The sequence below is a fragment of the Muscardinus avellanarius genome (genome assembly GCF_963383645.1).
Source record: "Muscardinus avellanarius genome assembly, chromosome: X".
Taxonomy (NCBI): Eukaryota; Metazoa; Chordata; class Mammalia; order Rodentia; family Gliridae; genus Muscardinus; species Muscardinus avellanarius.
The window spans coordinates 101163451-101235539 of NC_137792.1; positions in this window are offsets into that span (position 1 = coordinate 101163451).

Sequence of the window (72089 nt, forward strand, 5' to 3'; positions counted from 1 at the left end):
CTGAACAAAGTAAATGGACGACTGAGCTTTGATTTCCTATTAGTCTCAAGACATATGATTTTATTTTGGTCCAATTTTCAAAAGCAAAAGGAGGCAAAGGTTCAAATTATGATCTTTATTAAAAAGTTACTAGGCCATTTAGAAATTCTGAGTACATTTTGTGGCTAGGCAATTTTTTTTGCTGCTCTGTGGGTCCCCCAAATAGCTTTTACTGGGAGGACTAATGAAAATGATAGGAGAGTTGAAACTGAACAGAATTAGATTAAAAGTCAATCTATATTCTGCAAAGGATTTTTGTGTGCTCATACTTTTTATATGCTTCTAATCTCTTCACATGGTTTATAGACCAGCTATTAGTTAATAGGTTTTGGCACGTGATTAATATTTAGGTGTTTTAAAATTCATGTAGTGTGTGCATGCGTGTATGTAGCAAGGTCTTCATCTGCATACTTACCTAAGGAGCACTGGGGGTGGAAAAGTGAGACCAGAATCTTATTTGCATGAAGGATACTAGCTAAGGCATCTCTAGATCCTCAAAAGAAACACTGGAGAGGACTTTCTTGTATAAAACAAACATCTAATATGAGCTTAACACTTAGCCAGGCATCATAGTACACACTTGCAATCCCAGGCTGAGACAGGAGTATCACAAATTTGAGGCTAGCCTCCTCAACTTAGCAAGACCTTGTTTCAAAATTAAAAGGGCTGGGGGTGTAACTCAGAGATAGAGCACCCCTGGGTTCCATCCCTACTATTAGAAATGATCCTAATATGTGTCATATAGTATACTAATACCTGGGAACACCAAGATAAAAAAAAAGATTCCCCTTTCTTAGAAGAGAGAAACTCTCTAAAGCATATGATGTACTTAAACATATCAAAGGCAATCAGTTAGCCAAGCATGAGAAGGAGGGATGGAGAGGGAATGGGGTGGGGATTGGGAAGGGCTAATTGGGTGATGTGTGCATGTATGTCTACACAAGTCTTTTATCCCATTAAGATGTATGACTATGATGCACCAATAATTTTTTTTTATTTCATGACTATTCAAACAGAGAAAGAAGGAAAGTTTCAGCTTCCATTAACACCAAGACTTACATTCCAGAATAAAGACTAAAGCAGGTAAAAACTGCACTTAGGTCATGATCAAAGGGATCAATGCCCATGAAAGACAGAAAGTTTAAAGGATATACTTGAAATTGTTTTATTCAATCTAAAGTACACGTTTGCTTCCATAATACTGCAGTTGCAGCGTTCTATTGTGAAATTTCTTTTCAAGACATGCACGCTCTTCTGCTATTTACACAACGACAAAAGCAGGCACAACCAAGAGCATCCACACCAGTTGTTAGGGTTTGCTAATGACCAGAAATGCTTGACATTAACTAAAGAAAATGCAGTTAATGTTGACGTGCTATTGACTAACAAATTGTTTCAGAATACCCAACTGCCACATAGAATCGTAAGGCCTACCTGAAATAGGAAGCAAAGAGTAATTTAAATATCTGTATTTAAAAAATAGCCCACTGGGTACTTGAGAAGCCGAGACAGGAGGCTGACAGGTTCAAGGACAGCATGCAGTAACTTAGCAAGACTCTCCCCATTTCAAAATTTAAAAAGGGTTGAGGGTGCAGATCAGAGGCAGTTACTGGGTTCCATCCCCAGAAACTCACAAAAAAATTTTAAAGAGATTGATAAACTTTGTATATTTTTTATTTTCCCTTTATATTAAAAGTTGTTATACTTTCTTCCAACTTGGCAAATTGTCAAAAAGTAGTCCTACAGTTTCTTTTATATATATATATATATATATATATATATATATATACACACATACATAGACATATATTGGCATTACTTAGCTATAACTGCATGCCATAAATTAATCTATTTAAGATGCATAATTCAGAGCCAGGCATGGTGGTGCATACCTGTAATCACAATACTTGAGAGGCTGAGACAGGAAGATTACAGGTTTGAGGCCAGCCTCTGCAACTTAATGAGACCCTGTTTCAAATTTTAAAAATATTAAAAAGGTCTAGGGATATAGCAGATAGGTAGAATGCCACTGAAATCAATATCCAGTACCCCCCAAAAAAATGAAGTGCATAATTCAGTAGTTTTTAATATATTCACAGGGGTTTTCGCAGTACCACAATCAATTTTAGGCATTGCCTTACCAAGAAGAAACCCAATACCAATTAGAAATTATACCACACTCACACAACGTCATAAATCAAATCCAACTGGAGACAACCACTCATCTACTTCCTGTCTTGGGGTTACATAGGCATGTTAGTGAGAGAGGGAGTTAGAGAGCTGACATTCAGAATTCTCATATAGCACTCTCTCGCCTTAAGTACCCTACCCTCTATCACATCTCCTTTTCCCTATGAATATATGCTTCTCTCACACACTTGCTCTATAAGTGTCAACACACTAAGTGCCCAATAAAATACTGTTTTAAGCTTGATCCTGCATGAACTAAATGACAGAAGGGTCTCCTTTTTTGATAGTGTTTGCTAAAAAGTATAAAGTCACAAATATAAGGCCCAAGAAAAGAATACCAGACCCAGGAGGGAGATCTCTGTGGTTTCTGACCCAAATGTTGAAAAAGCTCTTAACTGGAAAACAGTGTTCAACCGTGGGCTTTCAGTGTCTAAAGAAGCTGTGTAGTGACATTTCCTATCGAAGGTCCTGAAACCACTCTGCACACCCACTGTGATCTATTTAAAGGAGCCAGGTCTTTTTTTTCTTTTAGAAAACACTTTCTGCTAGGTTTTCTAGCAGAAGGAAATTATAAAGTAGGTGAGCTACAGCCATGACTAAATGCAGCAGAAATTTTTCTAAGTGGAAGTTGTTATGCCTATCAAAAAGACAAACTCAATACAAACCCACTAACATGGAGTAGAGGAAAAACCAGGGGAACCATTTATATTTTCTTTTTTATAGTGTGTGTGTGTGTGTGTGTGTGTGTGTGTGTGTGTGTGTGTTACTGGAGATTGAACTCAGAGGCATTCTACCTCTAAACTACATACCCCTCCCTATTTTAGTTTATTTTGTTTACTTTTAAACACAATCTCACTAAGATGCTGAGGCTGGTCTCAAACCTATAAGCTTCCTATTTCAGCCTCCCAAGTACTGGGATTTCAAAGGCATGCAACATCACGCCTGGCTTTTTTTGTTATTTAAAAATAGTCATTTACTGGGCATGGTGGTGCATGTCTTTAATGCCAGTACTTAAAAGGCTGAGACTAAAGGACCACAGTGTCAAGGCCAAGCCTCATCAATTTAGCAAGGCCCTCAGGCACTTACTGATATACTGCTTCAAAATAAAAAAAAATTAAAAGGTTCGGAGGTATATCTTGGAGACAGAAAGAATGTCCCTGGCTCAATACCCACTACCAAAAAAGTAGTGATTTGTTGTAATGAATCAAATAAAAGATGAGTAAATGAAGAAAACAACCTTACATATCTCCTTTTCCTTCCTGTTCTTCTCTCCAAAAATATATCAATTTAGAATCACTCCTTGCAGTTTTTTTCTCTGTGTGTGTATAAGCCAGACATCACTTTAAATACACAAGATTTGTAGATAGATACTCTAATCCTTCCTCTGATATTTCTATTTCAATACCACAGAGTCTCTTCTAACTGCCCCCTATCTACTATCTATATTTATTCCTAATTTCTATGACAGTGATAAACCTAGTCCTGATGTTTTAATTTAGTTTTCTTTGTTTTCTTTTAGGTACTACGGATTTTACCCAGGGCATGCCATCTCTTAGCTACATCCCCAGTTCTTTTTATTTTGTAACAGGGTCTTGCTAAGTTGCTGAGAATTTTGCTAAATTTCTGAGGCTGGCCTCAAACTTGAAATCCTCCTATCTCAGGTTCCCAAGTCCTTGGATTATAGGCATGCTCTACCACACCTGGTTTACTGTTATTCTTTTTTGTGTATATGGGTCTAGGGATGGAACCCAGGGGCATTTGACCTTCGAGCTACAACCCCTGCCCTATTTTTACTATTCTTTATTTTGAAACAGGGTCTCGCTAAGTTGCGGAGGGCCTCACTAAGTAGCTGAGGCTGTCTGTAAACTGTGATCCACCGTTTTCAGCCTCCCAAATGCTGGAATTACAAGTGTGCACCACCACACCCAGATTCCTGTGATTCTTAACATATGTATTTGGTCGCTTTTCTAGTAGGTAGTCAACTGTTGGTTCTTACCCATGCTGCTGCTCAACCCAGAAACTCACTTTATACAGGTCCTGGCAGCTACAAACCCCCAGATGCCCTACTGTATAACCACAACCCTCTGCTAGCCTGCCTCATCACTGTGTCCTTGTATTCTCATAACACAGCCCCCTGCCCTGGTGCTTTTTTCAAATCTCACAATCCTGTTTTCCTTTATCTCTCAGTCCCTGATGCTTCCCTTCCTATACAGGTTTAAATTGTGGTTCATCATTTCCACAACCTGTACTATCTTCAACATATTAGTGGTCCTTCCATTGAAGTCTTCTGGCTAAATAGCCCTGTATCAACTTGCCTATCCCCTGCCTCCACTCCTGTACCTAAGCACTTGAAAACCTACACTTAGGAATTCATGATTATCTTTATTTGAACCCTAAATGTTGCCTAGATATCCTTCTGCTTTCCTCCAAGCTCCAGTGCTCCAATTAGCTGCTTAAATGTCTTTCCCAGCCACTTCTCAAATCACTCAACAAAGAAGCTGCCTGCTATTTCACAGAGAAAACAGACATTAGATGAAAGTTCAATTCCTTCCACAAAGTCTCCAACACATAAACACAAACCCTTATATTCCTCTTTCTCCTTGGCTAAAATGGGGAAAATTTGTACTAATGATAAACTCTCTGCCTATGAGGACAACATACAGAATTCCTCAACACAGAACTCAGTGGAATTATTATAGATTACAGGAATTAAAACAAAACACTGTGGAATTGGGTGAGTACAAAAAGGGGAGAAGGGGAGAGGAGAAAGAGAATGAATACATCTAGAATGTCACATCTGACAGGGAAGTAAAAGGTAAGAGTATGTGCTTGAATGGAAGAATATAGCCTGAAATGTGTGGTGAAAGTTTGAAATAGCTGCCATAGAAAACAGTTGGGAGAGAAAGCTAAATAGGTATGTGCTCAATGTCTTCCTAAGCTAGAGAAAATAGGAAAGAAAGGGAGATTCATGAAAATGAGAAAAACCAGTAGAAAAATGGAAGGGGAGCCAAGAGCAAGGACGGGAGGAAGAACAGAGGCTCAGGAAAGAAAACATATCAAATAATGTATGTTCAGATATGAAGACTTCACTACCAATCTCACTAAAATGCACAAGGAAAGAAGAGGGGGCAGTGGAGAGGAATGCAGAGGAAAACATACCAAGAGATATTATGTGCAAATATAAATTATCATTTTGAATCTCACTACAATGTATAGTTATAGTGCACCAATAAAATTCTAAAAACAAACAGAAGCCTTCACAGAAGCTCTGCCCTGCAGGTCCCAGAGGAGGATATAGACCAGGGAATGGTTTGAACACTGGTACCAACACAGGTTATGATCTTCATTAGATGAGTTCAAGCATATAAATGTTGAACCATACAGAGAAAGTGTACATCAGCTTGATCTAAAAATCGAGGCTTAGTGTTAAGATAATGAGTCTAGAATTATTAGAGGAGGATATTAGCCAGAGGAGTATACTACAAAGTTTAGACTGGATAAGAAAGCAAACCGTATCACGAAGCATCGGTTAGGTTAACCTTGGAAATAATCATATAGTTTGGGTTCCAAAGCAAAAGTTTCAGGGATGTTAAGCCATTACTCCCTCTGATTTCAAAATGCAGTTACCTTTATGTGAACAGACCACAATCATGTCCAAATAATAATGGGCTTTGGGATTAATATGTACCATCATACTAATACCTTAGGGTAATCTTTTTTTAAAAAAAAGGCAAAATTAAAGAGTTGATTATGAGTTGGCACAGCAGCCCATACCTATAATCCCAGTACTTGGGAGATTGAGACAGAATGACCATAGCTCCTGTAGATTATTATCCACAGGATAATTGGATTCAGTCCCTAGTACCACAAAAAAGTTAATTTAGGGTTTATCTTTGGCTCAATTTCATTTTTATTTAATATCATATGTTTTGCGATTATAGAATATATCCTAATTGTAGAAATTTTGCAAGCTGTACAAACTAAAAATGTCCTGTTACAATTTTTGCACATTTAGGCATATATACTTTTTTCATATTTAAATGAATGGTTTTCAAAGCTATATCAGCTTGGTTTTTATCTGAAAAGAGCCATTTCTAACAATGGTAATAAAAATAGTACCAGACTGGGGTTGTAACTTAGTGGTAGCATCCTTGTCTAGCATGTATGAAACCTTGGGTTTATACCTCAGAACCACAAAAAAAATTGCTACCTCCTTCCATCCCAGTAATATATGAGGAAAGAATGAGTCAATACATATAAGGCACTTAGAATTGCACTCAGAATGTAAGTATTTCTAGAAAATGTTAGCTATCATTATTATTTGTGGTTATAGTCCTTGGTCTAAACTTGATGTCAGAAGTACCCATTAAGAGGGATATTAAATAAGAACTAGGGAGTGGACCTAAGAGAAATGGACTTCAATATTTCCTAAAAAGCTTATAGCAGATATTTTGTCCAAGGACATTTGGGCACAGATCTGGCTTTCTTTCCACATATAAGGCCAGATGTTACCATGTTGATGCTGAGTTGGGGTCAAAAACCAAAAAAGCATATTAGTCATAAAAATCTGTACACATAGAAAGACACAGATTGTCAGCATACATTTTACCCCAAAATTGTGACATTGATGTTGAGTATTTAAAAATAAATAAATGGAAATAAATACAATAAATAAATGGTAAGCCGGGCGTGGTGGCGCAGGCTTGTAATCCCCACTCTTGGGCGGCTGAGACAGGAGGATCGCATGGGTTCGAAGCCAGCCTCAGCTACTTAGTGAGGCTCTCAGCAACTTAGTGAGACCCTGTTTCCAAATAAAATATAAAATAGGTCTGGGAGTATAGCCCAGAGGTAGAAGGCCTCAAACTTTGTTCCATCCCCAGTACCACCAAAAAAAAAGATAATAAAATAAATAAAATAAATAAACAGTACAGGGGGAAAACAGCCGTGTTCTTGGATTTGCGTAAGTGTTCCATGTACAGACAGTGGTATTGGCAGCTATAAATTTATAGGGAATAGGTAAGTCCATGCTAAGATACACCACATCTGTTGTAAGGTTTTATCCTTGTGTAATTAAAGCAGGAAATTCAGTGTATGGTCCTTTCTCCACCAATTCATAACCCTTCAGCAACAATGAAAGCATTATCAAAGATAGTACAATAACTTTACATGCACACATAAAATATACAATATATATTTATTAAAAAATATAATTTTTAAATCTGGAAGTGGACATCTGACAGAAAGTTGCATTTGTAGTAAATATAGACCTTTATTAAATATTAAAATTATTTGTTCCGAATCTTCCTTTGTTGTTATTTTATACGTGTGTGGGTATGTGTATGTGTGTATGTATGTGTGTGTATTTGCTGTACTGGGGGTGGAACCCAGGGGCATTCTACCTCTGAGCTGCACTCCAGCCCTACTTTTTATTCTTTATTTTGAAACAGGGTCTCACTGAGTTGCAAATGACTTCACTAAGTAGCTGAGGCTCTCCAAAAACCATGATCCTGTCTCAGCCTCCTGAATGCTGGGCTTACAAGCTTGAGCCACCACACCTGGCTCTATACATATTTATTTGATGTTTATATTAAATAATCTGAATTTTCTTGATTTCTATTGTTAGAAAATGCTTATCCAAAGTTACTTTTATTTTACTTATTGTATATTTTCCTTTTTAACATTTAACCCTTGGATCTTTTTGAAGTTCACATTTTTTTCTACTTTAAAAAAAATTTTTGGTGCACTGTATTCATAAATCATAATGGGATAAAAACTTTTGTATACATACATGCACACATCACCCAGTTATCCCCTACCCAATCCCCACCCCATTCCCTCCCCATCCCTCCTTCCCATGCTTGGCTTAGTGGTTGACATCTAATATTATAGCAATTTATCCAAAATTAACAATGATAATCTCACATAACATATTCATTTGTCTTATATCAAACTTTTGATCACTTAGAGATAACATTTCAGTACTTCTTTTTGCTTTCTTTCTTACCAGATGATATTTTTTTCTTTTTTTAAGGTAAAACTATCATACTTTTTTTTTCAGAAAAAAATCTATCCTAACATGAAATATGAACTCTAAATACCCAAAACAATCTTGAAAAAGAACAAAGCTAGAAGATGTGCATTTTCTTATTTCAAACCATATAGAGCTACAATAATTGAAACAGTGTAGTACTGTTCTAAAGGCAGATATATAAACCACTGGAGTTAAATACAAGCCTAGAGCTAAACTCTTCCCTATATTGTCAAGTTATTTTTGACAAGGTTTCCACGAACATTTGGTGGTGGAAATAATAATCTTTTCACTAAGTATTGTTGAAAAATAATAATTACATGAAAAAGAATAAAAGTGGACCCTTACCTAACACCATATACAAATATTAACTCAAACTAGATAAAAGACCTAAATGTAAATCTTAAGACTACAAGCTTTTAGAAGAAAACTTGGGTCATAACACTTCACAACATTGAAATTGGCAGCGATTTCTTGAATATGATTTCAAAGGCACAGGCAATGAAAGAGTAAACAAACTTCCAAAAAATAAAAAATATTGTACATCCAAAAAGACAATGTAAACAGAGTTAAAAGTTACTGATAGAATGGGATAAAATATTTCCAAATGCTATATCTGAAGTATATTAACATTCCAAATAGAGATCCTAAAAATTAGCAACAATAAAAGCAAACAGTACAATGTAGAAATATAATTTAGAAATAGGTAAAAGACTGAAATAACTAATGAATCTTCAAAGATTTTAACCTATAAACACATGAATATATTCTTCTTTGCTTAGTTGTCTGCTGTATGGAAAATCTTGTTTCTCTGGTTCTGGTATGTATTACCTATTTCTTCTTTGTAGTTAATCTCTTTGAGTATTTTCTCTAGTGCTGGTTTTGAAGACACGAATTCCTTGAGTTTCCGTTTGTCATGGAAGCTTCTTATTTCCCCATCTAATTTGATAGTTTTTCTGGGTAGGAAATGTTTGGCTAGAAGTTGTTTTCTTTCAGAGTTTGGAATATGTTACTCAAAGCCCTTTTGGCTTTCATGACTTGGTTTGGAAAGTCTGGAGTGATTCTAATTGGCTTGCCTCTGAATGTCACTTGGCCTTTTGTTTTTATTGCCTTTAAGATTCTCTGTTTGGCTTCCACATTGGTCATTTTGACAATTATGTGGTGTGGGAATCCTCTTCTCTGATCCTGTCTAAAGGGAGTTCTATAAGTTTCCTGGACCTGTGTATCGACCTCTTGCCTTGTTTTGAAAATTTTCTGCTATTATTTCCTTGAAGAGATTGTTGATCCCTTTGGTTTCACCTTCTTTTCCCTCCTCTATTCCAATTATTCTTAGGTTAGCTCTCTTAAAATGAGCCCAATTTCTTCAATGTCAGATTCCTGCTGTCTGATTTTTTTCTAAGTTATAAATTATGCATTCATATTTAGAGTGATCATCTTCTAGGAGCGAGATTCTATTCTCCATGTGGTCTAATTAATTGTTTATACTTTGAATTGAGGCCTATACCTCAATGATTGCTTCCTTTATTTCTTTTAGACTCTCTCTAAATTCTTTTAGAAAGTCCTGTATTATTTCTACAGTTATATTCCTGATTTGATCTTCTGGAGATCTCTGAATTTTAGTGTTATCAGGTTCTGATAATATGGGGTTATGGGCATTCATTGCTCTATTTTTCTTCATCTTTCCCATGATTTCAGAATTTTGTGCCTTCCCTTGGTGCTTCACTTAGGGTGCTCTGTATCTCGAATCTGTTGTAATCTCAGCTGCCACTACTCCTTTACTGGGTTGTATTGCAAATTCTCATACCCAGGAAGTTATTCGAGGCTGCGTAAGACCGTGGGGGTGCCAGGCTGGGCGTTTGCCCACGGGGAGCTGTGACTAGGTTGTGTTATCTCTGCCACTGCTACTCCTTCACTGGGTTGGACTGCAAAATATTCGACCCAAGGAGATTATCAATGCTGCGCACATCCCTGGGAGTGCAGTACAGGAATTTCTTTTTTAGGGGCTGCAATTTCACTCACAGTTATTGTGCGCGCAGATCTGGAGCTGTGGCGGGGCGTGGTGAACTCGCTGTTGCTGCTGGCAATATGGCGCTGGTGCCACGCCCTCGGCGTGAGACTGGCGTATTTCTTTTCTGGTTTTGAGCTCTATTCTGAGTCCCTGGAAGGCGTGATGAGTTTGGCCACTGGAAGTTTTAGACGTTCACTGCAGTGAAAGAACTGCTGAATTACACCCAAATGATCCACAGCTGCTCACGTCAGCTCCTTGTTTATCTTTCCTCTCTGGAACCTGGTGCTGTGAGGGAAGATGGTGCTGGCGCAGCTCCGCTGCCGCATTATGGGTTTGATTTCTGGTCTCTGGTTGTTCTAGTCTTTTTTCTCTGTCCCTTGTGTTTACATCTTTTATTTCTCTGATGATGGTGTTTTCTGGCTATGAAAAGTGCTGATTTTGTGGCAACAGAGATCGAGTTTTAGCAGGACTCATAAACGCTGCTTTTCTTGGTTGCCATCTTCCCGGAAGTCTAAAGTTCACATTTATCTGACTGGTTTATCTTATAAATTATATAAGAATGATAATAACTATCACTATGCATTAAGTATGAGTATTTCTTACTGAGATAGGCATTTTTCATGTAGTATAATATTAATATATAATATAATATATATACTATTATATTTGTCATGGTAAATGCAAACTATAATTAAAAGCACAAACAAGGGGGCACTTCCACTGACATTATGTACATATGTGAGAATACCAACATCAATCTCAACATCTTGTTGGGGAAAGAGGTAGAGTAGGGAGGGAGCCAGGGAAAGCTCACCAAGTACTATGTACGTGTATGTCACTATCACTACGAATCACATTATTATGCGAGACTACATTGCACCAATAAAAGTATCAAAATAAAAACAAATCCTCCATACATAATACTTGGGTGAAATGTCCTAAATTTCATAGGCTTATTTGCACATATAGATGTACAGCAATGTATATACAGTACAGAATTGAATTGTGCTGTTTTGTAACCTACCCTGTCCATTAAATTGTATTTATATATTTTATATCAATAAATGTAGTTATACATTATCTTTAATGTGTACAAAGTAATTGACTGAATCAGTATATCCTCATTGATCTAGTTAGACCACTATTATAGTCATTTTGGTTGTATCCAAAGCTTTGTTACTATAAGCAAAACATTAATAAATATGATTATATACATCTTTTAGTAATTCAACTTAGAATAGTAAAATTGTAAAATCCCAGAAGATGTCTTACATTTTTATACAGGTTGTCAACTCAGCCTCTGAAAATGTACCAAGTTAAATGGTACACATTAAAATATTCATAAATTCCAAAATTTTTATTTTTAACCCTTCTTAATCTGATATGTGAAAATTATTAGTTTTTATTTGCAAAGTAAGTTTGATTCCTTCTTTTGTGAATATTCTGTTCATGAAGATACCCAATTTTTCAATTAGGAGATATTTATTTTTTATTTTTTGAGATTTATTTTTAATTGATGTATAGAATTTATTATTAAAAGTGTCCAGTCATTCTTATGTGTCACAGATAGTTTTCTTAATTGGTTGTCTTTTAACTTTGATTTTGGCATTTCCTGCCATACAGACTTTTAAAGTAAAATGTATTAATCTTTTCCTTCAAGTATTTAGTTTTCACAAAATTATTAGAGAAGCATTCTCCAGCTCAGGATGGTAAAATTATAAATATAAAAATGTTTTCAAATATTTTGCATATCTTTAGTTACTTTTTCAATTCTTTTTTGCATTTAAATCTTTGACTCAGGTGAAATTAAGTTTGGTTTAAATGATATAACACAATGGAATTCTACTCAGCAATCAAGAAGAACAAAATCATGTCATTTGCAGGAAAATGGGTGGACCTTGATAACATTATGTTAAGTGAGATCAGCCAGTCACAGAAAGTGAAGGGTCATATGTTTTCTATCATATGTAGAAGCTAGGGAGCAATTGGGATACATGAGAGACTTTAGATAATGGAGAGAAACCCCAGTGCGGTGAGAAATGTGATCCAGGGAGGGTTGTGAGGGGAGAGGGAGAATTAACAGAGGAGACACTTGCATTGATGTTATCCCTTTCCTTACCTTGCTTGATATTTACAATAATTTTGTGAGATAAGTGGCATTTCCAATTGTGAAACTTTATTTTACTGATACCACAAATCTATCTGGGGTCTTGAGCACAAAGGATGCCAGTGGATAGTGACTTATTCTCTCCTCACTAGCTATAAAGTCCAGATTCTTTGTCTAGAAACATAAGGCTCTTTAACATCCAGCTTGTTTACTTATCAAACCTTATTTCTATTTCCCTGTTCACATGATGATCTAGCTAGAACAGACTACTTATTATTATCCAACATGACCCTTGTTATCCATGCTTTGTTCCTTTTCTTTAGAAACTGAGGATTGAACTCAGGGAGGTTCCACTTCTGAGCTATGCCCACAACCCTTTTTGTATATTTTTTATGTTTTTAATTTTAAAACAAGGACTTCACTAAGGGTGAAGATCTAAGAATCTAGCTAACAGGGATACCAGAAGAACTTTATGTAATTAATAAGAAACCCCAGTGGAGTGAAGGAGGTGTTCTAGACAATTCCACTGACTTTGTGTACCTATGTGAGAATACCAATATCAATCTCAATATTGTGTATGGGGAAGGGAGAGTGGGAAGGGGGTTGGGAGAAGGCCCACCCAGTGTTGTGTGCATGTATGTCACTATCACTCTGAAATCACATTATGATATGAGACTACAGTGCACCAATAAAAGTATTAAAAAGTATAAAGCAAGTACAGCATGAATGTTAAAAATCCATAACAAAGGGAAGTGATCTAAATGTTTCCTTTATTGACACACACCCAAGTAAGCCAGAACAGAACAACCTATTTGGGCATAGTAACCATCTGTAAAAGATAAGACTCAAAAACATAGTTATACTAATTATGTGACACAGGGGGTGGGGGAGCTGTAGATTGGACCTAGAGACATTCTACCTACCAGCTACACTCCTCGCCCCATCCGTTGTTGTTTTGAAACAGAGTCTCGACAGGTTGTTGAGAGTCTCTCTTAGTTGTTGGGGCTATCCTTGAACCTATGATTCTATCTCGGCCTCCTAAGTATTGGGATTACAGGCATGTGCCACCACCTCCGATCATACTAATTCTTTAAAGGTGCAATCTTCACAGGCAAACTTATAGGAGACAACACACTTTTCCTGGATACTCAAAGGATAATATAGATTTTCTGGATTAGTAGTAATAATCAGCTAGTCCAATCTCTACAATCTTATGTTTGAGACATGCTAATACATGTCTGCAATGGTGGATGACTTTCTAAGATTAAAAGGAAACCTGCTTAATGTATCAAACAAATTTGAATTGTTACAAATTATTCAGATGCAACAACAATCTGTACCAAACTTTTGCTCATTAGGTATCTAACATATGGGGGGTGATTCTATCTCTGAGCCATACCCCCAGCCCTTTTTTATTTTGAAACAGGATCTCAATAAGTTGCTGAGTTGGGTCTCAAACCTACAATTCTCCTGCCTTAGCCTCCCAAGTTCTGGGATTATATGTGTGCATCACTATACCCAGCAGCATACAACATTTAAAAATAAAGAACCAAATGGGTTTCAGAAGATTAGTCAAAATATGCCACACATACTGACTTGGAGAGCAGACCAAATGTAGCATGAAGAAGCTTTTTAGTATACCAGGTCAAGACTCCAGGGAACCTGAGGTTGAGTGGTGGCAATAGAATGTAAAGCAGAAACCCCATTTCAAAACTCAGGGCATTTGCTAAAAGACAGGCTGCACAAGACAGTTATGGATGGGGCACTGCAGAAGAATCACAGAGTAAGATCAGAAGTCCTGAGAACAGAGAATAGTACAGTCATCGAAATGAGCAGACAACACAAGTTTGCTTGAGGGAAAGTATCAAATTAGTGCTTGAATTTGGGTGGGCCTTCATATTCATGAGTTTTCCATCCATGGATTTAATCCACTGTGTATCAAAATGTTTTAAAAATTGCTTCTGCACTGATCACATACTGACATTTTTCTTGTCATTTCTCCAACAGTATAACTTTTCTCATAGGTATTATGACTAATCTAGATATAACTGACAAAATATGGAAGAATGTGCATAGGTGGTATGCAAATACACTATTTTATGTAAGGAACTTGAACATTCATGGATTTTAGTGTACCCAAGAATTTGTTTTGCTTTGCTTTGTGGTACCAAACCCAGGGGCACTCTACCTCTGAGCTACACCCCCCAGCCTTTTATTTTTCTGTTTTGAAACAGGGTCTTGCTAGGTTGCAGAGAGCCTCACTACATTGCTGAGGCTGGCCATGAACCGCAAGCCTCCTGTGTCAGCCTCTCAAGTACTGGAATTTACAGACTCTGCTAACATGCCCAGCTCCCAAGAATTTTCTATCAAATGCCCTACAGATGTCAAGTAATTGCTGTATATCTTACATGGTTTAAGACACTGAGATTAATGCCTATCAGGTAACAGCACTTTAGAACTCAGGATAGGAGCCAGGTACGACAACATGATGTGAATTTCAAGGGGAAAAATAAAGTAAAAAGGCAGCTAAAGTTGGACTCTTTGGCACAGAGAATAACATATTTAGATCATTTGACCAACGATCTGAAGCCAGGTCTGTTTCAGGGAAAGCCCAAAAGAAACTGGCATACATTGGAATTACTCAAGTGCTCTGATCTCATCAGAAAGTAGCTCAAAGAAAACCAGCTCGATATAGAGGTGGTAGCTTTGGCCAGATGAAATCATGCAGCACATCTTTGCATCCAGCCTTACATTGCTCAGTTAGGCTTCCCCTTGGCAAATTCCTTGGCAGTGGTGGCTCAGAATCTCAGTGTAATAACAAGCTCATTTTCATTTCTCTCGGGATAATTAAAACACATATTGCAATTTCAGCATTTATTTTTCTCAATCTAGTTGGCTCTGATCATGACTTCCTGACCTAGGCTCAAGGGACAAACCTCAGGGATTAAATGGTGTGAACTGCTGACAACAGCTAGAAACCTGCCCTGAAAAGCTGTTAACACACACCTTGAGGTCAGGTGGTAATTTTTCTTTCCTATCATACTACTGAAGATCTCCCACTTGGGACTTTTTATCTTTTTCATTTGATTACAGTGCATTTTTACCAAAAAAGGTTACAGGTGTTACTTAAAAAGACATCGTTTACATCCTTCTTCCAAGAGTCCTTGTTGTGATCATTACTATCATGGTTCCAGAAATACCCAAATACATGAGAGAAAATACATTTCCCCCTTATAGAGTTATCATACTGCCACAACCTTTTGCAGAATCTACTCAGGCCACTGCACTGTGCACATCGATAACTGCCTTTAAGAAAAAGATGTGAACACACAATTCTGTTTTTACCGAAGGTTTATGATCATTTCAAGCATATTGTGACTCATTTTGCTTTCCCAGCTTTCCCCCTTCTTCCTAAATAGCAAATGTTTTTGCACTGGACTGCTTCACTGAATTACACAAGCCAACACATTCAATAATGTGGAACTGCCACTTTATAATTCATCTTTCTTATATGGCCAGGTTCTTTGGAGGATGTCTTCTTAAAGCTATATAAAATGTCAGTGAGCTTTGTGCCTGTGGAGATATGTTCCAGGTGCAGTTCTCTAGGTACCACACCATCACTTCACTGTGGTAAGCAACATCCATGTGTATGCACTCTGCTTCTGGCTAATTGGCAAATGGGAAGATTTTACTCACTTAAGGAACTGTGGTCAGGAAAATAATGGGTAAATCAAATCTCAGACCTGATTTTACCTGGAAAAGTCATAGTCTGGGACCACCTCAATACTCCCCACCCATGAACAGCACTTTTAGCCTGTGCCCACGGCAGTTCTGGGGGTGGGAGCCCTATGGAAATGGAAAATGGCCCGTTGCTCGCCCTGGCTAAAGACAGCATAAAAATCAGAGACGGCAGCTATACTGCAAAGCCCAGTTTAAATTCTAACCCTATTGTTCTGAAGGTTTGGCCTTATCCTATCAGAAGGTGCCACAGCTGGCTGTGACCAAGGCAGCTCTGGTTGCCACTTGCCTGCCCATCCTTCCTTCCCGCCAGCTGAGAGTTGTAGCCTATAATGTTGCAGCCTTTTACTCACATTTAAATACTTTCTCTTTAAATCATCCACCTCGGGGAAATTGCAGACTGTTTAGCTCAGGGCAGCCTGCAATGTGAAGTGCTCACATGGTGAACAAACAACTCACAGCTGGAGCCACTGCCTCAGGTCCAGCCACTGCACCTGTGACAATAGTGGCCCTATAGCAGAGGAGTTTGGACAGAATGAGAATTATAATGGATGAAAGGGTGAAGGTAGGGGCATTCACCAAAGACTAAGCTCAGAGATACTTGAGGATTCCACTCTGCTTATATCCTAAGGTAACCGCTCAATTTCTAAGTGGGAAAGCAGCAAGAATTGAAAAAAAAAGTGCTTTGAGCCCCAAGACAAGGTGACAAAGCAGAAGCCTAAGTGTTCCAACAACCCTGTAGGCAAAGAACTCAATGGTGCAGCACTGCTTGGACACTAATGCCCTTAAATCCTCAGAGACAACCCATGCCACTGAGATGGAGTGAGAGATTGTAGTGTCAGTGGTTAAATTGGCCAGATCCCCTACACGTGTCCCTGTTACTTAACTCTTTTCTTTCCAGGTGCCCTATAACTGAAGTAGTCTTCCAGGGCTGTGTGATGCCCCTGGACTTAAAAGCTCTCAAGCCAATGTCCTTTCCTCTCTCCCTCCTTTCTTTCGGGTCTGCCCCAGCCACACCACTGTGTTTAATAATGTGAGGTGGAGAGAAGCATTTCTTCTTGGATGTATTCATAGATGAGTACTTGCCTACCACCAATTGATTATATTGGTGGTAGGCAAATACTGCTTCCTCATGTATGGGCAAGATAGTCTTAAATAGATGCCCCTCCAAACAACAGAAACCCACTTGGTAGGCTCTAGGATAGCTTTAAGCAGTGAAGTACTTATCCAGTACTTCATCCCAGGCACAACTTGGGGGGAGGGGGTCTGTAAATACTAATTTGGTAACGTTTTCTCCCTAAGTACCCGGGTCACAGAGATAAGGAGGAAGTGGCTGCAGGGACCAAAAGAAAGCTTAGAACAGAGTTGTTATTACACTTTTCCAGGTCGTATTGCCAAAGCATTTTCCCCCTTAAATGTCGTTGGATAGTGAGAGACCAACCTGGCAACTCCAGTCCAGGGCCCAAAGAAAGGCCAGCTACTCTCTGGTAACTGTCCCTATTCTCCCTTTTCTGGTTTCCTTAGCAAGAATTCTGAGAGGCAATTCAACAGGGGGGGTGGGGGGTTGGTCCTCACTCCAGAACGGTGAGGAAAGGTTCACTCAGCGTAGAAAACTGGCTCAAGGGGCAGTGGGAAATTTGGTTAGTATGAAGATATGGGGCGTTTGGCGGTCCACAGGGCTGACTTTTCGGGCTCTTGGGCAAAAGTAAGGGCTCCAGATCGCAGCACTTTCTCATTCCGTTCTTTGCTAAGCGGGACTCCCCAGGAGAAAGAGTGCATGCCGGAGAACCCCTTGCTGCTCTATCCAGGAATTGCCTTGAACCCCATCCTCACAAGAGTCGCTCTCCAGGCCGCAGGAAGAAAGGTGGGAAAAATCAAAAGCGCCCACTGGGAAAACTGCTTTGCAGGCTGCAGAGCCCGGAGCGCCAGCCGCAGAGACCACAAAGATCCCGCGGCGTAAAAGGAACTCACCCATACTTAATCAACCGCGCACCCTCCTACCAGGCAAAGGGCCCTAGCTTTGAGAGCTCTGATCCCTAAACTTTTAGGGAAGGTTGAAAGGGGGGGGGACACGTTTCGAGGCGCGGAGAAGATAAACCTGCAGATCTAGAGCCTGGGTTACCTTGGCCTGCGGACTCCCTGGCTGACACCTGAGAGCTCAAGGCTTTCCCCTAGCCCTCCGGAGCCAACTCTCCGGTCTGCGAGCGGACGTTACCTGAGTCTTGCGAAACAACCAGCAATGGTCCAGCAGGTTTCAGGCGGGTAGTTCCATGTTCCGGACTCGACGGCAAGCCGGGTTCCGCAGAGCGGGGGGCTCGGTCTCCCCGGGCAGTCAGAGAGGCTGACCGAAAGAGGAGGAGGCTCGGGAAAGACCGTGTTTCCTCGGGCAGCGGACGGAACAGCTCTGCCCGCGTCTCCACTCTCAGTCCTAGGCAAAGAGGATGCCAGGAAACTTCACTCTACCCAGGGAAGATTTCTAGAGTTCGGTGAAGCTTCTGCGGACTTTTCAGGGAGCTGGAGAGGGAGAGGTTAAAGAGGGTTCCTAAATAATTAGGTCCTTTAGTTACAAAAGACAAGTGCTGCCTCTCAGCTCATTGATTATTTTCTTCTGGAACCTGCCTCTGGATCTCTTCCTTCGGAGACTTAGCTTCGGAACAGCCTTGTTCCAGCTGCACCTTGTTTGGGCCAAGCGGTGCGAGCTGGGACCCCAGCGCCTGAGCCCGTGGCTCTCACGCCCCTCGTGCTGCACACACTCTCCAAAAGGCAGCACCCTCACCGCCCCCCCACCAGCTCACCCCGACAGTGCGGTGGGTGGCAGGTGCGGCAGGTGTAAACTCTGTGCGCTTCTCTCCGGCGCACCCCCAGCATTCAAAAGACTGCAAGCTCGGGCTCCATAAGAGGGAGCCGGCGAGTGGGAAGTGAGCGCCAGGCTCGCCTCACATCCTGCCACCGCAACTGCCGCCTCCAAAAGATGCCTGGAGTAGGGGCTGGGAAAGTAGTGGAAGTCACCAAGATCTGCGTCTTCGTTGTTAACAGTTTGGTGCCGCCTGGCTGACTGATTGCAAGCGGGAGGAGGCGAGAATTAGAACCACTCTGGGACGTCACGGGAAAGCGCTGCTCCTCCTCCTCCTCCTCCTCCTCCTCCTCCTCCTCCTCCTCCTCCTCCTCCTCCTCCTCCTTCTCCTCCTCCTCCTCCTTCCACACCCCTCTGGGTTTGGGAGCGCCAGGCAGGGAGGCAGAGTGAGGAGAATGGGAAAAGCTGCCAACCTCAAGTGCCCCAACGCTTGGTTTAAAAACACTCTTCTCTTACCTTTCACATGGGGGAAGTGTGTCCCGGCAGCGCCGTCTAGCGTCGGTACCAGGGTAGGCCGGCGGCGTTGGGGCGAGCGTTCAACTGAGTGCAGGTGTGGAAAACCACTAAAGCAAAGCTGCTCAGCTTTCTCGGTCCCCCAGTACTAGCCATTGAACATGTATTTAGTTCAGCCAGGTGTTCACCTGCTTGTTTCCCCGCAGGCCAGAACAGTACTGTTTAAAGGCACACACCACCTATTTTTATGTATAACATGATCTTATCAGTAACTAAAACTTTTTCCCCCGCCCCTTCCACACAAAGATCCTTAAGTCTAAGGGCTCTTCAGTCCCACCAGTCTTAGGGCAAGCGGGTTAGGTTTTGGGACACAGGGGTGGGCTTCAGTTAGAGCCAGGGCAGTGATCATTAGTCTCCTGTGCAGGATGCTTGCCAGCCATGCTTCTAATTATCTGCTCTCCAACGTCTTGCAGCCCCAAAACTCTTTAAGTTGTATAGGGGAGAGGGATTACAACTCTGGAGACCCGCGGGACCTAGGTCGCAAGAACGAAGCATACAGTTTCTGCCCCAGGTATCTCCCGGAGCTTTCCCCTGGGCTCCCAGGCGACGAGCTGATTAACACACTTAACAGGATTGCTCATTTAACGGGTCAGCTGAGCTCTGTGCGCCAGCATTTGCTGCTACAATAGGCTCCCATTAATTTGTCTTTCTCTGAGCTTTCTCCAGCTGTTCTCCGGAGGCTGCTCACTCGCTCTGCATTAGCCGCAGAGAGGGAGCAAGCTAGACACAGGAATCCGAAGGGAGCCTGCGCTACATGTGGCTCACACCGCTGACCCCTGTCTTTCCAGGGGGCTTCCTCAGCTCTTCAACTCGGTCCACAATCCACTTTTAGTCCTTGAGCCTGTGCATGATTAAAGTTATTCTACCTTTCTCATTTCTTGCCAAGTTTATTCACTCTTTTTCCCCTTTTAATGGACTATCCTCCCTATCAACTCCTCAGGCAAAACACCTCTCATCGTTCTTCTGCAATTGCGGTTAAATCCAGGAATCTAGAGAAGCTTGATGTAAAAGTAAAGGTCCATCCAACGGGAAACATTCAGCAATACCAAGTTATCCTCCCTGGTTTTTGTTTTTTACATGCAAAATGAACTGTATTTTTGAAACGGGGAAAATGTCCCACAGCTTCTGTTTGTGTTTTGCAACAGCTCTTCGTTTTCAAATAAAAGCACATTTTTCTGACGACAGATATCCAGCCAATTCTCGCTTCCTCCTTGCTATACAGCTCTTGCAAACTTCCCTCTGCCTTCCTACTTGCCCTGTGCAACCTCCATCACTGTGCCATACCTAAGTTACTGTTACTCAATGCCACGTGTGTCCAACCAGATGGCAACTGTATCAACACAGGATGAGATCCTCAGTGGAAGAAGACCATCTCCTCAAGCATTATCTTCCTGGTTGGGTCACTGGTGCATACACTCTGGCCTTTAGCATAGTGCCAGCTCTCATGCCCTGGGCTGTGGCTGAGCAGCTGGGCTGGCATGGGTGAGGCCACTTGACCAACCACAAGACCTCTCACTTACATTAGTGTGTTAAAGAGCCAGCAGTCAACGTGAAGAGCTAATTCAGTACACTAGCCAGTAATATCAAGTGGATATTACTCAAATCATGCAGTGGATAATAGATACATTTTTAAAACCCTAATCCTGTTCTGTTGATTTCCCCCTTCTGTCATCTTTCTATATCCAATTAGACCCAAAGTTAGTCGACGCTAACATCAAGTTATCAGGTATCATGTTCTTTGCCTTCAACCCTATCAAAATTTACCCTTCCATATATATACCTATCATTCTTTCAGTAATCTCTCTGCTAATAATGGTTGGTCTTCCAGTCTGATTAATGTCTAACTAATTTGGATAATCTTACAGTATTAGGTAATATAACCCTTCACCAGAGACTTTAAAAAGCCTTTCTATAACAGTATTTAAAGCACCATGGCAGATCCATTAATTTTCTCTGGATGTGAGAGGGGCTCTTGGTCACCACCAAAGATTGCTGCTTGCTTGGTTAATCCTACTGATCTGGTTTATGGTTGTATTATATGACCTCAAATGAGTTGAGTATGTAGAAAAAAATCCAAAAAATTCAGTGCCAAAAAGGGGAAGGAACCAGTGCAAATTCAAAAACAATTTAGTGAGACACAATGATTTAGTTCTTTGTTCCTCAGTGTTATGGATAGGCCAGCAGCATTGGAGCATGACCTGTGATCCTGGTAGAAATGCAGAATCTAGGGCCATACCCCCAGGCCTAATGAGTCAGTATCTGCACTTCAACAAGATCTCCAGGTAATTTTGTATATGCATTAACATATGAGAAGCTTTATCAAGAAAATATTTTAATTCTGCCTATCCCACTAAAACAAAAGGGGCAGTGAATTTATTTTTCTTTTTCTTTTTTGGTGAAAATGCGAATTGAACCCAGGGGTATTCTACTTCTGAGCTATTCCACAGGCCCCAGTTTCTTTTAAAAACAGAATCTCACTAAGATAGTGTATGCTGTCTTAAACCTGGGATCCTCCTGCAATCCTGTTGCAGCAGACCAAGTACTGGGATTATAGGCATGCACCATCACACCCAGTTTAGGGGCAATAAATTTAATTAAGAAAGTAGCTAATAATGAGATCTTGTCCAATTATAAGCACCTAAGAACAAGGCCAGGTCATATCTGCTTAGAATAATTGGGCCTAATATATTTTATAACCAGAACTATCATCAAATTATAGTATCCCTACCACAGATGGCCCTTCTGCTCAAATGCCCTTGATTATATGAAAAAATAGTTGAGACATATCTTAATACAACACAGTCACTACTGCTGAACAAATAAATCAATTCTTATGTCCCACTAAGATAGGGTCATGATCTTCCTAACAACATTATGAACAGGACTTTAGAGAGTTCACCAAATCTTGGGCACTCAGTATATGCCCATTAGTTAATAGTGAGAAGAGCTGATAACCATTTAGCAAAGCCAAAAGTCTTTTAAAATGTTAACATTTGGAATAACTTTGCAAAAAAATACATTGAACTTTACTCTTTCAGGCAAGGCAAATTTCAAAGTTACCTATTAGCATAGTAAGGAGAAGACTAGAAAACATTAAGCTGTTGTGTGTTGACTACATGCCAGAAGCCTTACATACTTTATTTTATTTCATCCATGTTCCTAGACCTGAATTTCAGAACTAGTGGTTTTGCATTGTGCTGAAGAATCATGGGACCTCACTCCAGAACTGCTAAACCAGAATTTCCAGTTTTGGTTTCCTCAAGTGGGGAAAATTTTTTAAGCAAAACTCAAAACCCATGAACCATAAAGAAAATTATAACTATAATTATAGTTCTATAATTATACTATAGAGATATATGAATATTATTAGCACAAAAACAGACACATACATCAATGAAGCAAAATAGAAGATTCAGAAAGAAATCCACATACTTATAGCCAATTTGTTTTTGACAAAGGTGCCAAAAACACAACACTGGAAAAAATACTTTTTCAAAAATTGATGTTGGGAAAATTTATAGCACTGAGTACACACATAAGAAAAACAAAGCCATCAAATAAACAATCTAATGACACACCTACAGGCCCTTGAAGAACAGAAACAATCTAATACCCAAACCAGTAGAAGACAGACTATAATTATAATTGGAACAGAAGTCAATGGAATAGACTACAACAAAAAAACTCAAACGATAAAAACAACAGCTGGTTCGTTTAAAAAATAAAGTTGATAAAAACCTTAGCCAAACTAACCAAAAGTAAAAAGAGAAGCAATCCAAATTATTAAAATCAGGAATAAAAAATGAGACATCATCACAGACAGTGAGAAAATCTAGCTGATCATCAGAAAATATTTTGAAAATGTATACTCCAATAAACTGGAAAACGTAGATTAAATCAACAGGTTTCTAGACACATAACACCTATCTAAATTGAACCAAGATGATATAGAGAACTTAAGCTGAACAATAACAAGCAAAGAGAAAGAGCAATAAAAAGGCTTCCATCAAAGAAAAGCCCAGGATCAGACAGATTCCCATATAAATTCTACAAAAATTTTACAAAAGAACTAAACCAAATAATTCACTAGTAATTTCATGAAAGTGAAAGAGATGGAATCCTTCCAAACTCTTTCTGTGAGACCAGTATCATCTTAATACCCAAACTGAATAAAGATCCCTAAAGGAAAGAAAATTACAGACTGATATCCTTGATGAACATATGTGCAAAAATTCTAAACAAAATGCAAGCAATATGCATTTAAAACCATATCAAAAAAATTATACACCATGACCAAGATGGTTTCATTCCAGGGATGAAAGAGTGGTTCAATATATGCAAATTAATACATGTAAATCATGTATTCATGTAATTCACCACGGAACTAGAATTAAGGACAACAATCACATGATCTTCTCACTAGATGCTAAAAAGGCATTGGACAAAATCCAACACCCATTCATGTTTAAAACACTGCAGAAAATTGGAATAGAAGAAACTTACCTCAACATCAAAAAGGCAATATGCAATAAATCCCAAACCAAGATCACATTAAATGAAGAAAAAACTAATTTTTAAAAAATTAAGAAAAAGGATGCCTACTATAACCACTCCTTTTTAATATAGTCCTTGAGACTTTATCCAGAGTGATAATGCAAGAGAAAGAAATCAAAGGAATACAAATAGGAAAAAGAAGAACTGAAATGATCTCTATTTGCAGATGTTATACTTAGAAGACTCAAAGCACTCAACCAAAATACTTCTAGAGTTGATCAACAATTCAGCAAAGTACCAGGATACAAAATTAACCTAAAAAAATCAGTAGCTTTTCTATATGGAAACCATAAATCCACCAAAAAAGATATCCAGAAAACAATTCCATTCACAACTTCAAAAACAATAAAATCTAACCAATTAGGTAAAAGACTTATATAGTTAAAATTGTAAAACAATAAAGAAAGAAATTGAAATTTTAGAAAATGGAAAATTCTTCCACACTTTTGTTTAATAGAATATTATCAAAATGGCCATTCTACCAAAAGTGATCTATAGAGTTAACGTAATCCCTATTAAAATACCAATGTCATTCTTCTAGAGCTAGAAAAATCAGTCCTAAATTACATATGGAGAAACAAAGGACGCAGAGCAGCTAAAGCAATTCTCAGCACTAAGAACTACATAGGAGGTATCATAATTCCTGACTTTAAATTATACTACAGAGTTATAGTAATAAAAATAACATGATATTGGCATAAAAACAGACAACATAGACCAATGCGATAGGACTGAAGATACAAAAACAAATTCACACACTTAGAGCTAACTGAAGTTTACAAAGGTGCCAAAAACACATGTTGAAAAACAACAGCCTTCTCAACAAATAGTATTTGCAAAACTGATTATTCATTTGTAGAAAAATGGAATTAAATCCCAACCTCTCAACTTGCACAAGAGACAACCCCAGATGGATAAAAGACCTGGAAATTATAGAAGAGACTTTGAAATTACTAGAGGAGGGCAAAGGCCCAACTCTCTAACACATAGACAAAGGTAGAAACTTCTTCAATAAGACCCCCAAAGCTCAGGAAATCAAAACAAAAATTAGTAAATGTGATGGAATTACATTCAAAAGTTTTTGTTCAGCAAATGAAACCATGAAACATATGTGCAAAATGGCTAAAGGAGTAGTCTACAGAATGCGAGATCTTTGCCAACTATCTCTCTGATACAAGACTAATATCTCGAATATAGAAATAACTTTAAAAACTTAACACTAAAAAAATAACCCAATCAAGAAATAGACAATTAATCTAGGTGTGGTGGGGCATGCTTGTAATCCCAGCATTCAGGAGACTGAGACCAGAGGATTTCGGGTCAAGGACAGCCTCAGCTACTTAGTGAGGCCCTTTGCAACTCAGTGAGACCCTATTTCAAAAATAAAGAATAAAAAAATAGGGCTGGGCGTGTAGCTTGGAGGTTGAATGCCCATGGGTTCCATCCCTAGATCCGCAAAAAAAAAAAAAAGAAAGAAAGAAGCAATTAAACTAAACATACACTTTACAAAGGAAGAAATGCAAATAGCTCATAAATACATGAAAAAATGTTCAACATCATTAGCAATCAAGGAGATGCAAATCAAAACTACACTGAGATTCCATCTACCCCCAATTAGAATGGCAATCATCAAGAAGTCAAACAATAATAAATTCTGGTGAGAATGTGGGGAAATAAGAACCCTTCTCCACTGTTGGTGGGATTGCAAATTAGTTCAGTTGCTATGGCTATCAGTGTGTAAATTACCCAGAAATCTGGGAGTGGACCCACAATATCATTCAAGTTATATCACTCCTGGGTATCTTTTCAAAGGGGCTGAAATTAGAATATTACTGTGAAACAAGTATATCTATGTTTATAGCAGCACAATTCACAATAGCCAAATTAAGGAAACAACCTAGGTGTCCATCAACAGTTGAATGGATCACAAAATTATGAGAGATAGACACAATGGAATTCTACTCAGCAATAAAAAACTTATGTCATTTACAGGAAAATGAATGGAACTGGAAAATACTGTGTTAAGTGAGATAACAGATCTGTTATTTGCAGAAAAAAATGGATGGAACTAGAAAATAGGATGTTAAGTGGGATTGGTCAATTATAAGGAAATAAAGAGTCATATGTTTTCACACATATGTGGAATCTAGGGAGAAATTGGGATGCAAAAGGGACTCTAGACAAAGGAGGTAAAACCGTAGTGGAGTGATGAAGGGGGTCCAAGGGAGGGAGGCAGGTGGAAGAAGGAAATCTAATAAAGGAAACACTTCAGTCAACATGATATGCATATACAATATTATCAATGCCAACCTCTATATCATGTACAGGAAATGATAGGGAGCAGGGGTAGGGTAGGAAGCTCACCAAGCGCTACGTGCATGTATGTCTTCACTGCTCTGAACTTCATCATGATATATGATTATAATGCATCAATTAAAAATGAGAACAATTACTATATACAAATTAAAGATTTCTGCAAGGAAAAAAGGCCACAAGCAAAGTCAAAACAGAAATTTTAAACTGAGAAAATTTGCAACTCTTCAAACAAAGGGAGTATTTTATGAATGTATAACTATAACAAGCTTGTACAAATCAACTGGAAAAATCAACACAACAGAAATATAGGCAAAGGACAAACAAGCATGTATTAAATAGTAAATAACTGCAACCTAAACTGTAGGGGTAAAGAACAAATATTTGATAGTAAGCCCATGAAGAACAGATTATCTCATTCACAGTTAATACTAGAGTATAAACTAGTACAATAATTTCTATTGAAATTTCATATATAGCCACATATTCAACAATATTTCTAAATGAACACTCAGGAACTAGCAACAAGGGTTGTTTTATGGAAGGTGATGAGTTGCAATGTGGGATGGGAGACAAAGTTATATTTCATTGTTTATTGTGATACGTTGGATTATTGTTCCAAATTCTTCATACCTCACTGTTAACAGAATTGCTCATTTATATCCTTTACTTTGTGACTTTGAGTACCTCCTGCTCCGCGAGTGCTGGCCAGGAGACTTAGTTTGACCAAAGAGATAGTATTACACTTGATGCTAGCAGCTTGGCCTCTTGTACCTCCATCATCCACCAGTAGTCCTGGGTAGCTCCTGTCATAAGGTGAGTGATGCAGCAATATCTAACCAATGCAATTCATTTGCACACAGAAATAGTCACCATATGCATCTATTTTTCCACTTAACATGCACTTGCTTTAATCAAAAACAACCTAGTTATCTACTACTAAGATATTGGTTACATTATGAAATCTCCATGTGATGGAATACTATGTATGACATTTTAACAAAGAGAGGAAATTCTTTTCTGTACTGACATGGAAGAATCCAAAAGATAAAATATCAAAAGGAAAGTACAAGTTGCATAAAAATATGCATTAAATGCTGCCGATTGTGAAAAGAGTTGAGGAGGAAAATAATGTATATCTGTATTTGCTTGGAAAAATATACATGAAATTAATTATATTATTACCTGTGTGAAGAGGATGGAACTCAGCAAAGAGGAAGACATCTGACTGCATAGTTTTTATACTCTGTGTTCTTTTTCTGCTTTCAAATCATGTAAATGCATTACCTCTTCAAGAGCAATTAAAACTAATTTAAAAGTAAAACTTGTTTACACTTAAATAAGATTCCCATCCTCAGGTGCTAAATACATACACAAGAAACTGGCAATAATGGTTGTTTGTGTGTGTGTGTGTGTGTGTGTGTGTGAAATGAAGCAGAGTTGTCTCTCTAGGCTGGGAGGCAAACTGAAGTGTCATCAAATATTTGTGAATCCCAATAATCAATTATGGTTTGAAACCAGATATTTAATATTCACATTAATATTGCTGGGTAAATTATCTTTTGATAATTGAAGGAAACTAGTATTTAAAATGAATAAGTGCACACTTGTAATCCCAGCATTCAGGAAACTGAGACAGGATGATCGTGGTTTGCAGCCAGCCTCAGCTACTTAGTGAGGCAGTTTGCAATTCAGTGAGACCCTGTTTCAAAATAAAGAATAAAAAAACAGAGGTAGAATGTCCCTGGGTTCCATCCACAGTACTGCAAAAATAAATTAAAAATAAAATAAAATGATTAAGTAGCTTGCTTGTGGTCTTATCTGTCATTTCTAAACGTGTAGATTTTTCACTACAGCATACTACTGCCCCACTGCAGTATATAGGCTAAACCATATACCTCAGCAATAAAAAATCAGCATAAAGAAATTCAGTTTAGGACTCCCTTTTTTCTATTTCAGCCCATTCCTTTTTCCCTACAGGCATAAATGGGAATCCACGTGAGCATGAAAAGGTGAATTTACCCCTGCCATTTGCTTTCAGTTTTCTCTTTCTCCTTCCCGTTTGCTTTAACATTAAGTAAATTTTTCTGTGCAACATTTAAATTTATTTTATTATTTTTTCATTCTATTTTATCTCCTTTCGAAGTGAATTCTCTAGAGCTTACCAAATATATCTTAACAGAATCTACCATAGATTTATTTTGCCTTGATTCCAGTAAAATGTAAGAATGTTAGTCAGATATAGCTCTGCTCCCTCTTCATTTTTGTGCTATTGTCATACATATATTACATAGATATTAAAAACCAAACAATGCATTGTCATAATTATTACTATACATAATTGTATTTCTTAAGAAAACTTAGTGATGTGTACATGTATGCCTCCACCATCTTGTACTCCAATAAGATGTATGACTACGATGTACCAATACAAATTTAAAAAAAAGAAAAGAATACTTGGAAGGCAAATACATATTTATATATTTTATATTATTAACCTCATTTACCATTTCTGGTGCTCTTTCTTTGTTCCTATTTGAGTTACCATCTGGTACTGTTTCCTCAATCTACTATAATATGGCTCCTGCCCACCACATTTGTGGTTTTGCCAAATATATTTCCATATATTACAAGGCAACAACACTTTTTAGTTTTTGTGGTACTGAGAATTGAACTCATGGGAGTTCTACCCCTGAGCTATACCCCTGCCCTATTTTATTTTTATTTTGAAACAGGGTCTTAATAGGTTGCTAAGAGTCTCATAAAGTTGCTGGAGCTGGCCTCAAACTTAGAATCCTTCTGTCTCATCCCCCTAAGTATGAGATTACAGGTATGTGCCACCATACCTGGTAGCAATAAAACATTTTTACATAGAGCTTTATAATTTGATACTCTTGCTCTTTTAGAATTTTATTGGTACAATATGATTACACATCATAGTGAGATTCCAAGTGATATATTCATATATGCACAGTTGATGTGCTTCCCTCTTATCCTTATCCCGCTACACCCTCCTCCCTCCCTGTTACTTACACTTTCATACATGGATATAATATCGTTTGGTATGCTTTTTCTTTTTCTCCTCCCCACCTCTCTCCCCAATCCTCTTCCACTATTCTGATCTTACTCCTTATTATTATGAAATTCCTTTTCCGTCCTATTTTCTCTCTAGCTTCCATATATGAGAGAACACATAGGACCCTTGACTTTCTGAGACTGGCTGACTTCACTTAGCATAATATTTTCAAGTTCCACATTTGTATCAGCACAATTCACAATAGCCAAATTGTGGAACTAACCTAGGTATCTGTTATCTGACAAATAGATGAAGAATGGTACCACTTCTTTGACAATCAAGAAAGTTAACAAAGGAAAATACATACCTACCTACATCATCTTTTATAATTATGTAATTATCTTTGGGTTTTTTATGTGTATTCACATTACTTTGTGTTATCACTTGCTTTGATGCTAAATGACCTCAATTAGTATTCATTTTTCTTTTTTTGTACTGAAGATTGAACCCAGGGGCATTGTACTTCTGAGCTACATCCCCAGCTCTTTTAATTTTGAAACAAGGCCTCACTAAGTTGTTGGAACTGGCCTCAAAACTGTGATCCTCCTGTCTCAAATCCCAGGTACTAGGATTACAGGCATGTGCCACCATGCAAGACCCAGTAGTTCTTACACAGTGACTCTCCTTGAAACAAATTTCTCATTATTAGTTCATCTTGAAATGTTTTTATTTTGCCTTCATTTTCAAAAGCAAGTTTTGCTGAATATGAGATTCTTGATTGACATTTGTTATTGTTATTTTTCTTTCCACACTTTTAATATGTCATCCTGCTTCCTTCTGGCCTCCAGAGATTTCTCTAAGAAGAAAACAATTGTTTATTTTATTGGGGTTTCCTTGTATATAATGAGTTATTTCTTTTACTGCTTTGAAAGTTTTTCTTTTTATCTTCAGCATTCATCATTTTTATGACATTTCTGCATGTGGGTCACTTTATCTTTATCCTACTTGAAGCTCATTGAGTTTTTTCGATATGTATATTAATGTTTTTCATTTTTAGGAATTACTGCCTGAATTTTTTTCTCCATTCTCTCTTCTCTTTCTAGTACTCCTATTATGTATAATTTATTTTTTTTATATTTTTTATTGGTGCACTGTATTCATACATCATAGTAGGATACATACTTTTGTAGACATACATGCACACATCGCCCAGTCAGCCCCCACCCGATCCCCACCCCATTTTCTCCCCATCCCTCCCTCCCATGCTTGGCTTAGTAGTTGACATCTAGTATTATGGCAATTTATCTAAAATTAAAAATGATAATCTCACATAACAGTTTCATTTGTCTGATACCAAGCTTTTGATAACTTAAAGATAACATTTTAATATTTCTTTTTGCTTTCTTTCTTACCAGAGAATATTTTTTTCTATTTATTTAGGTGAAACTATCATATATTTATATATTTATTTTTCAGAAAAAAATCTATCCTGATATGGAATATGGAGTCTAGGTACCCAAAATGATCTTGAAAAAGAACAAAGCTAGAAGATATATATTTTCTGATTTCAAACCATATAAAGCTACAATAATTGAAACAGTGTAGTACTATTCTAAAGGCAGATATATAAACTATTGGAGCTGAATAAGAGCCTAGAGCTAAATTCTTCCATATATTGTCAAGTTATTTTTGACAAGGTTTCCACGAACATTTGGTGTGGAAATAATAATCTTTTAACTAAATAATGTTGAAAAATTAAAATTACATGAAAACATTTCAATATTTCCTTTTGCTTTCTTTCTTACCAGAGAATATATTTTCTATTTTTTTAAGTGAAACTATCATATATTTATATATTTAATTTTCAGAAAAAAAAATCTATCCTAATATGGAATATGGACTCTAGATACCCAAAACGATCTTGAAAAAGAACAAAGTTAGGAGATATATATTTTCTGATTTCAAACCATATAAAGCTACAATAATTGAAACAGTGTAGTACTGTTCTAAAGGCAGATATATAAACCATTGGAGTTAAATAAAAGCCTAGAGCTAAATTCTTCCCTATATTGTCAAGTTCTTTTTGACAAGGTTTCCACGAACATTTGGTGGAGGAAATAATAATCTTTTAACTAAATATTGTTGAAAAATAATACTTACATGGAAAAGAATAAAATTGGACCCCTCCCTAATCCCATATACAAATATTAACTCAAAATAGATAAAAGACCTAAATAAAAATCTTAAGACTACGAACTTTTAGAAGAAAATCTGGGTCATAAAACCTCACAACATTGAAATTGGCAGTGATTTCTTGGATATGATTTCAATGGTACAGGCAACAAAAGGGTAAATAAACTCCCTAAAAAATAAAAAAAAATTGTATATCCAAAGACTATGTAAACAGAGTTAAAAGTTAACTGATAGAATGGGATAAAATATTTCCAAATGCTATATCTGAAGGTATATTAATATTCCAACTAGACATCCTAAAAATTAACAACAATAAAGGCAAACAATACAATTTAGAGATAGGTAAAAGACTAACATAAATAATGAATCTCCACAGATAACCAATCTTAGTTGTCTGTTGGATGGAAAATCTTCTTTCTCTGGTTCTGGTGTGTGTTACCTATTTCTTCTTTGTAATTAATCTCTTTGAGTATTTTCTCTAGCGCTGGTTTTGAAGACATAAATTCCTTCAGTTTCTGTTTGTCATGGAAGCTTCTTATTTCCCCATCTAATTTGATAGAAAGTTTTGCTGGGTAGGAAATTTTTGGCTGGAAGTTGTTTTCTTTCAGAGTTTGGAATATGTTACTCCAAGCCCTTCTGGCTCTCATGACTTGGTTTGGGAAGTCTGGAGTGATTCTAATTGGCTTGCCTCTGAATGTCACTTGGCCCTTTGTTTTTGTTGCCTTTAAGATTCTCTGGTTGGCTTCCACATTGGTCATTTTGACAATTATGTGGCGTGGGGATCCTCTTCTCCGATCCTGTCTAAAGGGAGTTCTATACGTTTCCTGGACCTGTGTATCAACCTCTTGCTCTATGTTTGGAAATTTTTCTGCTATTACTTCCTTGAAGAGATTGTTGATCCCTTTGGTTTCACTTTCTTTTCCCTCCTCTATTCCAATTATTCTTAGGTTAGCTCTCTTAAAATGGGCCCATATTTCTTCAATATCAGATTCCTGCTGTCGGATAGTTTTTTCTAGATTAGAAACTATGCGTTCATTTTTGGAATGATCATCTTCTAAGAGCGAGATTCTGTTCTCCATGTGGTCTAATCGGTTGTTCATGCTTTGAATTGAGGCCTTTACTTCCTTAATTGCATCCTTTATCTCTTTTTGGCTCTCTCTGAATTCTTTTCGAAGCACCTCTATTATTTCTACAGTTATTTTCCTGATTTGATCGTCTAGAAATCTCTGATTTTCTGTTTTATCGGGTTCTGATGTTGTGGGGTTGTGGGCATTCATTGCTCCAGTGTTATTCCTCTTTCCCATGATTTCGGAAGTTTGTGCCTTCTCTGGGTTCTTCCCTTGGGTCACTATGACTTCGCTTAAGGTGCTCTGGATCTCAAGTTGTAGTATCTCAGACCCCACTACTCCTTTACTGGGTTGTATCACAGAGTCTCCGACCCAGGGAGTCGATAGAGGCTGCTTTAGACTATGGGGGGTGCCAGGTTGCATGTTCTCCTAAGGTGTGATATCTCGGACACCGCCACTCCCCCACTGGGTCAAGTCCCAGGGAGTACAGTACTGGGATTTCTCCTCTGTGGCCTGCAATTTGACTCACTGTTCTTGAGTTCGCAGATGTAGCTGTACTGGACTTGGTGAATTCACTGCTGCTGCCGCCGGTGGCAATATGGCGCCGCTGCCACGCCCTCGGCCGTGAGACTGGCGTATTTTTTCTTCTCTGGTTTTGAGTTCCACTCTGAGTTCCTGCAGCGTGTGCTGAGCTCAGCCACTGGGAGCTTTAGATGCTTCCTGCGCCAAAAGATCCTGCCTGGCTGTTCCGCAGCGGCTCACCTCGGCTTGCTGTAGCCGTCTGGTGAAATTGCCGCTGCCGCCGGCAGTATGGCGCTGCTGCCGCATCCTCGGGCGTGAGGCCGGTGTGTCTCCTCTGTGGCTCTGAGCTCTGTTCTCAGTCCGCTTTCTCTCTGGGGCCTGGTGATTTTTTTGTTTCTCTGGTGATGGTGTTTTCTGGCTATGAAAGGCACTGATTTTGTGGTAATGGAGATTGGTTGTTAGCGGGGCTCTTAAGCCCCGCTTTTCTCGGTCGCCATCTTCCCGGAATATTATGTATAATTTAGTGTGTAATGACATTCCACATTTGGCTCTTTTAAATTTTTTTCTGTTATTTCAGGTTGTATTTATATCTGTCTATCTTTCTTTAAGTCCACTTATTTTTTTTCCTCTGCCTTTTCAAGACTACTGTTGGAGTTAGGCATGTAACACTTGTAATCCCAGTGCTTGGGAGGCTGAGACAGGAGGATTGCAGGTTTGCAACCAGCCTCAGCTACTTAGTGAGACTATGTTTCAAAATAAGGAATAAAAAATAGGGCTAGAGTTGTAACTAGGATGCAGAATGCCCTTAGGTTCAATCCCCAGACTACCAAAAAAAAAAAAAAAAAGACTACTGTTCAGGGGGCTCTTCAAATAGAGTTTTCATTTTAGATACTGTACTTTTCAACTCTAAAGTTTCTGTTTGTTTGTTCTTTCCTAAAAATTATTCTTGTTGATATTCTTTGATTCTATATTTTCATCATAGCTTCCTTTGCTTTTTCAAGTATATTTTACTAATTCTAACATATTTACATTCGCTTATTTGAAATTTTTGTTGTATCTGACATCTTGGCCCTCTCACAGGCAGTTTCAGTTGCCTGGGGGGAGGTATGGTCATAGTGGTGATATTATTATTATTATTATTATTATCATTATTATTATTAATTTCTATATATGAGTAACACTTCCTATTTTTACATTTGTTGTAGTATTTTGACATTTTAGGTAATATTTTGTAGCAACTCTGGGTACTGATTTCATTCCTAGAAATTTAATTTTTGGTTTTCCTTGCTTGTTGTTTTCAGTGACTTGGTGAGGGTATTGTAGTGAAGGCTGTCTTTCCAATAGAATGCAGTATGGGTGTCAATTCTTAGAGAACACAGGAATGAACATACTCACAGTTATCCGGGGATTACTATTGCTTTAGCATAGCTCTTTATATCTCTTTCCCTGACCTCTCTGTTAGGCCATATGCTTGGACCACATCCAGCTGTTATGGTCCACTAGCTATTGCTCTATCTCTATTCTCTATGCTCTATGCTCTATTCTCTATCATCTTTAATAACACTCTAAATAGAAATTGCTCTACAAACCAATTTAGTTAAATTTGGGCATAACTAGGTTTGTGGCCAATCATTAAGTTTTGTACTGAGGGCTCTGCTTAAATGTGTATTTCTTTGCATCCCTTCAGTAAGCTAGCTATTCTATGCTTTACTTTGTTCTTAATTAAAAGCAGCTATCATCTCATACTTGCATACAACCAAAATTTCCATTGTTTTCAGGACTTCCTGAGGCTTGATCTTCCCCCTAACTCTATTTCAATAAAATTAGTTTCTTTTCAGAAAGCTCCAGAGATTTCTGTTATTATGAACTGTCTCTCCTCTTAAACAAAATTGCTAAGATGCTAGTCCAGGCACTGGACAAGGGTGATAGCCTCTAATGTTTTTAGCTTGTCTCCCTTGGTATAGAATATATGCCCTACAAGTGAGCTAGGAGGGAGCATGATCACAGCCCCTGTATTTTGATTCTGCTGTGCCTTGGGTAGAGTGTCTACCCTTTGAGTGGGAGCTGAGCAGAGGAAAGAAGCTCTCAATAACACTGACCAGGAATTGAGCATCTTCAACTCCAAACTTAATAAAAATTTAAAAGCAGGCAGCCTGCATCTCCCAATAAAATATCAGATCCTTAGGAGCTGTAGAGAGAGGGGATCTCTTCCCCATCCCTGTCTTCTTGGCCATGGAGTAGAACTTCCAAAAAGCTGAGTTTGGGGGGTGAGGAAATGAGTAGGTCAGAAATCAAGTGTCATGTATTCTATTGTAACTGAGTTTTAGATTTCCTTGAAAAAGTATGCCTTTATTTGTTCTATGCCCTTAAGACAATTTTCCGCTTGGCTTATTATTCATTAATTATCCTTTTTTCACCATGGAGTGAGACTATGGTTCTTCATGTTGTTCACTAGCAAATATTAACCAGAAGAAAGAAAAAGACACACAGGTCACCACAACACAGGTACGAATTCACTAAGTTCACTTCAAACAGGAGAAAGCATAGTGGCGAGTCACAGGAGAGAAAAGTAAAGTAATGTTGAGGAAAATCAGAGAAATCTCCATGAAAGAGGTGGCCTCTGAGAATGGCTTAAAATATAGGTATGAATAAAGGCAGAGAATTTCAGGCTGAGGGTACAGCATTGTTTCATTCATTTATTTGGTGACTATTTCTCGAGCCCACTATGTATTAGACACTATTTATAGGTGGTAGATATAGAGCAGTGAAGAACACAGACAAAAATCTCTGCCTCAATGTAACTTCAATTGTGGTGGTGCTAGAGAACAAAAATATATAAGCAAAGTGTATAGTGTAGCAGAAAATGGTACTTTGATAAAAGTGAAGCAGGATATGTGATATGGAGAAGGCCAGGAGGAATATAATTGGAAATAGGGTGGTCAAGGAAGGCCTCAAAGAAAATCTGTGATTTAACGGAAGTCTTAAAGAGGATTAGGGAAGAAACCCATCCTATATCTGGGACAGTGTTCCAGGCAGAACTAATAGGAAGTAGAAAGGCCTTGTGGCAGGAGCATACTCAGCAAAGAATAGCAAAGAGGCCACCATGGCAGGGACTAAGTGAGAGTGGTAGGATCCAAAAAGAAAAAAAAAAAAAGAAAGGAGAAGGCCAGAGAGTCTAAATATGAACAAACGTGTTATGCAGATAATTATGGTCCAGTCTATGAGAAAGGGGGATCATCCAGTGTGGTTTGTGGCCTAGAATCTCTGGAAAGGATGAAAAAGTAAGAGGCATGAATCTGGGCATAGTGGTGCACACCTATAATCCCTATACTAGTAGGATCACAGAGTTAAGGCCAGCCTCAAAAACTTAGACCCTGTTTCAAAATAAAAAACAAAAAGGGTTAGGGTGTAACTCAGAGATACAATGCCACTTGGTTCAATCGCCAGTGCCACAAAATTTTAAAAAGGGTCCAAAGGTGAATACTGGCCAGATATAACCATTGTGCTAGCTTTCTAACTTTCCTCTCTCCCATCTCAATCCTTGATGGACTCCGTGGTAGGGACTAGATCCCTGCGTAATGTTCCACAGCTTTATTTAATATAAACAGTTCCCATGTTTTACTACATTGTCAGAAAATGTCTCCTCAAATCTAAGCTAAATCCCCTTACCCTCAGTTTATTTCTTTGAGAGGCAAGCAACTTTTCCATCACCCTAGGATTCTGAAGAGAGTAAAGAGAAAAATAAGCTTCAGACTAAAAAACCTCTGTCGCCCACAAAGAAAGCCACAAAGAAAGGAAGTCAATATTTATTTATTTTTATAATCACCCAGAAACCTCTTGTCAAAGAAAAGTTAGATATCACTAAGCATCAGCACATTTGCCAGAAAAAGGAAAGTCAGTTATAAACGGCCTTCTAAATCAATTGATTGCAGTTTGGGCTTTTATCACTGAAGAAAGAAAATCCTCTGCATCGAAATAAAAGAAAATCCTAATCATAGAACAAAAGAGCAGTAATCCAGAGCTTTAAAAAGCACCTGACACATAGGGAAATGGTTTTACTACATCAGGAGCCAATATTGTCTCTATAATGATGCCTTAACTTGGACTTAGAATTCAAATAACAGTGTTGTAGTAGGCTTCTGGTTTTGATATGAATCATTTTTAAAAACTGAGGAGTTGAGGCCAATCTTAAAGAGAGTGTGCTCCATAAGGCAATTAATTTTTGCTGTGCATTTCTCGATCAACACTCTTATACATATTTGTAGCAACTGAAACTGTCAGCTGTCACTCCAGCTTACTTGTGGCACAAGGAAAACTCTTTATTAAGATGCTAGGCACTATTGTATGATTGTGTGCATCTTCTAGATCATCACAAAAATTGTTTCCTTAACATCTACTTACTACCAAGTATATGGTAATACTATCTTAAGTACTACCTGAAAATAGTCATTTGCATGCTAACTTTTTAGTAACCAGAATGATGGTTTAGCCAGAACATTATTTTCCTTAGGAATACATGATAACTGATATCTTAACAAAATGAAAGTATTATTATAGAACAAGAACAAATACCAAGGGTAGCTTTTATCACTTCATGTCATGGACAGATGGCCTTATAATCTGCTTTAACAAAATGTAAAAGTCTCTACTCTCTAAAAGTGCCCACTTTAGGCAGATTAGCTTCAAAATGTCAAGATCCATATAAAGCTTCCAATAAAAACTGCCCCCAACACTCAGCTCTACACCCACCCCCAATATGAATCTTCACTTAGAATATAAAACATTTTAGGGATATGGGTAACTGTTATTTACTTCTACGAAGGTACCAAAGAAAACTCACGCTTGTCAAAAACATCACTAATTAACTTTCAAAAATAAAATTTCACTTTGTTGGACTTTCATTGCATACTGGTTATTTTCAATCACCCACATTGAAGCAAAGAAGCAAAGCTTCGTGCAGAGCACGCTAGGGTAGAAATCAGGAAATCTGAGACAATTTTCTGTTGTTTTTTAAAATCATAGTTCTGTTATTCATCTGTTCCTTGTTTGGTATCTCTGTTTTCCACCCTCTAAATTGCCTTGAGAGGAGGAGGTGGTGAATATTGTCACCTGACAAGGATATGGTGCAGAATAATAACAGAAATTGCCTGCAAAGCATTTAGAATGCCTTGGAGATAAATACCGACTAGTTACTATTATAGTATCATTAATAAGCTAAAAATAATAATCAGACACATTTAGTAAAATGCTGTGTTAACATAAAATGCATTTTTTCATAGAAAGTGTAGATTTGGATCTTGGCATTTTTCTTACTCCATCATGAATCACTGCAGACACCCATTGTCAATGTCCTTATGTGATGTCCAGGATTCAGATTTATTTCTCTTCTTGCCATGTTCACAAACTCCAGACATGAATGACAGTGATTCTATGAATTCATTCCAAATAAAGAAAATTATTTTCAACTTTGAATTTTTCTAAATCATTCAGAGTGTCAATATGCATAACTTTCCCTTTCATATGCCAGAACTTCATATAGGAATGCTAAAATCTTTTCCGCAATGTAGACCTTTGACACATTACATCATCTTTCATTCTTCTTTTTAGAATTATGGCGTAAAATATTATGCTTTACATTATTTATCATGTCACTTCTTAGAGTCATCTCTTTTTTAGCTGAATTAAGGGATTAGGAACAGCAGAATAAAATAACCCAGGGACTTTGAAATATACATTAAAATGAAATTATATTTAATGATACTTTTGATTTATATTTTAATTTTAAATTCACAGATAAAGTGGTGTCATTAAACATACTTTAACTTTTTATAATAAATCAATGGTACCTTAATTATTATGTTATAAAGTAAGACACATAAATTATTCATAAATATCTACTGCAAATTGAATTTTTAAAACTAGCTTTATTTTCCATATTCTAGTCTCATCTTAGCCACAAGTGGAAAATAGTCCATTTCACAGCCACTGCTAATATGACACAGTTAGCAGTCTTTACTCTGAATAGGCTTAGGACTGAATGAAAAGAGAAATGTGAATGTTGTAGAATATAGATCAGATGAGAACATACTTTTAGTGCAACTGAGCATTCATACAATGAGAAAATAAGAAAGGAGTTCTCAAAAATATTGTCGTTGGTTATAAGAGAATCTAGACATTCTAATGTTTTAGAATTTGCTTCTTGGGAACTTTAATGATTTTATGGCTGTGTGTGTGTGTGTGTGTGTGTGTTACTGAAGATTAAACCCAGGGGCTTCTACTTCTGAGCTGCACCCCTACCCCTATTTTATTTTTGAAACAGGGTCTTGCTAAGTTGCTGATGGTCTTACTAAATTGCGGAAGCTGGCCCCAAACCTGAGATACTCCTGTCTCCGTCCCCTAAGTACAGGGATTGCAGGTGTACACCACCATGTCTGACTTGATTTTGTGGCTTTTTCTCATATAACTCATTACATGGTCACATGGCACTGAGGGTCTGCCTCTCTCACGCTGTTTGCTCCATTTCTCTTGTGTACTTTACTCCTATCATCCTAAAGGTCATTGGTGAACTCAGAACTCTCACTTTATACCTAGTTAAGTATGGAGAGTGGGCAAAGGGTTAAAATTGGGAGTCTGTGGTACATTGGAAGCTATTGATTCAAGGTTACAGTTTTGTCCCTCTGATCTCCTTCTATGTACAGAAATACAGAGATAAGAAAAAGACCCTACTTAACCCTTCTCTATAGTATCTGCTGCTGTGCCATAGGGATACTCCCACTGAAACACCAGGAGGGTGGGGAGATCCTTACCAAATGATCATTTTGATTCTTCCCCTATATCTTTTTGGTACCCAGCCCCCAGAAACTTAGGTTGACCCCTGAATACCTGTCATGTTTAGATATAGAATGCACCCTGAAGAGCTCATGGATGTAATTAAGTCATGAGGATTATAACTCCCTCAGTGGATTTATCTGGGTGGAAACCTAGGCTGGCAGGGTGTGTCTAGAGAAGGTGGGTCCCTGGGGGTTTGGCCTTAGGGATTGTGCTTGTATGTTTGAATCCTGTTGCCTGCTTGCTCTCTGCTTCTGGCCTCCATGATATGGGAGCGGAGCTTTCCTCTCTCTCTCTTTATTTCTCTCTCTCCCCTGCTTTCCACTAACATGCCATGAGCTTCTGTTCTGGTCAGCATTCTCACAACCTGACTACATAACTTAAAGGAAAGAAGATTTTTCTTATGCTTTCAGGTTCAGTCCATGTGAGGCCAGGGACCATGGATCTCTGGGCATAGCAGTAGGAGTCAGAGAAAGGGACAGCACATGGACTGTGCTCCTTACATCATTGGAGGATGGAAGCAAGAGAGAGAGCAGGGGAGTAGAACCATGTATACAGTCCCCAAGGCAGGCTACACTCCCCAGGAACCCACCTCCAGCTACACCCTACTGGCCTGGATCACCATGCAGATAAATTTGTTGCAATGAATATATCCACTGCTAGGATTCAAACCCTCATGACTCAATTACTTCAACTCCAAATATTAATAAATGAGCTCTTAGACGGGCATGGTGGTGCACTCTTGTAATCCCAGCATTTGGGAGGCTGAGACAGGAGGATCACAGATCACAGACAGCCTCAGCTACTACTCAGTGAGGCCCTTTGCAACTCAGTGAGACCTCATTTCAAAATAAAAGTTTAAAAAATAGGGCTGGGGGTATATCTTGGAGGTAGAATGCACCTGAGTTCCAGCCCCAGTACTGCAAAAAATATGAGCACTTTAGGGGACATTAATATCTAACAACTTCACACTCTGATCTCACGTGGAATAAATAAAGCCTGAGATCTCTAAAAAAAAACTGATCAAACTTTCACTATTTGCAGATGACATGATACTATATTTAGAAAACACAACAAATTCAACCAAAAGGCTTACAGAACTGATCAACAAATTCAGCAGTGTCTGGATACAAAATCAATCTTAAAAATTCAGAAGCTTTTCTGTACACCAGCCATAAATCCACTCTAAAAGAAATTCAGAAAACACTTCCACTCAGGATTTCCCACAAAATATAAAATACTCAGGAAGAAACTTAACCAAGGAGGTAAAAGATCTATACAAAGAAAATTATAAAACATTGAAAAAACAAATTGAAGAAGATCTTAGAAGATGGAAAGATCTTCCATGTTTATGGATTGGCAGAATAAATATCATTTAAAAATGGCCATCCTTTCAAAACTGCTCTACAGATTTAATGCAATGCCCATTAAACTACCAAGATCATTCCTCACAGACATAGAAATATCAGTTTTTAAATTTATCTGGAACAACAAAAAGCCCAGAATAGCCAAAGTAGTTCTCAGCAACAAAAACAATGCAGGAGAAATCACAGTACCTGACTTTAAACTACAAAGCCATTGTAATAAAAAACAGCATGGTACTGGCACAAAAACAGATACATAGACCAATGGACCAGAATAGAAGACCCAGAAACAAGCCCACAAACTTTCAGCCAATTGATTTTTTACAAAGGGGCCAAAAACAAACACTGGAAAAAAGATAGCCTGTTCAACAAATGGTGTTGGCAAAACTGGTTAAACATATGCAGAAAATTGGAAATTAATCCCATTTTCTCACCCTGTACAAGAGTCAATTCAAGATGGATCAAAGACTTGGAAAACAAACCAGAGACCTTGAAGCTACTTGAAGAGGGCATAGGTCTAACACTGCAACACATAGGCCCAGATAAACACTTTCTCAAAAAGACCCCAAAGGCACAACAAATTAAAATGCTAATCAATACATGGGATTGCATGAAACTGAAGAGCTTCTGTTCAGCAAAGGAAACTGTCAAGAACCTCAATCGAGAGCCAACAGAAGGGGAGATTTTTGCCACCTACACCTCTGATAGAGGACTAATGTCTAGAATACACAGAGAACTCAAGAACTCAACATTAAAAAAAACAAATAATCCAATAACAAAATGGGCAAGCGAACTAAATAGACACTTCACGAAAGAAGAAGTTCAAATGGCCAATAAATGCATAAAAAATGCTCAACATCACTGGCAATCAGAGAGATGCAAAACAAAACTACCCTGAGATTTCACCTACCTCCAACTAGAATGGCAATCATTCAAAACACAAACAACAGCCGGGTGTGGTGGTGCATGCTTGTAATCCCTGCGCTTGGGAGGCTGAGACAGGAGGATCGCACAGGTTTGAAGCCAGCCTCAGCTACTTATTGAGACCTTGTTTACTTAGTGAGACCTTGTTTCCAAATAAAATAGAAAATATGTCTGGGAGTATAGCCCAGAGGTAGAAAGCCTCTGGGTTCCACCCCCAGTACCACACCAAAAAAAAAAAAAAAAACCCACAAACAACAACAGATTCTGGCGAGGATGTGTAGAAAAGGGAACTCTAAACCATTGTTGGTGGGATTGCAAATTAGTGCAACCACTTTGGAAAACAGTATGGAGAATCCTCAGAAGAATGGGAACAAATCTACCATTTGATCCAGTAATACCACTTCTGGGTATCTACCCAAAAGAAAAGAAACCAAACTACCAAACTAATGCATGTGTATCTATGTTCATAGCTGCACAATTCACCATAGCCAAACTATGGAACCAGTCAAGATGTCCATCAAGAGAGGAATGGATTACAAAACTGTGGGATATGTACACAATGGAATTTTACTCAGCCATCAAAAAAACTCAATTACATCATTTTCAGGGAAATGGATGGAACTGGAGGACATTATGCTAAGCGAGATTAGTCAGTCACAAAAAATAAGAAATCAGATGCTTTCCCTAATATGTGAGAGTTAGGGAGAAATGGGTCATAGGAGGAACTTTAGATGAAAAAGGAAATCGTATGGAGGAGCAAACAAGACAACCTAAAGGAGGAGAAAGGAGGGGAGAAGAGGAAAATCTCTAAAACACACAATGTACTTAAACATATCGAAATCAACCACTAAGCAGAGCAAGGGAGGGAGGGGCGGGGAGGGAATGGGGTGGGAAGTAGGTAGGGGTTAAATCAGTGATGTGTACATGTATGTACATACAAGTCTTTTACCCCAATATGATGTATGAATATAATGCACCAATAAAAAATTTTAAAAACATAAAAATAAATTAATTAATTAATTAAAAATCTGTGAGCAAATAAATATTTTTTTGTGTGATCAGGTCTTTTGGATTATTGCAGTGAGTATGTTGACCAAGTCACTGACCAAAGGCCCCATTTAGTCATTTCACCTGTGCCCTCTTTTTCCCATCGTACCTCATACTTCCAACTATTCTCTTTCTCCTCTAACCCTTCAAATTTGCCCTTCCTTTAGCTCCACCCCTTGCGTTTTATTTGCAAACTGTGAAGGTGCTCCAGTGATGATGGGTTACCAAAATGTGCACTACCACATTTGAATGCTGACAGAGCCACGTGCTTTATTCCTCAAGATGTGTCCTGAAATGTTCAGCTACATGGTAAACAGGGAAACTGTGGGCAGGGTCAGGGCCACATTACTTGCAGTGTTAGATCACCCAAAGGCACACAAAACACCCTTCACCACCAAGTAAATTAACTACCCCCACCTGATCTTCTACTAAAAAATACACTCTGCAATGTGTTGGTATCTGATAAAGGGAGAGAGAAATTACTTACAGTGGAGATCATTTGAAAACTTTATTCCATTTATTTTAAAGTAGATTTTGATTTTTTATGGAGGCATAATATTTGTGGTTATATATCTTGTCCCTGTCCAGAGAATGAGAGAGAAGATGGACTAGTACAGCCACGGTTGCAACCCTTCCTCCTTTGTAAGATCAAGCACAGAGATAGGACACAGGTAGGAGCCAAACAGGAGTTATACATAAGACCCAGTGCAGGCAATGGAAGAACATCTCTGGCCTTTTTTAAAAATGACAAATAAAGCCAAGCATTGTGGCACACACCTATAATCCCAGCATTTAGGAGGCTGATCCAGGAGGATCATAGGCTTGAGGTCAGATGTGGTAATTTATTTTTATTTTTTAATGTGACAATTTAGCAAGACCCTATTTTTAAAATGTCAAAAGGAGATGTAGGTCAGTGGTCAAATGTCCCTATGTTCAATCCCTAGTACCATATAAATAAAAACCAATGACAAATATTAATTGTATATATTTATGGGGTACAGTGTGATGTTTTTTGCTATATGTACCCATTGTGAATGGTTAAATTAGGATAATATATCTATAATTTCACATAATAGTTTCAGGTCCTTTAGCTCTCACTAGAGGGTCTGGGATGCCCCTACTTTGCTCCTGGGACATACACCAAAGCCTCAATACCAAGCCAAAGTGATAGACCCTAAATAAATAAGTAAATTTGTACAGAATAAGTCTGATGCTAATAAGTAATATATAGAGAAATAAAGCAGTGACAGGGGGGTAGGTTGCACAGGACAGACATGGAGAGTTGCAATTTTTAACACTTTATTTTTAGAGCATTTTCAGGTTCACATGAAAACAAAGATGAAAGTACAGAAATTTCCCATATACCCCATATGTCCACACATGAAGATCCTCCCTTATCAAGATTCCCCACTAGCCGGGTGTGGTGGTGCACACTTGTAATCCCCACCCTTGGGAGGTGGGACAGAAGGATCACACAGGTTCGAAGCCAGCCTTGCTGGCTGAGGAGACCCTGTTTCCAAATAAAAATATAAAAATGGATCTGGGAGTATAGCCTGGAGGTAGAAGGGTTTCTAGGAACCCCAATAGCACCAAAAAACAAAACAAAACAAAAAAAGATTCCCCAGTAGACGAGCTCTGTGTCCCACACCTGTAATCCCACTACTCAGGAGGTTGAGCAAGGAGGGATCACAGGTTTGAGGCCAGACTTAGCAACTTAACAAGACCCCTAGTACCATAAAAACAAAGATGCTCCTACTATAGTGGTGCATGTTACAACTAAACCAAAACAACATATCATTATTTTCCAAAGCCTATAGTTTAAGATTCACTCTTGCTGTGAACATTCTATGGGTTTGGACAAATATATCTAATGAAACGTATCTACCTATTATATACAGCGTGTTTACCACCCTAAATATCTTCTGAGTTTCACCTATTCATCCTTCTTTCTCTTCTAACTCTGGCAACAACCAATTTTTTATTGTTTCCAAAGTTTTGGCCTTTTCCAGGTACTATATAGTTGAAATCAAACATTGCAAATCCTTTTCAGATTGGCTTCTTTCATTTAGTGATAGGCAATAAGGTCCTATGTGTCATTTCATGACTTAAGGGTTCATTTATATTTAGTGCTAAATAATGTTCTACTGTCTGAATGTACAACCATTTTTTGTGGTACTGGGGGTGGAACCCAAGGGCTTTTCTACCTCTGGGCTATACTCCCAGACCTAGTTTATATTTTATTTGGAACCCGGGTCTCACTAAATTTCTGAGAGCCTCACTAAGTTGTTGAGGCTGGCTTTGAACCTCTGTGATCCTCCTGTCTCAGCCTCCCAAGAGCTGGAATTACAAGTGTGCGCCTCCATGCCTGGCCAACAACCATGTTTTTTTTTTATCCATTCCACTTACTAGAGAATGTCTTGATTACTTCCAAGTTTGGACAGTTACAAAAAATAGATCCCTATGAAGGTTTTTATGCAGACATATTTACAATTTCTTTGATTAAACACTAAGGAACATCATGGCTGAATTCTATAATTGGACTATTGTAGTTTTGTAAGAAATTATCACACTTCCAAAGTGGCTGTACCATTTCACATATTAACCAGTATTTAGTGTTGTCAGAATTCTGGATTTGGGCCATTTTAATAGGTGCATAATAGTATATCATTGTTATTTTAATTCATATATCCCTGATATAATGTGGTATATTTTTCATATGTTTATTTGATATCTGTTTATCTTATTGGAGAGGGATCTATTAAGGCCATGAGATATACAGTTCTAAATAATGTGACCAAGTTAGGATTCACTGATAAGTTGTCACTTAACATAGGACCTAAAGGAGATGAAAAGATCCAGATGGATATCTAAAGGAAGAAGTAAGGAAGGATGTACCAAGCAGAAATGACAGCGAGTACAAAGGCTCTCAGCTGGAAGTGTGCCTGGTATACTCAGAGAACATCAGGGAAAACTGTGTGGCCCAGAACTATGTTACTGAGGGATACAGTAATAGAATTTCAGAGAGGTAAGTGGTGAAGTCAGATCATATAGGACCTTGGAGGCCACAGTAAGGAATCTGGCTCTTACTCTGATTGACATGAGCAGCACTAGACAGTTTTTAAGCAGAGTAGTGGTATGATGACATGCAGTTTAAAAGACACTCCATGGCTGTATTGAAATAGACAGTAAAAGGAGAAAAGAAAAAAGCAGCAATCCAACCAACAGATGATGGTGGCTTAGAGTAGAGTGGTAGCTGGTTTTGATATATTTACCTATGTCAAATGATAACATTTGCCAGCCATGGTGGCGCATGCTTGTAATCACCACACTTGGGAGGCAGAGACAGGAGGATCACACAAGTTTGAAGCCAGCCACACTGGCTTAAGAGACCCTGTTTCCAAATAAAAATATAAAAAATAGGTCTGGGAGTGTAGCCCAGAGGCTCATAGAAACCATTGTAGGAATGGGGGGAAATATTGCTTTAAAAATCACATACAGATTGTGCTGCTATGAACATAGGTATGCATATGTTGCTGTATTTCTCTGAATTCAACCCCTTTGGAAAGATACCCAGGAGTGGTATAACTGGATCATATGGTGGATCTATTCCCACCTTTCTTAGGAATCTCCACACAGATCTCCATAGTGGTTGAACTAGTTTGTATTCCCACCAACAGTGTAAAAGAGTTCCTCTTTCCCCATATCCTCGCCAGCATTTGTTGTTGTTTGATTTCTTTATGCTTGCTACTCTGACTGGGGTTAGATGGAATCTCAGTGTAGTTTTGATTTGCATCTCCCTGATGGCCAGTGATGAAGAACATCTTTTCATGTATCTATTGGCCCTTTGTATCTCTTCTTTTGTGAAGTGTCTATTTAGTTCATTTGCCCATTTCTTGATTGGATTGTTTGTTTTGCTAGTGTAGAGTCTTTTGAGCTCTTTGTATATTCTGGATATTAGCCCCCTATCAGAATGGTGGCTGGTAAAGATCCTTTCCCATTCTGTCGGCTTCCTCTTTAGGTTATTGATAGTTTCCTTTGATGAGAAGAAACTTTTTAGTTTGATGTTATCCCACTTGTTTATTCTTGCTTTAATTTCCTGAGCTTTGGGGGCTTTGTTGAGAAAGTTACTGCCTGTGCCAATATGTTGTAGTGTTGAACCTATGCTCTCCTCTACTAACTTCACAGTCTCAGGTCTAATGTCTAAGTCTTTGATCCATATAGCCAAAATATGGAACCAACCCAGACCACCATCAACAGATGAATGGATAGCAAAACTGTGGGAAATACACACAATGGAATTCTATTCAGCTATAAAGAAGAACAAAATTATATCCTTTGCAAGAAGATGGAAAGCCCTGGAGAGCATTATGTTAAGTGAGATCATCCAAGCACAGAAGGAGGAGGTACATATGTTTCCTCTAATATGCCCAAACTAGGAAACACAAAGGATACCAGCGGGACTCCAGATAATGGAGGGGAAATACCAGCAAAGTTTGAATGGAAAGATAGGAGAGGAGGAAGGCTGATCTTGATTAATGAGGGTCTACATCTGAACATATGTAAAATTATGAATAAGACATGGTTAATCTAGACAACCATTGGTGGGAGGGGGAAGGGAAAACGGGGGCGGGGGGGAGAGGACACCAAATATAGTTTAAATGTATACTATTTATGTTCAATAAAAAATTGTTTAAAAAATCACATACAGAGCCAGGTGTGATGGCGCTCGCTTGTAATCCCAGCATTCGGGAGGCTGAGACCTGGAGGATCACGGTTCGCGGACAGCCTCAGCTACTTAGTGAGGCCCTGTGCAACTCAGTGAGACCCGGTTTCAAAATAAAGACTAAAAAATAGAGCAGGGGTGTAGCTCGGAGGTCGAATGCCCCTGGGTTCCATCCCCAGACCCGCAAAAAAAAAATCACATACAGAAAACCATTGGGGGGGAAATTCCTTGAAGGGCTACCTGGGTTAGTTATTCTCAACCCTATTTGTTCACTGTAATCTCCTGGAGAGTTGTTTCTAAGTGAAACAAAACATCCCAGAATGAATAAATCTGAATCAATGAGGACTGGAGCCTGAGTTTTAAGATTCTTTTACTGCTCCCCAGTTACTTCTGAAGTACATCCAAAGTACTGACCTAGATACAAGTCTGACCCTGACACTCGACTTTAGAAAGAGTTCCAGATGGGTTCCACTCCTGGGAATACTATTGGTTTAGTTGACTCTATTTTCTGTCATGTGATACATAACTTCAGACTGTTTCGACAATTCAAGGACTTCCAAATCCTTTCGAAAATTGCCTTCCAAGGTAGTTGCTTGCCTTTTGGTAAAGTTTGCTTTCTCAAAGTCATCCAATTCAAACCATGACTGACGCTGTCCATGTTATCAATATCTCTTGCTGCTCTGCCCTATATCATGAATCAAGGCTGCTTTCCCTAGGAATCTTTGAACAACAGAATTCTCTCCTTGCCCATCTGCAAACATCCATAATTCAAGCTTAAAATATATCCCAGGGCTGGGCATGGTGGTGCACATCTGTAATCCCAGTTCTTAGGAAGCTGAGACAGGAGGATCACAGGTTCAAGGACAGCCTCAGCAATATATAAAAACTTTCAGCAACCTAGCAAGACCCTGTTTCAAAACACAAAATTTTTTAAAGGTTGGGGTATAGCTCTGAGGGAAAATGACCCTGGGTTCAATCCCCAGTAGCACAAAATATTTTTAAAAATGTTTACCAGAGGTGTTTCAGCAGTGGTACACAACACTGGGTGCACATTAAAATCACTAAGGAAACTCTAAAAATGCTCAGGCTCATTCTTCCTCCTACACCAATTAAATCCAAATGTATGGTATTCGAGCCCAGAGGTCCTCATTAGGAAAAGCTCTCTGCTGTTCTCTAATGCATGGCTATTGTTGAGAATCACTGTTTTTTACATCTAGCTTTTAATGTCAGTCTTCTAACTTTACATTACACTTTTTGTTTGAAATTTGCTTTCTAGAGATTAGCTAGGGCACAGAAAGAAAATCTCTTATTCCAAGAAATTATAACCTTAAAATTACTAGCAAAGCATGAAGTATCTATGGTGGGATAGTGGAGTGACTTTTCTAGTTAAAGGCAATAAAGTATATTTTTATAGAAAATTTAAAACCATAATAAAGCTAATTAAAATTCTGTGCTTTTAGCCAGGCGTGGTGGCACACGCTTGTAATCCCTGCATTTGGGAGGCTGAGACAGAAAGATTGCACAGGTTCAAAGCCAGCTGCAGCTACTTAGTGAGGCTCTCAGCCACTTAGGGACCCTGTTTCCAAATAAAATATAAAAATAGGTCTGGAAGTATAGCCCAAAGGTAGAAAACCTCTGGGTTCCACCCCCAGTATCACCAAAAAATAAATAAATAAATAAAAATAAAGAATGAAGCCAGGTGTGGTGGTATACGCTTTTAATTCCAGCACTTGGGAGGCTGAGACAGGAGGATCACACAGGTTCGAAGCCAGCCTCAGCTACTTAGTGAGGCTCTCAGCAACCTATGGACCCTGTTTCCAAATAAAATAGAAAATAATCTGGGAGTATAGCCTGGATGTAGAAAGCCCCTGGGTTCCACCCCCAACACCACAACAAAAAATTCTGTGCTTTTTATTATCATAATGTACCATCATTTATAAACAACACAAATTATAAAATCTCACAATTCAAACGGCTCTTATTTCCCTCCCCTCTTACTATGTCTCTGCTAAAAAATAACCACTGTCATAACCAGACAGCAGGAAGACAGTCACTATCAGCTGGTTTTAGCTGTGATTCTACAAAGTAGAGAAAAAGAAAGGAATCTCTGCATAGAGAATTTTCCTGAGTTGTTAAAATTATTAATGTAGAAAAAGAATGTTTTAACTATACTAGCTTCGCATAGTAAGTTCCCCATTTTGTAAGAGAATATTAATGTTTGAGTAAGTACACATGATAGGTGAGTCAAATGTAATATACATTCACCCTGCTTTGTGCACTTCATGCCATAGATACAATGAACTGACACACAGCAACCATTCCCACTTCCTTCCAGTGTGCCTGACTGTGATACAGACACTAGAAGATGAAAAACTCCAGGGTTCTGGATGCAAATTAGGGATTTAAAGGAAATAGGAATATATTCTTGCCACTTTGCTCATTGATAATCACCAAAAGCAAGATCTGGAAACCTTGGGTGTTGTGGCTGCAACATTCCAGTGTCTAATCCCAATGCTGAGTTTGAGAATATTGAGAAGTAGTTGCAATAATGTCAGTGAATTTCTTATATCTGGATTGCAAATATGATCTTCAAGTCAACCTTAAAGTTCCAGATGTGACTTCCTCAATATTATTCATCAACTTCCTGAATGTAGCAGAGTTAGCAGTACCCTGATGAGCCCAGTTGCCTGGTGTTGACTGAAGAGTTCCTGTTGGAATCCTAGCCTAGAGCCCAATTCCCTAGCTAACAATTAGCACTCAAGTCCCTGCATTAAGCCATTTTTTGCTTAAAATAGCTAAAATGGTTCTGTTGCATGTAAATGAGTGTTAACTGATACAGTATTGGTCTCATTCAGACATTCAACAAATATTAATTGAGCAATTACCACAGTGAATAAAGCAAGTAAAAATCCCTGCCTCACATAGAACTTTTATTCTATTGGAAGGATACCGACAATAAATAAATATATATATTTTAAAACAATAGCTGGAGCTGGGCGTGGTGGCGCACACTTGTAATCCCCGCACTTGGGAGGCTGAGACAGGAGGATCACGCAGGTTCGAAGCCAGCCTCAGCTGGCTTAAGAGACCCTGTTTCCAAATATAAAATAGGTCTGGGAGTGTAGCCCAGAAGTAGAAGGCCCCTGTTTTCCATCTCCAGTACCAAAAAAAGAAAAAAAAAACAATAGCTGGGCATGGTGGCACAGGCTTGTAATACCCGCGCTTGGGAGGCTGAGACAAGAGGATTGCGCAGGTTCGAAGTCAGCCTCCGCTGGCTGTTTCCAAATAAAAAATATAAATAGGTCTGGGAGTGTAGCCCGGAGGCAGAAGGCCCCTGGGTTTCATCCCCAGTATCACCAAAAAAAAAAAAAAAAGACTACAATATAGGGCTAGGGGTGTTGTTTGGAGGTAGAATGCCCCTGGGTTCCATCCCCCAGTTATATGCCAGGCACAGTGCTCAGGAGGCTGAGAAAAGAGGATCTCATGTGTAATGCCAGCCTCAGCAACTTAGTGAGACCCTGATGCAAAATAAAAAGGTCTGGAGTTGTAGCTCAGAGGTAGACTGCTCCTGGGTTCAACCTTCAGAAACAAAAAAAGCAAAGGATATAATATGCTAGAAAGTGATATTATTATTATTTTTAAATTCTTTACCAAAATAAAGTAGACATAGTATTCTTAATTAAAAGGGTAAAATTTTTTAGACCAAGTATAAGTAAAAAACATGAAGTATTTGTCTTTCCATGGCTGGTTAATTTCACTTTTTAATTTATTATTTCACTTTTTATTTCTAAAGAGTCAACTTATAGAATTATTATAAGTTAATGAAGGTCATCCTACCTTGCTGAAATACTCCATGGTGTTATCACTACTTAAAGTCAGACTCAGGTGGAGGATTATGCAAAAGGGATTCCAATTTTTTTAAATTTGTATCATCATAATCTTGAGTAATATATGTGGGAGTAGAGTTTAACAATGCTGAAAGCAATAAAGAACATGATTTTGATTTGATTTATAGAAATGGATGTAATAATCAAATAATCTCTGAATTCAATGCACCAAGGCAATTAAAAGTGACTTATCAAATCCAGTAATGGTAGATGTTCTCATTAAACTTTTATACCTTAAAATAAGACTCTAGAAAGTTATACCAAGATTCAGGGTGAAGCAGATATAAAACAACTTTGACATAGAATAAAAATCAACTCTGAGTTATTTTGGTGATTAGAAATACCTCAATCCTAGCCAGGCACATGCTGGTAATCCCAGTACTTGGGCAGCTGAGAAAGGAAGATTGCAAGTTCAAGGACAGCCTCAGCAACTCACGGAGATCCTCAGGAACCTAGTGAGACCCTGTTTAAAAAATAAAATAGGGCTGGTGGTATTGCTCAGAGGTAGAATTCCCCTGGTTCAATCCCCAGTAATACATATATAATATATATAATTTTAATTGTTTATTTCCAATTATATATGTATAATTAGATTAATATAAGCCAAGATTGCAATTGTTCTCAGTAGTCTGACACAAGTAACAAAAATATACCAGAAAGGAAGGGAACATTATCTGAAATGTCACACTATTTCTAAAACAAATGTTTTAATAAAGAATCTGGCATACGTGAAAGATGAACCAAACCAGGTGACTTGAACAAGAAATAGAAGCATTAATAGAGAAAAGAAACAGAACTACAGGCCTCCAAATATTAAAATTTTCAAACAGATGAAAAATAACTTTTTAGGAAATGAGGATGTTTAAGCAAAGGACAGAGAGAAGAAAACATAGCAGATATTTTTAAAAGAGGAATTCTAGATATAAAAAAGGCAGTAATAGAGAAGAATAAATAGTGTTTGGATTAGATAGAGATTCGATGTAATAGAAAAAAGAATTAGTGAACTTAATATAGTTCTGACAAAAGTATCTAGAAAGTATGGGAAAATAGAAGGGAGGCCAAATCTGCATCTGAATATATGTCAAAAAGAGAAGCATGCACACGTGCATCAAGGAACATATATAACAATATTCATCGACACATTGCTTTTAAAAGCACTGCTATTGCCTGAATGTTCTTGTGCCCCAAATTAAAAAAAATCTAATCTCCCAATGTGTTACTTTTGAGAGGTAGTGTCTTTGGTAAGTGATTAGGTGATGAATGGGATTATATACCTGTAAGGGTCTCTTTTGTGATGGTATAATAAAATACCACACACTTGGTAATTTACAAAGAACTCAAATTTCTCATAGTTCTAGAGGCTGAGAAATCCAAAATCACAATGCCAGCATCTGGTTTCTGGGAAGGGTCTTCTTGCTTTGTCCCACATGATGAAAGAAAGAATAAACAGAGATGAATGCTGTGTCTTCATATGGCAGAGGGAAAAAGGGGCAAAACCATACCTACAAGCCTTTTTTGAAATGGCATTAAACTACTCATGAGTGCTCTGGCTTTATGACCTAAACACCTCCTATTAGGTGCCACCTGTCAATAGCATTGCAGTGGGGATTCATTTTCAATATAAGTTCTGTAGGGGACAAAAGTATTCAAACCACAGCAATACCCTTAAAAAAGAACCCCAAGGGAGTTTTTTGTCCCTTTGTCTTTCTGCCATGTGAGAACACAGCTAGAAGACACCAACTTAAAAGCAGAGAATAAGTTCTTACCACACACTAAATCTATTATCACTCTGATCTTGGACTTTTCAGCCTCCAGGACTGTGAGCAGCACTCTTCTGTTGTTTATAAGTCACCCAGCGTAAGGTATTTTGTTATAGTAACCAACTAAAACAAGCATCACACTAACCCAGGTGTCTTTCAACACAATGGATAATTTTTATTATATTCATAGAATGAATACACAATGAAAAAAACTGTAGCTATATATGACAACTTGGATAAAGCTCACAACTATAATGATAAATCAAAGTAGGCATGGTAGTGCACACCTGTAATCCTAGTACTTGAAGGGCTGAGACAGGAGGACCGCATGACTCCATTCAAATAAAAAGCTCAGAGGCAGAATGTCCCTGGGTTAAATTCCTAGTACAAAAAAAGGAAAGAAATCAGACAAAGCACACATTCCTGTCTAATATATACAATTAATACATACTTTCATTTATACAATGTCAAGTGTTATATGATTGTTATGTGATTAGGGATGCACATTAAAGTGGTAAAATTATAAATTTATGAAGATGTATACCATAAAAGTAGGATAATAGTTACACTTTGGTGGGAAGAAAAGGTATTTGATCAGGAAATGGCATGTGGCAAATTTCCAGGATTCACACGATGGATGCTCTATATTGTAACCTGCATGACTGTTCTATAAATGTTCACTTTATAATATCTTACTAAGCTGTATATTTTTGTGTTGTGTATGTTACATTCCACACCAAAAATGGTTTAAAATAAAGTACCACATATACTGGTTGTTCTCTACAGTTTGGAGATGAAAGTGGGAGGTCCACCATAGAAATTTATTTCAATGAGAATAAAGATATCAAAGAGTGGCACATACCAAGTACAGCACCAGAGGCAATGTGAGCATACATAAAAAAGAGGCAGTAGAACTAGAGTGCTATTCAGAATGGTTTGGCAAGGGGAAGACTTAGATAGTAGGCTCTTGGATTAAAATATATGAGTATCCCAGTAAGGTCATACTGGATCTATATAAGATTATGATTCCTTTAACAGTTCCAAAACATATTAACAGATCAATTAACAGATCAAGAGCCCCTTCAAGAAAGATCCCATAATGCCACCAAGAAGTATATACTATATATCTTCCTCCCTTGCTTTAACATAAGGGACCTTTAGCAATTTATCAGGATAACTCTATACTGGAAAAAGAGAAATACCTATAACCTTTAAGAATCATTGGGCACTGGCTTTGAATTATAGTAATCACTGGAAATCAATAAAGGCACAGTTGCCTACTGGCAGATACAAGGCCTTAATGAAATCAGATGAAAAAATGGAGTTTTGGCCATCTCACTTTTGGTGAGTGGGTCTAATAATCAATCCTGAGGTCATTTCCCAGCTCCAAAATGCATAAATTCAAATATTACTTGGCGAATGACAGAATCACATCATGGATTTTCTAACCTATAAATCAAGGGCTACTATGGACAAAAGGGCAAAGTGAAAAACTGTGGAATTCCTCTCTCTACTGAAATAAACCAAAAGCAATGTAAGAAGCACAAAGAGTAGTGACACCATCAAAGATGTGTACAGATTTGGGATTCCTATCACACCCTATTTAAATGGTATATTTTGCCTTTGCCTTTGCTGAAGAGCCAGGTCTTAGAGACTGACAGTGAATTATTTCCAGCTTAATTAGTGTGAGACTTCAATTTACAGCTGCTGTTCTAGATGTAGTCTTTAAAAGAGATTGGAGCAAATCAACACAGTCCACAGCACCTGGTATGCAGTTATCAATCTGGCAAATGTGTTCTTATCACTAAGTAGAAAAGACCCAAAGCAATTTTCATTAACCTGACAGGATCCACTCGTGCATATTCACTATTTATTTCAGGGATACATGGATTTTTCTGTCATAATTATTGCACTGGGACTTGATCATCCCACAGAATATCACACTAGTCAACATTATCGATACTTCATGTTTTTTTTTGTTTGTTTTTTTTTTTTTTTTTTTTAATTTATTTATTTTTATTGGTGCACTGTATTCATACATCATAGTAGGATACATACTTTTGTAGACATACATGCACACTTTTCCCAGTCAGCCCCCACCCAATCCCCACCCCATTCTCTCCCTATCCCTCCCTCCCATGCTTGGCTTAGTAGTTGACATCTAGTATTATGGCAATTTATCTAAAATTAAAAATGATAATCTCACATAACAGTTTCATTTGTCTGATACCAAGCTTTTGATGACTTAAAGATAACATTTCAATATTTCTTTTTGCTTTCTTTCTTACCAGAGAATATTTTTTTTCTATTTTTTAGGTGAAACTATCATATATTTATATATTTATTTTTCAGAAAAAAATCTATCCTAATATGGAATATGGACTCTAGGTACCCAAAACGATCTTGAAAAAGAACAAAGCTAGGAGATATATATTTTCTGATTTCAAACCATATAAAGCTACAATAATTGAAACAGTGTAGTACTATTCTAAAGGCAGATATATAAACCATGGAAGTTAAATAAAAGCCTAGAGCTAAATTCTTCCCTATATTGTCAAGTTATTTTTGACAAGGTTTCCACGAACATTTGGTGGTGGAAATATTAATCTTTTAACTAAATATTGTTAAAAAATAATAATTACATAGAAAAGAATAAAATTGGACCCTTACCTAATCCCATATACAAATATTAACTCAAAATAGATAATAGACCTAAATATAAATCTTAAGACTATAAACTTTTAGGAGAAAATCTGGGTCATAAAACCTCACAACATTGAAATTGGCAGTGATTTCTTGGTTATGATTTCAAAGGCACAGGCAACAGAGGAGTATACAAACTCCCTAAAAAAAAAATTGTATATACAAAGACAATGTACACAGAGTTAACAGTTACTAATAGAATGGGATAAAATATTTCCAAATGCTATATCTGAAGGTGTATTAATATTCCAACTAGGAATCCTAAAAATTAACAACAATAAAGGCAAACAATACCCTTTAGAGATAGGTAAAAGACTAACATAAATAATGAATCTCCACAAATAACCAATCTTAGTTGTTTGTTGGATGGAAAATCTTGTTTCTCTAGTTCTGGAGTGTGTTACCTATTTCTTCTTTGTAGTTAATCTCTTTGAGTATTTTCTCTAGTGCTGGTTTTGAAGACATAAATTCCTTCAGTTTCTGTTTGTCATGGAAGCTTCTTATTTCTCCTTCTAATTTGATAGAAAGTTTTGCTGGGTAGGAAATTTTTGGCTGGAAGTTGTTTTCTTTCAGAGTTTGGAATATGTTACTCCAAGCCCTTCTGGCTCTCATAACTTGGTTTGGGAAGTCTGGAGTGATTCTAATTGGTTTGTCTCTGAATGTCACTTGGCCCTTTGCTTTTGTTGCCTTTAAGATTCTCTGCTTGGCTTCCACATTGGTCATTTTGACAATTATGTGGCGTGGGGATCCTCTTCTCCGATCCTGTCTAAAGGGAGTTCTATACGTTTCCTGGACCTGCATATCGACCTCTTGCTCTATGTCTGGAAAATTTTCTGCTATTACTTCCTTGAAGAGATTGTTGATCCCTTTGGTTTCACTTTCTTTTCCCTCCTCTATTCCAATTATTCTTAGGTTAGCTCTCTTAAAATGGGCCCATATTTCTTCAATATCAGATTCCTGCTGTCGGATATTTTTTTCTAGATTAGAAACTATGCGTTCATTTTTGGATTGCTCATCTTCTAAGAGCAAGATTCTGTTCTCCATGTGTTCTAATCGGTTGTTTGTGCTTTGAATTGAGGCCTTTACTTCATTAATTGCATCCTTTATCTCTTTTTGGCTCTCTCTGAGTTCTTTTCGAAGCACCTCTATTATTTCTACAGTTATTTTCCTGATTTGATCTTCTAGAAATCTCTGATTTTCAGTTTTATCGGGTTCTGATGTTGTGGGGTTGTGGGCATTTATTGCTCCAGTATTATTCCTCTTTCCCATGATTTCGGATGTTTGTGCCTTCTCTGGGTTCTTCCCTTGGGTCACTATGACTTCACTTAAGGTGCTCTGGATCTCGAGTCAGTAGTATCTCAGACCCCACTACACCTTTACTGGGTTGTATCACAGAGTCTCCGACCCAGAGAGTCGATAGAGGCTGCTTTAGACTGTGGGGGGTGCCAGGTTGCAAGTTCTCCTATGGTGTGATATCTCTGCCACCGCCCCTCCCCCACTGGGTCAAGTCCCAGGGAGTACAGTACTGGGATTTCTCCTCTGTGGCCCGCAATTTGACTCACTGTTCTTGAGTACGCAGATGTAGCTGTACTGAACTCGTTGAATTCTCTGCTGCTGCCGCCGGTGGCAATATGGCGCCGCTGCTACGCCCTCGGCTGTGGGGCTGGTGTTTTTCTTCTTGGTTTTGGTTTCCACTCTGAATCCCTGCAGCGTGTGCTGAGCTCGGCCACTGGGAACTTTAGATGCTCTCTGCGCGGAGAAATCCCGCCTGGCTGTTCCGCAGTGGCTCACCTCGGCTTGCTGTAGCCGTCCCGTGAATTCGCCGGCAGTATGGCGCTGCTGCCGCCGCGTCTGCCGCGTCCTCGGGCGATAGGCCAGTTATCTCCTCTGTGGCTCTGTTCTCAGTCCGCTTTCTCTCTGGAGCCTGGTGATTTTTTGTTTCACTGGTGATGGTGTTTTCTGGCTATGAAAGGCGCTGATTTTGTGGTAATGGAGGTTTGTTGTTAGCGGGGCTCTTAAGCCCCACTTTTCTCGGTCGCCATCTTCCCGGAAGTCACTTCATGTTGATAGGATAGGATGAAGAGGAATTCCATGACCTGGTGGCCAGGAGATAAAATCCATGAAAATCAGGAGCCTGCCATTTCAATTTCAGGACACTTATTGGCCAAGGATATACTTAGATAGACTCTCCAATAAGAAATACACGTTTCTGTATTTGACAGTTCCTGCAACTAAAAAGATTTGGGGATTTCTTTGGGATTTGGTGGCAACCTATGTTTTAATAAGTTGGTTTGACCTATTCACCAAGTAAGTCATAATTCTTCCAACTTGGAGTCAGGTCTATCTAGCACATTCGAAGGTTCTCAAGTATGATCAGGCTTCAGAGAAAGTAGTTCAGTCACTTAAGCCTATGACTAAAACACTAAATGGTAACTTAAGAATACCTAGAACCAAATATAATAAAAACAACACATAGAACCTAGCATGGTGGTGCACACTTGTAATCCCAGCATTCGGGAGGCTGAAAGAGGAGGATTGCAGTTTGCGGACAACCTCAGATACTTAGTGAGGCCCTCCGCAACTTAGTGAGACCCTTTTTCAAATAAAGAATAAAAAAATAGGGCAGGGGTGTAGCTTGGAGGTAGAATGCCTCTGGATTCCATCTTGAGATCCACCAAAAAAAAAAACCACTACATAACAAAATTTCTAATATGTAATAAAAGCAGTAAATTAGGGAAATGGATAGCCTTAAATATGTATACTAAAGAGAAAGTAATTCAAAACAATAATGAAGAAGTAAGAAGTTACAGATTTTTAAAAACTCAAATGAGCATGCCCAAAGAAAGTTGAAAGAAAGAGATAATAAAGATAAAACAGGAAGCTAATAAAATAAAAAAAAAATAAAGGTTCAAAATCAGTAGTGTTTTCTTTAGGAAAAAAGTAACAGACAAATTTCTAGCAACACATATCAAGCAAAAAATGGATAATACACAATATATGAATGAAAGGGAGCATCACTACAAATCACAGCATTATAAAAGATAACAAAATAATGATATCAACATTTAAGCCTGACCTTTTTGAAAACTGGAGAAATGGAGAAATTTTTAGAGCAACATAGCTTAATAGAACTTATTCAAATAGATACTTTAAAATTGTAAACTATCCTATGATTAATTTGGTTAAAATCTTCCTGCAAAAGAAATACTACATCAAGATATTTATTTATTTATTTTATTTATTTATTATGATACTAGGGATTGAACTCAGGAGCAATCTACCTCTAAGATATACCCCCAGCCCTATTTTTTATTTTGATTTTGAAACAGTGTCTTGCTCGACTAATGAGAGTCTTACTATTTTCTAAGGCTATCCTCAAACTTGTGATCCTCCTGTCTCAGCCTCCCAAGTACAGGTATTAAAAAGCATGTGCCATCATGCCTGACCAAGACAGTTTTCTATATGAATTATACCAAGATTTCAAGAAAGATATAATCACAGTTTTATACAAATGCTTTCAGATTATACAAAAAAGGAATACTGCTCAACCTATCATGAAAGGCAAGTAAGTGTACACTGACACCAAAACAAAGAAATTATGAGAAATGAAGTTCACATATTAATTTAATTTATGAATATAAATATAAAACTCCTAACAAAATAATGGCAAATCAACTAGCTTGTAGATAAGATATTATATCATAAGGAAATTGAATTTATCCCAGGTATGCAAGGATGGCTTAGAACATCCATAAATACAACTAACAGTATTAACAGATTAATACAAAACATATGATCATTTTGGTAAATAAAATCTTTCATCAAATTTACAACCCATTTTTTATTTTAGAAACACTTTTTAAATTAGAAATGGGATGTGATGTCTATTAACACAATACAAAATGGTAAAATAATCCAAAATCTAGCATTATCTTAATTGAGCAAACATTGGAAGCATTATCTTTAAAAATCAGGATGTGTACACGTATGTCATTGTCAATATAATTTACACTATGATGTGAGACTATAATGTGCCAATAAAAGCACAAAAATAAAAAGCATAAAATCAAAAATGAAACTAGGAAACACATTATTACCACTCCTTTTCTACATTGCACATGAAATTCTTTCCAGTGTAATAAGACAATTCAGAAGATTTGAAAAGAAGAAACAAAATTGTATTGTTTGCAAATTATTTATAAATGATATAACAATATCTGTAGGAAACCCAAATAGTATATTTTTACATTAGAAACAACAGAAGACTTTAGTAAAGTGGCTGAATAGAAGATTAAAATCCAAATTTATTTGCATTTCTCTTCGCCAGCAGAAAACCCTTAAAAATGTACTTAAAGAGAACGCATACTCTGCAATAAATAGTATCAGAAATGTCAAGTATCTAGTGATAAATCTAATAAAAGACATATAAAACATCTTCAGGAAAAATTATAAAATATTATTAAGATATATCTTAAAGTCCTAAAAAATTGAAATATGCTCTGTTGCAGATATGGTGGCACATGCTTTTAATCCCAGTAGCTGGGAGGCTGAGAAGTGAGAATCATAGGTTCAAGGCCAGCATCAGCAACTTAGAGATAACCTGTTTCAAAATAAAAAAAAATTTAAAGTCTGGCAGTATATCTCAGAAGTAGAATGCTCCTGGGTTCAATCCTCAGTATCATATGCACAGAAAAATAAATATGCTCTGTTTTGGACAGGAAGGCTTACTATCTTAAAGATGCTTGGTTTTTCTCAAAATGATCTATAAATAAGGTCAATTTAATTTCAATTTACATTCCAAGATTATTTTCATGTGGTTTGATGATTATAACATTTAAACGGAAGGTTAAATAGCCAGAATACAACTGAAGACAAAGTGTATTTGGAGTATTTTCTTCCAAAGATATTAGGAGTTACTTTAAAGTTATAATAGTAAAAGCACAGTATTAGAGCAGAGATAGACAAAATGACCATGCCAAAACCAGACTTAACCATAATAGGAGACAGAGATGTTATGTCTTCTCAAAGGAAAAGTAGATGCTATTAAATAAATGAAAGTAATAAGATAGTAATAATATAAAAAGAGAAGAAATCATCCCCTGCTTCACACCACATCCAAAAACCATCTTCAGATAGATTAAGGATTTAGAAGTCAAAAGTAAAACTTTAAAACTCTGGGTAGAAAACATAAAAATCTTTTAGTCAATGATGTAGAGAAGCATTTTACTAAGACATTTTGACCACTTAAAAGCTCATTAACAGCACCTTAAAAAAATTAAAAAAGACAAGGTATGTTTGAAAAGACTGTACTCAGGGAACATACAAACAGGAAAGATTTAGTATCAAGAATACATAAGGAAATTTTCTATGACCATAGAAGATGAACATGCAACCTAGTAGAAAAAATGGGCAAGAGACATTTTACAGAAGAGAAATCACTTATGATCAAAATATGTATAAATATTAAATGGGGGAAATTGTAAGAATTTTCCCTAAGACAGGAACAAGACAAGGATGTCCATTATCACTTTTTTTTCAATATAGTGCTTGAGATTCTAGCCATAGCAATAAGGCAAGAGAAGGAAATCAAAGAAGTAAAAATAGGAAAAGGAAGAACTAAGACTATCCCTATTTTCAGATGACAAGATACAATACCTGGAATACCAAACAAACTCAACCAAAAAAGCTTATAGAACTGATCAACAAATTCAGAAAAATGTCTGAATATAAAAACAATCTTAAAAAATCAAAAGCTTTCCTGTATGTCAACCATAAATCCACTGAAAATGAAATCCAGAAAACACTTCCACTAGGGATATCCCACAAAAAAATAAAATACTTAGGAATAAACCTGATCAACAAAGTATAAGACCTTTACAAAAAAATTATAAAATACTGAAAAAAGAAATTGAACGAGATCTTAGGAGATGGAAAGATCTTCCATGTTCTTGGATAGGCAAAGTAAATATCACCAAAATGACCATTCTTCCAAAAGTGATCTACAGGGTCAATGTAACACTCATTAAATTACCAAGGTAATTCCTCACATAGAAAAATCAGCCATTAAATTCATTTGGAACTACAAAAAACACAGAATAGTCAAAGTAGTTCTCAGCAACAAGAACCATGTAGGAGGCATCATAATACCTGACTTCAGACTACTACAAACCCATAGTACTAAAACACCATGGTATTGACACAAAAACAGACACATAGACCAATGGAGCAGAATAAAGTCTCAGAAACAAATCCCCACGCTTACTGCTAATTGATTTTTAACAGAAGGACCAAACACATACACTGGAAAAAAGATAGCCTCTTCAACAAATGGTATTGGAAATACTGGTGACCATATGCAGAAAATAGAAATAAACCTCACTTTCTCACCCTGCACAAGAGTCAATTCAAGATGGACCAAAGACTTGGAAATCACACCAGAGACCTTGCAGCTCCTTGAAGAGAACATAAATCCAACACTGCAACATATAGACAGATAAAAAACTTTCTCAACAAAGCCTAAAAGCAAAAGAAATTAAAAAGGATGATCAATATGTGGAATTGCATTGAACTCAAGAGTTTCTGTATAGCAAAGGAAACTATCAAGAACCTCAAGAGAAAGCCAAAAGAATGGGAGAAAAATTTAGCCAACTATTCCTCTGATAGAGGGCCAATTATCTAGAGTACACAGAGAACTCAAGAAACTCACCACTAAGAAAGTAAATAACCCAATCAACAAATGGGCAGGTGAACTAAATAGACATTTCACAAAAGAAGAAATTCAAATGGCAAAAAAATGTATTGAAAAAAGTTCAACATCATTAGCAATCAGAGAGATGCAAATCAATACTACCCAGAGATTTCACCTAACTCCAATTAGAATATCAATCATTCAAAACACAATCACAAATGCTGGCAAGAATGTGGAGAAGTAGGAACTATAGTGCATTGTTGATGGGATTGCAAAATAGGGCAACCAGTTTGGAAAACATTATGGTGGATCCTCAGAAGAATGAAAATGAACCTACCATACGACCCAGCAATAGCACTTCTGGGTATCTACCCAAAAGAATGGGAACCAAGCTACTAAACTAATGCATTGCTATCTATGTTCATAGTCCCCCAAATTAACAATTCCTAAAGTATGGAACCAGCCAAGATATCTATTAACAGGTGAATGGATTACAAAACTATGGGATATGTACATGTACACAGAATTTTATTGAGCCATAAAGAAGAACAAAATTACATTATTTGCAGGTAAAAATAGATGGAACTGGAGAATATTATGCTAAATGAGATTAATCAGTCATAAAAAGTAAGAAATCGAATGCTCCTCCTAATATGAGAAAGCTAGGGAGAAAAAGGGTCATAGGAGTAACTCTAGATAAAGAAAGAGAAAGAATAGATAAGCAAATAAGGCAATATAACTGAGGGGAATGAGAGGGAGAAGAAAATTTACATTAGAAAATTTAATGATGTACATTCACAAACATATCAAAATCAAACACTAAGCCAAACATGAGGAGGGAGGGGAAGGGAATGGGGTGGGAATTGGGGAGGGCTAAATGAGCGATGTGTGCATGTATGCCTCTACCATCTTGGACCCCATTAAGATGTATGACTACAATAAACCAATAAAAAAAGTAAATGTTTAAAGAGTTTGACTCTTTACAAAACTTTATGAGAAATCAATTAATACACATTTTACTAGCAAAAATGTAAAGAATCTGACAATAGCTAATGTATGAATTGATGTAGATCCACAATATGACTTAAACATTGCTTGTAAGAATACAATTTCTGTGACCACTTTGAAAAACAGTTTTACTCTTTTTACTTCTTTCTTTAATTATTTTTATTGGTGCACTATAGTCTCACATCATAATGTGGATCATGTTAACAATGGCATATATTAACACAGTATTTGGTGCCCTCCCCCACTCCACTTCTTCTTTTCCCTCCCTCTCAATACTGAGTGTCCAGGTTAACAATGTTATATTCACATGTATACACATAATCAAATGTAGCTTTTCCATTAATAAAGCTCAGCCTTCTTCCTCCTCTACCCTTACTCCCTGGCTTTCCTGAGGTTTCCTCTCTATTATCTGGAGTCCCACTGGTATCGTAATACTCCCTAGCTTGAGCATATTAGAAAAAACATATCCCTTCTCTTTCTGTGCTTGGCTAACTTCACTTAGCATAATGTTCTCCAGGTGTTTCCATCCTCTTAAGAATGACATGATTTTGTTCTTCTTTATTGCTGAGTAGAATTCCATTGTATGAATTTCTCATAAATTTGCAATCCATTCATCTGTTGATGAAGACTGAAGTTGGTTCCATATTTGGATAATGCAAATTGTGATACTATGAAAATGAGTATGCATATATTACTATAGTTCTCTGATTTCAACCCCTTTGGAAAGATACCTAGAAGTGGTATAGCAAAATTATATGGTGGATCCATTCCCAAGTTTCTAAGGAATTTCTTCACTGATCTCCATAGTGGCTGAACTAGTTTGCACTCCCACCAACAGTGCAAGAGAGTTTCTATTTCCCAATATCCTCACCAGCATTTGTGGTTCTTTGGCTTCTTTATGCTTGCTACTTTGATTGGGGTTAAATGGAATCTCAGGGTACTTTGATTTGCATTTCCCTGATGGCTAATGATGTTGAACATTTTTTCATGTATCTATTGGTCATTTGTACCTCTTCTTTTGTGAAGTGTCTATTCAATTCAGTTGCCCATTTCTTGATTGGGTTATTTCTTTTGCTAGTGTAGAGTCTTTTGAGCTCTTTGTATATTCTGGATATTAGCTCCACTACCAAAGGTGTAGCTATAAAGATCTCCCATTCTGTAGGCTTTTTCTTTAGATTCTTGATGATTTCCTTTGATGAGCAAAAACTTTTTAGTTTGATACCATTCCACTTGTTAATTTTTGTTTTGATTTCCTGTGCTTTGGAGGTCTTGTTGAGGATGTTACTTCCTGCACCTATATGTTAGAGTGTTGAAACTATGCCCTCCTCTAATAGCTTCAAAGTCTCTGGTCTGATTTACAGGTATTTGATCCATCTTGAATTAATTCCTGTGCACAGTGAGAGGTAAGGATTTAGTTCCATCTTTCTATAAATAGTCAGTTCTCCAGCACCATTTGTTGAAAAGGCTGTCTTTTCTTCAGAGTATGAATTTGGCCCCTTTGTCAAAAATCATTGACTATAAGTGTGTGGGTTTGTTTCTGTATCTTCTATTCTGCTCCATTGGTCAGTGTGCCTGTTATTTTGACAATACCATGCTATTTTAATTACTATTGCTCTATAATATAATTTGAAGTCAGGAATTGTGATGCCTTCTGCATGGTTCTTATCGCTGAGAATTGCTTTGGCTATCCTGGGTCTATTCTTTGTCGACATAAAATTTATGACTGATTTTTCTAGGTCTATGAAGAAGTTCTTTGGTATTTTGATAGGAATTGCATTGAATCTGTAGATCATTTTTGACAGAATGGCCATTTTGATTATATGTATTCTGCCTATCCATGAGCAAGGGAGATCTTTCCATTTTCCAAGGTCTTCTTGAATTTTTTTTCTTTAATGTTCCATAGTTTTCATTAAAGAGGTCTGTTATGTCTTTGGTTAGGTTTATTCCTAGGTATTTTATGGTTTTGAGGTTATTGTGAATGGAATTATTTTCTTTCTTTCTTCATGGATTCATTGTTGGCATATAGAAAAGCAACTGGTTTCTTTAGGTTAATTTTGTATTCTGCAACTTTACTGAATTGGTTAATCAGCTCCAGAAGTCTTTTGGTTGAGTTTTTTTGGTCTTCTAGATATAAGATCATGTCGTATGCAAACAAGGATAATTTTATTTCCTCTTTTTTCTTTTTTTATGGTACTGGGGATGGAACCCAGGGGCATTCTACCTCAGAGCTATACCCCCAGCCTTGTTTTTTATTCTTTATTTTGAAACAGGGTCCCACTGAGTTCCAAAGGGCCCCACTAAGTAGCTGAGGCTGGCTGCAAACCACAATCCTCCTGTCTCAGCCTCCCAAATGCTGGGTTTTCAAGCATGCACCACCACACTCAGCTCTTCTTTTTTTCTATTTGAATTCCTTTGATATTCTTCTCTTGTCTCATTACTGTGGCAAGAGTCTCAGAGATTATATTGAAAAGAAGTGATTTGATATTACTTCTTAAAGTTAAATTTGTATAACCTATGGCTCGGGAATTTCACTCCCAGATATATACTAAAACAAATTCTAACATACATATATAACTGAAAATATGTACAAGAATGTTCATAGCAATACCGCTCACACCATCAAAGCCTAGAAACAACCCTCTATCACAAGTACAATTGCTCCTCAACATCAGTCAATCTAATGGAAGCTGGAATCAGAGAAAGAGTGAATTAACTATAGTATAGATATATAGTAGATTAGTATAAACTAAAATTAATGAACTATAACAACACACAATAGTATTGTAATCTTTAAAAAATAATGTTAAGTAAAAATAAATACCAAATACTAGATGCAACATGATATGCATTCTATAAAGTAAAGCACAACTAAAAGTTTAGAGTGTCAACTGTGGTGGTGTACACTTATAATCCCAGTACTTGGTAGGCTGAGACAGGATGATCACATGTTCAAGGCCAGCCTCAGTTACTTAGTGAGGCCCTCCACAAATTAGTGAGACCTTGTTTCAAAATAAAGAATAAAATATGGCTGGGGATATAGCTCAGAAGTAAAATGCTCCTGAGTTGAATCCTCAGTATGAGAAGAAAAAAAAGTTTAAAGTATACTCTTTAGGAATACATATTGGAATATATATTTCCATGCAATACAACTATATAAAATGGGACAAAGAAATTATGAAGGGAGGAAATATTCAGTGCTACTTCAAATGAAGTTAAGCAAGATTGGAGAGGATAATATGAGGAAGGTTCATTTCAAGGTCATATATTTTGCTTTGGGTGGTTAAGTTGAGAATACTTACATCATTAAAATACAGTTAATTAAATAACCAATAAATAAATAAAGGCTATAAATGAGCCAAATATGAGAGTATGCTTCTAAATTCCAGCAAAATAAAGTAATATTAATGGGAGACCACAGAAAACCTATACCAGCAGTATTATGAAGAACCCAGGCTACTCAGGAGTAAGACATCACACAACAAGCAAAGGACACTAATCTCCATAAGTTCTTGCCAGTGACAAAATAACAAGGAAAAGATAGAGAAATAAATAATTTACAAGCTGGACATGGTGGCACATGCCTGTAATCTCAGGACATAGGGAGCTAAGACAGAAGAATCACAGGTTCAAGGCCAGCCTCAGTGACCTAGTGAGACCCTGTTTGAGAACAACAAAAACATTATAAAGGGTATGTAGTTTGGAAGTAGAAAGCCCCTGAGTTCAGTCCTTAGTACTACAGGGAAAAATAAGCAATTTACACTCACAAGACCATTGTCTTATAACCAGTTTCAAAACAAGAATTGCATAGATACACATATTTTCTACCTTTCTTACACACAGACACACATGAATATACACATATTTCCCTTGCACAAATTATTTTATATAAAATTTATTAGTAGTAACGAAGTATATAGTAATCTTTAAGTTGGAGTATACCAAGGTGTAATCGTGACAAAAACAATACGAGGAATGACCGTCATGTAGACATGAATTTGGTGATTGATGATATCCTGGATCTCCCCTTTTTGACAAAAGGTGGCCACAGTTTTTATTATTCCAGAAAGACTTGCATTGTGTTAGGCATTACCAAAACATCATTGCTATTTTTGTTTGAAAGTGTCTGGATGGAAAGAAAATTTGTACAATGTTTAATAGCAGAAGTGGTGAATCTGGTGACTTGAATTCAACCCTCACCCTCACCTCTCTCTAGCATGGCTTCCTATTTCCCAGACTGGAAAAAATAAGTTTTTCATTTCTGAGACTCCTTTACAGTTGTTTATAGCTGCAAATTAGGTTCCACCAATTAGATGTATTTTTGTGACATTTAGAAGGCAGCTGTAATTTGAAAATTATTTTCCTGCAAATGCTTTGATTTTTGTTGCTGGCAAGCAAAGTCTAAAAGACTGAATTTTTCTGCATCAGCATTCCAGCCTCCATTAGATTAACTGATGTTGAGGAGTAATTGTACTTGTGATAGAGGATAGATTTAGCCATGGATGCCCTGGCACCTGTGTCATGGGGTGAAAAGATAGCTACAGTAATAGAGACTTCCTAGTTCCTCAAGAACAACCATGGTCTTATGTCCTTGAACTCAATAGCCCCAGTGGGAGGGTTCTGATTCTCTGCCTTCTAGATGTGAATGGAGGTAGCATATCCTCTAGCAGCCCAGTTCTGCAGTGTTATTCTGAGATTTGTTTCTGGGGGCCCAATTTAGGACTTATTCTTCTAAACTCTACCAATTTACTAAAAAGACTCTATTCCTTGCATTAAATACCTATAAAAGAAAAATAAGTTTTCTTTTCTACAATTGAATAGATATGTGCTCTTGAGAAATAATTTCTATAAGCATTCCTTGTTTGTTTATTGAAATTTTCTTATAAAAAAGCATAGTTTAATTTCCTTTGAATTTTAGAGGATGTTTGACTTATAAAATGTTAAGTTTAAATTTCTCTAATGCCCAGCTTATCTGTCAAGCTTTTAATTATACATGCAAACATGTTTCCATAGAATGAATAATTAACCACATGACAAAGAAAGACTGTGCTCCAAATATTTATGGATTTATAAATTACTTCTGTCATTTAAACTAAGACTTTAAAATTCAGGCAGTTTCACTAAAATAAATTGAATTAAACTTATTCTTATATCACTCATATTTATTGAGGGCTTACTCTAAGCAAATGAGTAGCTTTCATTTTTTATTCTTGCCACAAATTTATGATCACCAGAAAATAGTTTCATTGCATCCCAAAGATAATCTAATGTTAAAAAAAAGTCTTGGAGATGGGGGTCTTACTATGTTACTCAGGCTGATCACTGCTATAATCCAACTGACCATACAACTTAGAGGAAGGAAGATTTATTTGCTCACAGTTTTTTAGAGATTCTGGGTTCAGTCCATGTCAGGTCAGATCTTTGGAGCTCAGAGCATGGTGTTGGGAAGCAGAAAAACATGAGAAAGCAAAACTTTGTTCTCACATCATAGAGACCAAAAGCAAGAAAGAGCAAGCAAGCAAGGGAATTAAAAATCACAAGCAAAAAGTCAAGCATTTTGGCTCACACTTGTAATCCCAGCATTTGGGAGGCTGAGACAATAGGACTATGGTTCACGGGCCAGCCTCAGCTACTTAGTGAGGCCGTCTACAACTCAGTGAGACTTTATTTCAAAATAAAGAATAAAAAATAGATATGGGGGTGTATCTCAGAGGTAGAATGCCCCTGGGTTCCACCCCCAGTACTACAAACAGAAAAAAAACACACACAACCAAAATCCCCCAGGCCACATCCCTAGGGACCTATCTTCACTAGCCACACCCACCAGCCTAAGTTGCAACCCAGATAAATCCACTGAATTTATCTATCGGTGATATTACAATCCTCATGACTTAGCTATATCAACCCTGAACTTTTTCAGGAGACATTCTATATCTGACCATATATTCCAATTCCTGGGCTTACACTATTCTTCCACCTCAGCATCCCACATGCTGGGATTATAGGCATTCACCACCACGATTGGCAATGTGACAATATTTTAATGGGTAAAGGACACACAGGTGTGTCTGAAGCTTGAAGAGGTGCCATCTTGTATGAATTTGGATGCATTTTGTGGCCTGAAAAAAATCCACTAAGACCCTCAGAAACAATACAAAGTAAATTAAGTAGTCAACTAACTCCTACCTTATGATAATCATAAGAAATACTCCACAGAGAATGTGCTATAATGGGCTCATATAATGCTGATGTAGTTAAATATTCTAATTTCTAGAAACACATTCTACAATAACAAACGGGGCATATTTTTCACCTCAAAACTTTCCACTTCCCTCCTTCTTTACTTTTATCACCTGGTTACAAGATTCTATCATCAATCATCTTTTCTATTACAGTATCTTAACTGGTCTCCCTGTTTCAGTCTTCCCTTACAATTGATTCTTTTCACAGTAGCCAGCATGCTTTTTTGTTAATAAGTAAATCAAATCATTCCTCTAACCTTGAAATTCTTTAATTCCTTCTCTCAGTACTTAAGATAAAAACTCCATATCTTTAACCTAGTCCTCATGATCCTGGATGGCCAAGTACCTGCTGATTCTCTAGCCTCCCTCAAATGTTACTTTTTCATCTCAGTGTCTTCATTCTGGAATTGCATTTGTTTCCTTGAATACCCAGATCCTTTCCCATCACAGTGCCCCCTTAGTTGCTGTTTCCTCTGCTTGGAACACTCCCTTCCAATCTCCTTCACCTTCTTCAAGGTCTGAAATATTTCTTCCTCAAAAAGGCCTTTTTTGTCATAGGATTCTGGTATCTTCATAATCTGTATCAAAGTTGTTTTCTAAACTTTCCTAAAATTACTTCCTAATGGTCTATTTATCCTATTAAACTCTTAGTCCCATGATAGGAAGAAAAGTACACTCTGATTCTATCTCATGCTAGTAGAGCAGAATTGGGAGTGAAGATTCTATCCCTGGCCCTAGGGAAACAGACAAATCTCTGGTTTCCCTGCTTTTCAGTGTTGTCAAGCTGAAAAAGGAGCTTGTCTTTCCTACCCTACCATGGGAAAGCAGGTGGTCCTCTTATTCTCCTGTCAGAATAGTGTCATTGGAAAGCTAAGCCTTCACCCACTCCTGACATCAATGAAACCGAATGAGGCTGTATAATTTGGTGCTCATAAGCACTGTTATCTCCCATTTTTCTGGTGCCAGAGAGATCTCAACGTGGCAGCAACAATGAGACAGTATAAAGCAGGGCTAGTTAACTCTCTGGTTCCCATTTTCCTTAGAGTGAGAAGAACCCAGTGAGAAACTGAGCCTTAATAACTGCCAGGAATTCACAGTGTTAGGCAGGGATAGTTGGCATGCTACTTCCCCTTCCTCCTCCATTGATATCAGTAGGACCAAATGGAAGCTGATATTCTGCACTCAATGCTACAGTGTGAGTCGGTCCACTTCCTCCAGCACTGGGAAGCAGTGGGGCCTAACAGAGAGGTGATTTTAAACTCCCACCTGCTGGCAATGTGTGTATGAGTGTCTCAGTTTCACTAAAATGTACCAGCATATTAAAGGAGGGAGCTGATCTTTCACCCCAGCCATCTGTGATGAGGCAGTATGATTTAGTTATTCACATTTGCCAGGTGGTATCAGTGGAGTCAAGTAGAAAAGTAAACCTATATACATACCCAGCTCTCATCCTACATCTCAAAAGGAAACTGCCTGCTAAAAAAATATTAAATAGGATCCAGAGTCCCATAATATCAAAAATACCCAAGATAAAATAGAAAATCACTCATCATACCAAACACCAAATATAACATAAGTGAGAAAATACAGTCAATAGATGCCAACATCAAGATAAATGATACACTGGAAATATCTAAAAGGATTTTAAAGCTATCATCAAAAAAATTATCAAGGAATTGCAAACAATATGAAACAAAGAGAAAAGTAGAACATCTCAGCAAAGAAATAAAAGTTATATAAAATAACCAAATGGAAATTATAGAGCTGAAAATGCAA